Below are 70,786 nucleotides of genomic sequence, written 5' to 3' on the forward strand. Positions count from 1 at the left end.
CAAATACCATATCTTGGGGTATCAACCAAATATCGAAAGATTCTTTTGAGAGCCATCATGTGGCTCTCCTTAGGAGAAGCTTGATACCTTGCACACACACCAACACTCAACACTATGTCCGGTCTAGATGCACAAAGGTAAAGCAAGGATCCAATCATGGAGCGGTATACCTTTTGATCCACCTCTTTACCATTGGGATCTAGTGCAAGATGACATTTGGTAACCATAGGAGTGGCCACGCCCTTCAACTCGGTCATCTTGAACCTCTTGAGCATGTCTTGGAGATATTTTGCTTGATTGATGAAGGTTCCTCCTCTCAATTGCTTGATCTCAAAACCAAGGAAGAACTTCATCTCTCCCATCATAGACATCTCAAACCTATCGGTCATAAGCTTTGAAAATTCATCATTGAAGGCTTTGTTAGTAGAGCCAAAGATAATATCATCAACATACAATTGGCAAACGAAAAGCTCCCCATTGACCCTCTTAGTAAAAAGAGTGGGATCGATTAACCCAACATCAAACCCACGGTCTACCAACAATTCTTTAAGGTGCTCGTACCAAGCTCTAGGAGCTTGTTTGAGACCATAAAGTGCTTTATCAAGCTTGTAGACATGGTTAGGAAAGTTGAGATCCTCGAACCCCGGGGGTTGCTTAACATAAACCTCTTCATGCAAAGGACCATTAAGAAATGCACTTTTAACATCCATTTGTTGCAACTTAAAGTTATGATGCGATGCATAAGCAAGAAGGATACGGATGGACTCAAGACGAGCCACGGGAGCATAGGTCTCTCCAAAGTCAATTCCTTCAACTTGAGAGAAACCTTGAGCCACCAATCTTGCCTTGTTCCTCACAATATTTCCAAACTCATCTTGCTTGTTCTTGAATATCCACTTAGTGCCTATAACATTGCGGCACTCCTTTGGCTTCTCTACTAAGGTCCACACTTTGTTGCGCTTGAAGTTGTTGAGTTCCTCATGCATGGCTTCCACCCAATCCGAATCTTCAAGGGCTTCAAATACTTTCTTGGGTTCCACAACGGAGATATAAGCATGATGATTGCTAAAGTTAGCCAATTGCCTTCTTGTGGAGACCTTTGCCCTTACATCACCAAGAACCTTGTCATGTGTGTGTTCAAGACGTTCAAGTTGCCTTTCTCTTCTTGCTAGACGACGGGCCTCGATCTCCTCCTTGGTAGGCCTTGGAGGTGTCACTTGATCAACTTGATCATTTGGGTCCCCGTCTTGACCTTCAATTTGAGCTTCCTCAATTTCTTGAGAATGCTCAACCTCATGTGCTTGATCTTGGACAATGTTTGGTGAAGCGCAAATATCAAATGGATACTCATCGGAGCCATCACGAATTCTAGGTTGATCTTGTCCTTGATCTTGTACATGAGAGGAGGGGTTTTCTTCTTGTTCTTGGGTTGGTGCATCATTAGCTTCACTTGATGGGGTTTGTTGATGTTGAGAAGATGAGGGCTCCACCGTGGTAGAGCATAGTCCTTCCCGAGACGCCACACCGTGTCCCTCAATGGGGCGGAAAATCCCACACCCATTCTTACTATGGCATCTTGAGGTATTTCATCACCTGCACATACATCAACTTGCCCCACTTGGGAGCCATCATTTTCTTCGAACTTCACACTACAAGATTCAATGATAATCCCGGAGGATACATCAAAGATTCTATAAGTGTGAGATTCGGCACCGTAACCAACAAATATACCCTCCAAAGCTTTAGGAGCAAATTTAGACAAACGAACTCCTTTGATTTTGTAGAAACACTTACAACCGAACACCTTGAAGTATGAGATATTAGGCTTGTTGCCTGTGAGTATTTCATATGGAGTCTTGTTCAATCCCTTGCGGAGATAGAGCCGGTTAGAAGAGTGACAAGCGGTAGAGATGGCTTCGGCCCAAAAGTTATAGCGGGATTTATACTCCGCCATCATAGACCTTGCCATATCCATAAGAGTCCGGTTCTTCCTCTCCGCAACACCATTTTGTTGAGGGGTGTAAGCAGCGGAATATTGATGACGAATCCCCTCATCACTAAGAAAATCATTGAGTGTGTAGTTCTTGAACTCGGAGCCATTGTCACTTCTTATTGCCATAATGAGGAGGTTGTGTTGGCGTTGCACCTCGGTGGCAAAGTCAATGAATATTTGTTGAGTCTCATCTTTCGTCTTGAGAAAGTAGACCCAAGTGTATCTTGAGTAATCATCAACAATCACCAAGCAATGTTTCTTCGCACCAAGACTTGCATGAGTAACGGGACCAAAGAGATCCACATGAAGGAGCTCCAAGATCCTCTTGGAAGAGATGATAGTCTTGCTTGGATGCGGAGAGTCATGCATTTTGCCTTCAACACAAGCCCTACACACACGATCTTTGGCAAAAGAAACACTTTCCATTAGTCCCACAATATGGTTCCCTTTGTGAAGACTTTGCAAAGTTCTCATGTTGACATGGGCTAGGCGGCGATGCCACAACCAACCCACATCCGCCTTTCCGAATAGGCACATCGCACTTGAAGTGGTGGTCCCCGAAAAGTCCACCACATACAAGTTATGTTCGCGATACCCAACGAAAGCGACTTTTAGAGTCTTGCTCCACAAAAGGACCACAATATCTTTATCAATAAAGACGGCGAAACCCATCTTGCCAAGGGCGGAAACGGAAAGCAAATTGTAACCAAGGGTTTTGACAAGCATGACATCCACAAGAGTTATGTTGTGTGCAACCACAACCTTGCCAAAACCCAATACCTCGGATGTAGAATTATCGCCAAAGGAGACGGCGATATTGTTTATGTTGGGCCTCAACTCCTTGACGAGGTTCTTGCCGCCGGTCATATGACTTGTACATCCACTATCAAGTACCCATTTTGAACCTCCGGCGGCATAGTCCTACATGAGATCAATTCTTGGATTTAGGTACCCATTTCACAATGGGTCCTCTTTTGTTAGCAACAAGGGTCTTTGGGACCCAAATAGACCAAGCAACATAACCATCATATGGGCCAACATATTTAGCATAAACATCACCATAATAATCTTTAAATAAAACATAGTGAGGGTTAGCATTTCCCGCAATATCATCATTAGTGGTGTTGCCCTTAGGGGCTTCACCATTGGTGATATCTTTCTTCTTCTCTTGTGCGGGCTTGGCCTTTTGCTTGTTTGCCTTCTTCGCCTTGGCATTGTAACCTAGGCCCTCCTTCCCATTGTTTGATCTTTGCTTACTCAAAAGATCATCCAAAGAAAGTTTACTTTGGGGAGAGGAGGCCTTAGCAAGTTCATCCTTCAACCTAGCATTTTCCTCAATAATATTTGCATGATCACAAGAAGGGGTAGAGGAACTAGGTACATCATATGAAGCAAGCCTAATTTGAAGTTGCTCATTTGACTTGGATAGGAGAGAGTATTCACTCTTCAAGGCTTTGTGAGCCTTGTCTAGTTCATCTAGATCCTTCACAAGTTTCTCATGATCAACACCAAATTTGGCCTTTTCCTTTTAAGCAATTTAGTCTTAGCCCTAGCATGATCTCTAGCTTTAGTGAGCTTGTTAATTTCATCTTGAGGCTCTTCAAGATTTTCTAGCCTCTCCTCAAGAGAAGCTATATTTTCTTGACTTTCCTCAAGGGCATTTTTAAGAGCATGGATTTCAAGAGAGTCTTCTCTCTCATTTGACCCTTTTTCTCAAGCATATCATTTTGTTGAGCTAAACGAGCCATGAGATTTGAAACATGCTTTTTGTTGATACCTTGTAGGTTGAGCAAGAATTCATCAAATTCTAGCATTTCTTGTTTTACTATTAGACTAGCATCATCAATCCCTAGATCACTTGATATGTTAGGCATAGAGGGGCTAGGAGATGATACCTCGGAGGATTTGGCCATGAGGCAACTTTCTTCCTCCACATGAATGATCTCATTGGGGGATTCACTTGGTGATGAAGAGTTAGTGGAGAGGGAGGCAAGAGCGACCAATCCATTAGAGGTTGCATCTTCTTCATCATCACCTTCATCATCCCCTGAGGAATATTCTTCTTGAGTTGATAGCACAATAGATGTGTCCAAGGAAGATGTTGCCATGAAGCAATGTGCATTCTTGATATGAGGATTCTCATTGGGGGATTCAAAGAGAGATGAAGAGGGAGTGTTGGTAGTGACAATGGCGGCCACTTCTTTTGAGCTTTCTTCTTCATCATCACTAGAGCTCGCAACTTCATCGGAAGTATATTCTTCCCTAGTCACTAGCACAACTTTTGGGTGCCTCTTGCCCTTCTTGGTCTTGTTGTTGTAGAACTTCTTGTTGGGGGCTTTTGAGTATTTGCCCTTTGATTCTTTGCTCTTGTCCTTGGGAATGAGCCTTCCATTATGAAGTTCTCTATTTTCATAGGGGCATTCGGCAATGAAATGGCGCTTGTCATCACAATTGTAGCATGATCTTGTCTTTGGTCCAAAGCTAGTGAACCCACTCTTGTGGTTTCTCTTGATGTTGTCTTCCTTGGCCTTGGAGGGGTCAACCCAAAAGGACTTTGCATGGAAGGCCATGTGATCATGATAGTGGCATTCCAAATCTTCCGGATAGGACATACTCCAAGATGCCCTATATTGCTCTTGAGGGTGCACTTCATCTAAGGGGTTGACCACCAAGGCAAGATTGTTCCCTTTTGACATACCAATGGCACGATTGAGAGAATCATGAGAGTTTTGCTCGAGCACCTTGAGGGCTTGCATCTCGTGCACGGCATCTTGAGAAGAGAGAGAGGAATAGCATTCTCTCCCAACAAGGGTCTTGACATCAATGGGTACATATGGCATCATGCATTCAATGTACTTCTCCTTGATCCAAGAGTCATTGATGTGGGTGGCACCAATAAGACGGAAGTCATCGGCAACAATGAGGAGTCTTGAATACATGTCTTGATGATCTTCATCCGGTAGCCTCATGAATCCTTCGGCTTTATTCTTAAGAGCATTATACTTGTTCCTTCTCGTGCTCTCACTTCCAATGCAACTAGCGGCCAACCCATCCCAAGCTTCCTTGGCGGTGGTGTAGTTCCGAACACGAGGCAAATCCTTTGTCCCCACACTAGTTTGAATCATGTGCAAGGCGGTGTTGTTGAGTTGACTATCAACCGCTTCTCTTCTAGTCAACTTGTCGGGGTTGTAAGGTTTGAAGCCTTCTTGGATGATTCTCCAAAGTTCATTGGAGGCACTGCAAACATGAGAGCGAAACTCAAATCGCCAAGTATTGTAATTTTCAATGGAAAACTTAGGTGGGTCGCCCGAATGTTCAAATGAGGATGGGGAACCGGTATATCGGGAGATTGAAAAGGTGGAGCTACTCGATTGTAGCTCTCACCTCCACTAGTATCCCTAGGAGATGCAATGGGAGATTTGTTAGTGTTTAAGTTATCACCTTCCACGGGTTTGGTAGAAGAGGGTGGTGCCGAAGCACCTCCCTCTTCGGACAAACCCGCGTCCTTTACCTCTATACTAGGAGCCTTGGGACGGGCCGGAGCCAGAAGCTCGGCAATCATCTTTTTCATGCTTTCCATTTGGGCTTCCATTTTGGCTTCCATGAAGGACTTCAACGAATTGAATTCTTCCATGGAGACCGTATTGGCGGCCCCGTCCGAGGACTCCTCGTTCGGCATACTCTTAGGCGGTTAAGCCCGAAATAAGAGCCGAGGCTCTGATACCTATTGAAAGGATCGTATGCCGCACCTAGAGGGGGGGGGGGTGAATAGGTGCTAACCAATTTTTAGTTCTTTTTCGATTTAGGTTTGACACAAAGGTAAATTCTCTAGATATGCAACTAAGTGAATTTACCTATATGACAAGGTTATCAACTAGGCAAGATATAGCTACGCAATATATAGGAGATAGAGTGGGATAGAGGTAACCGAGAGTGTAGCACGCGTTGACACGGAGATGATTCCCGTAGTTCCCTTCCTTTGCAAGAAGGTACGTCTACGTTTGGAGGAGTGTGGTTGCTACGCAAGCCAAACCAACAGCCACGAAGGCTTCACTCGGATCTCCCGTGAGCAACGCCACGAAGGCCTAGCCCACTTCCACTAAGGGATTTCCTCGAGGCGGAAACCGGGCCTTTACAAGGTTCTTGGGGCACACATCCACAACTGAATTGGAGGCTCCCAAATCAGTAACAATACAACAATCAACAACAACACATCAACAACAAATCAACTAGGGAACCAAATAGGAACACTAGCATGAGATCCCTCAAACAAGTGAGGGGAAATGAAGAACGCTTCGGTGAGGATGTAGATCGGTGGCTTCTCCTTCGAATCCCCAAAGATCAAGAGCTTTGGTTGGGGGAGGAAGGAGATCTTGCAAATCTTGTGTTTCTTGAGGTGGCTCTAATGGTGGTGAAGCTTGGCAGATTTCTTGTGCAATGATTGAGCAAAGAGGTAAGGAAGAAGAAGAGGGGTATAAATACCCCTCCCCAAAATCCAACCGTTGGGACTTCTGGGGGGCCGGATAATCCGGCCTAAGTTGGGGCCGGATAATCCGCCCCCCCCCCCCGGATAATCCGGCCGGAAGAACAAAACCGTGACATTGTCCGGCCAAATATCCGGCCCTATGCCAGAGCCACATTTCTTCCAGTCCTTAGCCAAAAACGGGGGGGGCCGGATATTTACGAAATATCCGGCCCGGATAATCCGGCCCTGGTACAATACCGGGACATTATCCGGGCAAATGTCCGGCCCCCATACAGAGCTGCTTTTCCTCGAAGACTTAGCCAAAAAATGGGGGGCCGGATATTGTTGAAATATCCGGCCCGGATTATCCGGCCTGGCCAACATTTTCTGAAGACTTTTGACAGGTGATCAAATCCAACACACATGCAATAGATATATACGTAATCCCTGTACCACTTTACCAAACATAAGTGTATCACATATATTGACATCAAACACTCAAAACTTAACATGAGAGATGTTCTTTCAGATGTCGGGAAACTTATTCTTGTTCTGCATAATGTCGCTATAGCTACCATAACGTCGATCGCAGTTGACCAATACCTAGCTTTATGGAACTTACTACAATGCCTAGTGTAGGTCCAACATACCCACCTACCCTCCCCGTCGGAGCGGCAAGCAGACGAGGCAGGGCCCATCGATTCATGGTCACATTCGGGGTAGATGATAGTGTTGGCTAGGGTCAAACCCTATATTGCCTTCTTAATCGCTTTGATTGCATATTTATTCTTTTGTTTTAAGTTGTCAACTTCTCTAGCACAAAGCTATGCTATTTTCCTATAAATATTTTTTGGGAAACCTGGTATGAGTTGTCGTTTAATTTTGAAGAAAATAAATTCAAACAACATATATTCTTCGTACTTCATAGAACTAGACGATTTAGTGGTGATTGTCTTTATTCTGATGAACCCATATTTGATGAATCTTTTGGTGTGAGAGCTTTCTATGGAAAATCATGTTGAGTTTAAACAACAATAAAAGGTAAAAGTATCAAATGATTAGAATTATATCCTATTATCTTATATCAATTCCACAAAAATTGTCATATTCTGGAATAACACAACTTTTTAATCAACCAGAATCATCTGTAATATTGAAGAAGCAAAGAAATGCAGTAAGTGACAGAAAACTTATCTGAAAAGAATCAGGTACATCATATTATTGATTTCTATTGCAGACTTATGAAACCATTATGTCGCGCTACATGTCATTTAAGTCCCTTTGCAATTTTCTTGTTTCCTTAATTGTAGTTCAAAATTAACATACTCCCTCTTTCACAGTTTATTAGGCGTGCGCGTACCTCTAGGTCACGAATTTGGTCAAGTTAGTATTAGTTATATATTATAAAAATTATACCATTAGAAAGTTTAGATGTTCTATTTTCTAATGATATAATTTTTGCATTATATAATTTAAATTATATAGGTCAAATTGGCGACCTAGGGATACAGGGAAGACTAGTAAACTGAGACGGAGGGAGTATTAAATTAATAAAGTCCATATGAGTTCCATTTTTTCAGATCCGCGTCAACTAAATAAGAAAGCAATCAAGCGAATGGAATGGTCTGGCAAATAAAACATTACATATTCCTCAACAACCTTCCACAACATTATTGGTCTTTTTTCACTTTTTTGCCATAGATGTTTACTCTTCCATAGTAGGGGGGAAATATAGATTGGCTCTCGGGTGCCACACACCACTATACTTGGAAAAATAAAAAAATATTAAAAAAAGTTAAAAAAAACTTTTTTTGGGATTCAAAGATGATTAGCTATTGTACGTGAAACAAAATATTTCCCTAGAAAATTACTTTTATTGTATCTGGGTAAAAAAACAAACTCGAAATGCCCCATGACTAGGTACTATTCACTTTATATTCGTCATAATTTTGTCTTTTTTGCCCTGGAGACCATGGGAATTATTTCGTTTCCAAACATTTCTTTTACGAGTACAAACTTGATCATCCTTGGTTTCCAGCAAGATTCAAAAAAATTGACTTGTTCAAATTACTATAATTTTTTTGGTCCATGGGACTATAGTATTAGTCACTTAATATGATACCCATATTTGACTAAGAAAGAAACGAAAATCAAGAAACTGTGGGAGCATTGTTCCAAAGACAACCCACTTCGGGGTTAACCCAGAAACTTCAAGGTATAGGTTGAAGACTTTCAACCTCTGAATCATGTACTACCTCCGTACCGGTTTAGATGGGTATTACGCATTTTGAGAAACAACTTTTACTATAAATTTAGTCAACAAAATATAAGATATATGCTACAAAAATTATATCATTGGATTGGTATTCAAAAGAAGTTTTCAATAGTATAATTTTTGTGATGTATATCTTATGTTTTGTTGACCAAATTAGTAATCAAAGTTTTATATAGAAATACGTAATACCCCTGTAAACCGGTATGGAGGGAGTACCACGGTACTTGCATATGTCAGTAGACACGACCACTTATAAATCCACCTCAATATGTTTAAGGAGCACAAAATGTGAATGAGTAGCATTTGTATTTTTTATTATGAAAATTCAGGGAGAGCTAGTTGCAGAGCTGGGTGTAATTGATATGTATTTGGTATTAATATTTTTTATCGAAAAATGAGAACCAGATGCGGCAAGGTTTGGAGAGGAGAAAGTGACGCGGCTGTTGCGCTGAGGAAATGCGTCGCTGAAAGCTACGTGCACGGTTCCCTATGCTGATATGCATGATGGAAAGCACAGGGAAACAACGACATAGTTGTTTGGTCTGCATTTTTTTCTATTAGTGTCGTTCTTGTATTATTTTTTCTCTCTTAGTATCGTTCTTGCCATTGTTGTCCTTCTTGCTGTTGATCATCGTGTGACGGTGACAATTTCTAGATTGTTTTGTCTGATGCATGTGTTATGACAACGGTGGCAATTCTTGTTTTCTTAGGACATTTTCAGGGGCCTGACGTCAGATCAAAGTGTCTTTGTTTTGCCCGGCCGGTCAAAATTAGCGTAAAACCTCAGCCTAAAGGTCCAATGCAAACTAACCGGTGTGTCCGCGCTTATGCATTCGCAGTCTAAATTTGTGTCGGAGCGGACATCAAGCGAGTGCGCGTGCGTCCTCCCCTACTCGACCCTGGGCCCTCCCGTCAGGGCCACCGAACCCACCTCGCACATTCGCGTCCCTCCTCCTCTTTGCAACCCTAGAGCTCGTTCGTCGTCAACCCTACCGTTTGCCATTGCCGGCACATTATAGTTTGGTGCGTCCGTTTGCTTCAAGTAGTCATGCCATTAACCTATAATTGTTACCCCCGCGGATAAACACCAGGGAATTGCTCGACTTCTTTGTCAAAGATATCCTCGACAGGTCGTCGAAAGACAAGTTAGATGCCTCTTCGGGGCTATTGGTTGCGGTGGCCCCATCATCCACGAGCACACTGAGATGCAGAGACCAGTGTAAAGATTCTCGACGAGGCCTCATAAGGCCAACATGGTGGTGCACAGCCGAGAAGGCGGCCACTACTGGTTGTATCGGAACTACTTCCACCCCACAAAACCGGTCTTCATGGAGACCGTGTTCCAGCGAGGGTATCAGATGTTAAAAGACTTGTTCTTGATTATTCTACATGGCGTGAGAGATTACGGCACTTCGAATGTAAAATGCGTCGGGTCGTGGGGCACTCCCTGAAGCAAACAGACATTAGTGCCAACCAGGGCAAATTGGTGTCCACGGCCTAACCCAAACAAAAACAAAAATTATGCTCAAAATACGTCAGGCATGCATCCAATGAACGAGCTGGAGAATGTTATGTTTGATTGCATCTTTGTTTCTTATTACTACCATGTTTTAAAATGTCAACTTTATTTTCTATTGCTCCGTAGCAAGTAGGGCATGATGAATCAGTCTAAAACAAGGTGAAGTAACATCATCAAATAATAAGAATATTATTTTCCCTGAAATCAATACCTGAAAAGTGGTATGACTCTGAAAAACAAAATGATATTTTAATCAACTAAACCAACAGCTATAACACAAAAGTCCAACAACTTCAGTTACAATACTGCTATGTATTTATTTGCAACTTCATTTGTTCCTTTATTGCAACTCAAAGTTTAAATTAAAAATTAGTAAAGTGCAAAGGAGGGTCTACCTTTTCGCTACTGGTCAACTAAACAAGAAAACAATAATATGAAACAGCCTAGCAGATACAGCACATATTCCTTAGCAGAACTGAATGTTACTTCCGGAGCATCATAGTACTTTTTGAACTTGGTATGATAAGTAACATCCGTGTACTTTGGTTGTCAAAAATTGAGGACAAGAATCATCTTAGGGGCAATAACACAAATTCAAACTACAATTTGAGACCCCAAAATAAGGTCATAGAGCATAGAGAAAAATAATACTTCCAGTAAGGACTGGTTACTTAATCACATAAACGGGGCACAATGACATTGAAGGCTCTGCTTATTTAAATTAGAATTTCAAAACAAAAACCCCTTTCAGAAAGGGAAGTAGGGCAAACAAAAAGGCAGACATATCTTGGGAGTACACCTTGCTCCAGATCCAGATCAGCATACAATACAATTTGCAGACGAAGCTAGCGAGAACCATAAGCATTCTATGCATTCTCCATCAGCCGCAAGACCTCAATTTCCGTGGGCAGTGAAGGGATTGCCCCTTTCTTTATGGTGGTGATTGCTCCGCATGCGTTGGCAAACTTAATCGCCTCCTCAAGCTTTTTCTGATCCTGCAACAGTCAGCAGATATCGAGTTAGTTGAAGCACCAAATTCTGTGGCATAGCAAATGCTAAAGAATTGATTGTGGGCAACTCACTTGCAACGATGATGGATCTAGGACAATTTTTCGGAGCAGAGCGCCAACAAATGCGTCACCAGCACCAGTTGTATCAACTTGCTGTACTTTGTAGGATGGAACAGATCCACGGAAATCCTAAAATCAAATGTAACAAATTGCAAGTCTTAGTTACTTAGCAAAGCCATGGCAGAACCTAATGCATTACTTATAGGAACGTAGGGAGTTCAGTCAGAAATGAAGGCAGCAATTTGCTCAAACAATAGCTGTAAAAGATTCTGGAAGCATACCCTGGCATAGTACTTGCACCCTTGATCTCCAAGAGTGACCAGGAGGAGCTTAAAGGTAGGGCGCCACAGCTTCATGACAACATCATCCTCCACCGAGTCAATGCCAGTCAAGAACTCAAGCTCAACCTCGCTGACCTTGACAATGTCAGCCTGGTCCCAGATACTCAAGATCTTGGCGCGGGCCTCCTCACGGGATGGCCACAATGCCTCCCTCAGGTTGGGGTCATAGGAGAGGAGTGCGCCAGCCTCCTTGGCAACCTCCATGGCGCGGAGGTGTGCTGACCGGCAAGGCTCAGCAATCAAACTTATTGATCCATAGTGGAAGACTGCAGCCTGCGTACAATATAAGCAGTGAGACATCTTCCCTCAAAACATATAAAAAGTGCAGTACAGCAACTTGAACACAAATAGACAGGTTTAAGAGTCATATTATATAAGAATTGGATACTTTCTGATCAATTCTGCAAGTAGGCACAAATCTACCAGGAACAACTGAAGTATCTAGCAGCAAGTGATATGTGGTCATTCTGGATCATAATTTTGTTACACATGCAGAGGTACAAGATGTAGCCATATTCATACCAACTGAACCATCCGACATGGACTGTTCTGCCTAACAGTACCAAAGATCAAACATTTTCTCAAAAGTTTTACTAAGCATGGCTAGACCTGATATATCAGACACAAGTGGAGAGACTCTCAATTATTGCACTAGAGCAAAGGAAACAAACTTCCCGTTTGACACTATTGTACTACATGCGACGGGATAAAGTATTCTCCTTGGCCGGCTGATGCCGGTGGATCCAAGAACCAGAAAATTGACTTGTTCCATAACAGCCCTCCCTAGATTAGCCATCCTGTCTCCCCCAAATATATGCATGTTACTATGATGAACCACATATGTAAGCCACATGATCAGATCCAGGAAAAGAACAAGTAGCAATCTAGAACGCACAACAAGATCCGACCCAAGACGAGCACCAACGGCGCCTTATTTGCCAAGGAATGTGTGGATTCCAGGGAAGATTCAGCACCCAATCACTCCCGAATTACACGAGGCGAAAAGGACACGCTTTGTTAGGTGGTGGAAGAGGACAAGGGAAATCCCAGCCACCGCCGCCGCCACCTAATGCGCACCAAACCAGCAGTACAGGAAAACTAACGCTGGCGTCCAGATCCGATAGGGAGATCCCAGCATGAGGTCGATGGGATCCAAGGCGGAGATCGCGGAAGAACGGTGTGACGAGATCATGGCAGTAATAAGGATTCTTCTAGTAGTATGTAGAAAAGATTGGGTTTTTACCCTCTTGAGGAGGCCGACGTTGAGCTCGTCGGCGGTGAGGAGCATGTCGGCGCTGGGGTTGCGGTAGAACATGAACTCGCGCTCGCCGTCGGCGCGGAGGGTGACGAAGGCGAGCGCGGTGCGCGCGCCGGCGTCGAAGACGACGGCCGAGTCGTCGACGCCGTTGTCGCGGAGGATGGCGGCGAGCATGCGGCCGAACTCGTCGTCGCCGAGCTTGCCGGCGAAGGCGGCGGCGCCGCCGAGGCGCGCGACGGCGATGGCGACGTTGGCGGGCGCGCCGCCGGGCGCCTTGAGGAAGGCCGGCGCCTCCGCCAGCGACACCCCCGCCACCGTGGGCACGAAGTCTATCAGCATCTCGCCGAAGCTGACCACCAGCTCGTTCCGTCCCGCCATTTGTTCCACGGTGAGCGCGCGCACGGGCAACACAGGGACGGACGGAGAAGGGGAATGGAACTGGGCGGCGTGTGGGGGAATGGGATTTTCTTGGGTGAGGTGGCGAGGCGGCCGGTTTTATAGAGACGGGATGGGATCAAGGGGATCGGGGTTGTTGCTCACGGTGTAATCTTGGAAAATTTTGGTCCGTTAATTAGGGGAGCTTTGCCTTGTCAAAACTTGGATAAGGATCTTTCATTCTTGGAAATAGATAGTAGAAAATGGTGTGTATAATTTCAGATCTTCTATTCCGTTAATCAGGGGAGTAGTGTATCTTTTTGTCGACTATCGAAGGACATGGCTAGAATTTCTTTCTTCCCAAGGCAAATAAGGGGTTATGATGTTTTTAAGCTAATCTTGAGCACATATTCGGTGAAATACGAAGTTGCTCTCTTCTTTTTGCTGTTGTCATGGATAAGGGTTAAGGATGAGAGAAAATAGCCTTCACTAAAATAGGATTTTTAGTGCAATGGATATAAGAACATGTCCATGTTTTACATAAGAGAGAAGCTCCCTACATAAAATGCTCTCGGATAACGAGCATGTGTGATTTTTAGTTAACCAAGTGACTCCAAGCCTCCAAGAATATCGATTTGTGGATAAGCTCATCCATAATTAGACACTCCTAGTTTTTACCATCTACCACATTGGAAGAAAAGAAATGTCTGGCAATGGATCGATGGCTTTGACCGCTGGTAATCGTCTGGCCTGATCTCACAGTAGTGACGATGATGATGACCATCCCAAGTGTGTATTGGATGGCGGTTCTCTATTCATCTTTTCAGTTATAAATGCACGGCATATCCATAACTTGTTGTTTATTTTGCCTTAAGTTTTCAGTGAACCTAGCCTGAACACTGAACTCTTGGTTTCATTATGATTAATGGAACTGGGACTCCCCTGTTGGGGTCCTATTAATCGAAAAATTAACTTGTCTTCGAGTTGCAAGTACATAGAATCTTGCAAAATGTGGTGGCGCGGCTTTGTTTTGCGTTAGATGGTCGGGCCGGATAATCTTGCAAAACACCCTCTAAGACTTGTAGAGAATGTGTCGATGATGTTTTGGGGATATAGATAGGATTATCACGGGTAGATCTGACACAAAATGCACGACTCAACGATGTTTACATCATGGCAATCACTACAAATTTGTCAGCAAGTTATGAGATTGTTTTCTTTTGTGAACTTGAAATACTTGTCATGTGAACTTGTTTTCCGTTAGAATGTGTGATATTGTGTCCATGTCAATTATGAGGTCCTATTTCGCTATGTCCACACCCAGGAGAAGCTGAGGCCACGAGAGCAAAAATTAGGGGAATGGAAAGCGAGAACGCCGGAGATCCACGTCAACGACACCATGACCTCACATGGCGAAGCAAGCGAGCTCTTCTTCGTTGATGGTTAAAGAGAGAGAGGATGCAGAGGTGGAGAAGAAGAACCATTGGCGGACGTTAAGGACGACCACATCGATGAAGTGGCACACATCGGTCGAGATGGGATCCACCGGTCCACCCCTCCTCCACTCCCTCTCCGCACACAATCACCGCCTCTACACCGCGTCTAGGGTTAGGGAAACATGATAACGGGATTCGATTTCATCCATATACATTTTAGCTGAAGCATGGACCGTCACATAAGTTTTATGGATGCGAGAGGATTACTGTAAAATAGGCGTACACGAACATGTTCCACTTGCCAGCGTGGCATGCTACGTGTCACGCCCTGAGAGGTTATGACTAAAAACTGATCCGTAAAACAAGTTCAAGAGTCATGCAACCCTATTTTACATTTTTATTTGTGCGGGTATTTGCACATCAAAGACAACTAGACAAGTTTCGCCGTGGTCGAGAACCAACGAGTGGTTGGATGGTTGGGAGGGCAGTGATATCTTAGACTATCATAGTTTAAATCTCAGGTTGGACATTTTGGTATCTTATTAAAGGCGAAATATTTTATCAGTGGGAGGCGACATCTCCGTCGATAACGAGGCGAATGTGGTGACTTCGCCCACCTAGGACTCAGTATCGCGGAAGTGCTCACATGGGTAGCTTTGTGCGTCTGTGCGCTTATGGGGTGAGTGTATGTATGTATTTGTACCCCTATACAATCTGTATTGTGTTTCGCTAAAAGAATTATGGCCAAGCTATTAATTTAACTCGTTAAGCTTACGGAAACTTGCGCTAAACAAAAGAAAAGAAATGGAAGGCAGCTACGGCCTACGGGAAGTACGAAGACAACAACCGTCCAGCTCGGAGCCCGGGTCCAGCCAGCCCAACCCGTGGGGCCCAGAGGAAGCCAACGGAAGAGAAGGAAAGAAGAATGGCACCCACCGACAGCGACCGAGGAACACAAAGAGCCGCCGAGGTTTCGTTTCGTCACGCTCAAAATCCCAGCACAGTAGCCGTCCATCGCCTGGGCCCACATGTCAGGGACGAGGAAACCGAGCGGGCCAGCTGACGGCCACATGTCCATCCTGCTCCTGCACGGGCTCGTCGTCACGCGAAAAAGCCACACGTTCTTCTTGCCTGCCTACCCTTCGATTTTTGCCATGGAAAAAATGTACACTTCCTATGTTCTAGCTAAAAAAAATACGAATATATATACACCTTAAAAATATATTTAATATAAACGTATCTAGACGAGCTTAAGCAGCTTATTTTGAGATGAAGGACTGAATTGTTTGTCTCGTGCCTACCTTACTCTTCCATCCAAATGTCCCGGTGCCTATGCTCAACTGATGTGAAAATATTCATTTGCGAACGAACCTTGCAAACTTGCAAGTGAACCTCTTTTTTTTTAGGAAAGAGAACTAGCAATTGGTGCATTAGTGATTGGATGTACATCTCCTGTCACGTCTCATTGGATTTTTTTCAAACAAATGTAAAAGGTTTGTCTTATCTTGATTGAGAAGAAGATGTCCAGTTAATTCTTGGAAAAGCCAACTCCATTAAAACTAGATGGAAGAGATGTCCTCAAACAAGGTTTCATAAGAAAAGGATGGCTACGGGTGAATATACATATGTTTGGAATACCAATCGGCTTCCTAGAGACGGCTCCGAGAACCACCACGGTTTGTCAGTGAACTCATAGACCAACACAATGTGGCATGAGATTTGCAGCTTGCTTGCCTATGGATGTGCAGGGCTGCAGGCTATATTGAGTTTTTTTCCGAAATGTGGAGTATCACCCCGGCTTCTGCATCATGATAATGCACACAGCCATTTATTAATAAATTTAAATTAAGTATTGTTTTACAACTCAAGCAACGTCCAAAATTAATACAAAAATCAACCAGCGGAAAAAGCACAAACTACTATGAGTAGCCATCAAAGTAATCTCCTAGTATGACGCCAGCCAGTCTGGCACCAGATATCCTGAGCAGCCATCTGGAGCCGTGTGCATCCAGAAACAATGGCATCACTTCATCGAACGATTTGTAGCCGTTATGGAGATGATGGGACCGGAACCGGTTCCTACTCAGCCTAAACATATACGGGTCCGAAAAGGATTCTCCCTCCGGCAGGGATGATGAAGATCAACGTTGATGCGACACTACACAAGAATACTATGAGATCGGCTATTGTGGTTGTCGTACAAGGGACAGCGGCCGAATTCATGGGTGCATCTTCTCTAGTGTTGAAGGGAATGATTGATCCGACGATGTTGGAGACGATGGCTTGTAGAGAGGATATGGCAGTGGCAGCCAATCTCCTGTTGAGTCGATCCAAAATCGCCACAGATTGTGGCAATGTTGTCCGAACCATCCACGGAGAAGGTATGGGGCTTATGGCCATATTGTTTAGGAGATCAAAGCCGGAAGGAATGAATTCGGGATGTTCAATATCTGTCTACGAAAGGAGGAACTCCAATGTTAACGGACACAACCTAGCTAGGAGCTCGATCTACCTAGATCTAGGAAGGCATGTGTGGTTCTAGGAGCCACCTGATGATGTTTATAATCAACACATTATTATTTAAATAAAAGAGTTGTGAATTCTCAAAAAAAAAAAAGAGTCAAAGACCAAACGGTGTCCCACCAATGCCCGAAGAGAAGACACTATTACTGCTAAGGAGAAAAGAAGGCACGAGACACTCTAACGTAGATGAAGAAGTCAACCATCCGAGGAGCTATGCCAACACAACGCCGATGACTTAAGAGTAACCTTGTTGCCCACGAGACACAAGATCAACATACTCAACACCATTAAAGTTCCGAGGCCACCGCCCCGACATCTAGCTCTTGGTTTGTTAATCTTTTTATGTAGCATGGCGCGCATTTAAGAGATGGAAACTAGAAGGGTGATAATGCGATCGATCCCGTGGATGCAATCAAATAAATTCAAGTGTACTCCTCACAAGTCCAAACAATCAATGGCGAAAGGGTCACACGCAGCTAGCTGCATGAGCAGAAGATTGCTAGTAATGCCCTGGCAAAGATGGAACCTTGACTAACCCCGTTGGCAACTGCGCACACTTGTTGGCCAAATCCTGCTCTCATCCGGCTGGCACGGGCACTATGCACCCATCGGCCGCATCAGCAACACCAGCCTTAACCCTAGGCGGCTCGGGGGCGATCTCCCGCCGCCGGCCGCTGCCACCCCCCTCCTCGCCCCGTCCTCCTCGCCGCCGCCGGAAGACCCGCAGGGCAAAGCCCTGGCGGCGACGGCGGCGGCGGGGCTTCGTCCATCGCGCGGTGGAGGCTACCCTGGCGGCGGCGACGCACGTCTCCGGCGGCTCCGACGGTTCCGGCAACAAGCTGGCGCGGGAGAACGGCGGAGTGGACGTCTCCACGGTGGTGGAGCGGCTTCCAGCGCGATGGATCGCCCCTGCGGCGGTGGATCTTCGGATCGCCGGTGGTAGGGGCCCCTAGGGTCTCGGGAGACGCCTGTCGAGATGGTGGAGGCGGCGTCGCGTCGGAATAAAGGTGCTTGGAGCTCGGTCCCCGTCTCGGCAAGGCCACGTGTGGCGGTGCCGGCGAGTCTGTCGGCCTGGTTACCTCTCGGATCGATGGATCTGGGGAGGGTGGTCTCTCCGGGCACGGTCGTCTTTCGACTCTGCCGTGGAGCTTTGGGAGTCGGAGGGCTGTTGTTAGAGCTTTCTTCCCCTCGGCCGGCCGTGGTGGCGAGGGAGGGGAAGGGGACGATACAATCGCCTTCCTCGTTAGGGTTTTTAGGGTCGTTTTTTTGAGATGCGACTGTCGCGTCGTGAAGCTTCCTCCGGCCGGCCATGGTGGCGAGGGGAGGAGGTGGATTGACGTGGCGTCGATGGTTGGGACCTCTGTGCTCGGGGTCCGTGGATTGGAGGTTACTGCTTGGTCTCCACTGGCTCCCGCCTGCCAGATGGTCTGGAAAAGATTACTAGCTCTCACCCCTCGGGGTGGGCACTCCTACGGTGTTCAAAGCCCAATGTGGCGAAGGTGGCGGCGGTGACTCGATGGTGTCTGAAGACGGGCGGCTTCCGGATTCGGTCTCTGTTCTTGGGTGGTGACGATGAGGACGATGCGCTTGATTGCGATTTGGGAGTACGGTGTGTGGTCTTCTGGGTCCATATTGTATTTTCCTTTTTTGTGGAGTCGTTTGTAATCGGTTTCGCCATTGATTGAATTCCATCAGTTGTTATCTCAAAAAAAAAAAAAAAAAAAAAAAAAAAGCAACACCAGCCTTAGCGCGTGTGTGAAAAAGACTGGCGCTGAACTTCCTGCTACGACAACTCCACATGAGGCATGCGTGCTGGTTTAGAACGGAATCGCTGATCCTCTTCTTTTCCGGCCGTGGATTCTTCGCCAGCCGATGGATAAGAATAGGATGCTCCCGGTCTTCGTCTGATCTACTGACGCAGCCATATGCCCATACGCGACATTGGTTCCATTTTATCGGCGAGCCGGCTAGGTCGAGTCGGTGTCAGCTAGCAACGGATGCCCTCAGCTACGGGCAACATACCATTCCTGTCCGAGCACACCCGTGCATTGACTTGCTTCGCCGTCTCGTCGCCGGTGTTGAATTTCAGCTTCTTCCTCCTCATGTTCATCGCCGTCCGACTTAAACGGATCGGCGTTGCAAATTCTGGCCAAACGACCCGACGCAAACGGAACTATCCATTTCATGCCAATTTTGAACGCTGTGAAGGCGTCTACACTAACACGCCACTCACAACTCACGCGCCCTCGTGTGTCCACGCTACATGCTAATCTAATGTCACTGACTCAATAAATTAGTTAGACAGTTTTCATTGCATCTGCCCAAAATTAGCCTTCCTACATTGAGGGTTTAACCTAGACTGAGACGGTCATATTTACTCATCGTCGTGAGCCCTACTAGCTGCCGTTTTCCGCCCTGGCATGGCTAGAGAGGCTCGCATCGCCGCACCTCCTACCCGTCCCAGACCACCGCCTCCTACACCCGGCCGTCCGAAGCATCACGATGACACTAGACCCTACTCGGGACCATGAAGCCCGCCCTATCGATCGCCTGGTGTTCTCTCTCCCTCTCCTCCTCCTTTCGATGTTGCCTTGCCGTGTCCATGTCAGCGAACCAGCGAGATCCGTCCCTCACCACCACACCCTCCACCTCCACCGTCACCACCACCGCCTCCACCATCTCAAGGTTCTCGGCGTCCACCTCTGTCCGCCGGACTGCACCGCGTGCCGCGCAGTTGGCCGCCGCCATGAGACTTGGATGGCTATGTGCCTGGCCATGCACCAGGCCGCAAGGGTCTGCCGATCGTCAACCATGAGCTGGCGAGCGGCATCATCGCGTTGGGCGGCCTGCAATGACGCGAGCAAAGCCCGATTCTTGTCACGGACGCCCGGCGTGTCGTCGTTGTTGAAGTTCTCGAGGTTGTCGAGGTCTACATCCACCCATGCGTCGGCCCCCTCCGCTGCCTCCCCATCCCTTCCTAGTACGGCCCGTGTGCCGCATTGCACTCCTCCTCCACCGCATACACGACGGTATCCTCCCCTCGAATGCCTCCCTGATGGCGATCTCCGCTGTGTCGGTGTCGTACGGTAAGTGGGCGCACATCATCACACTGATCCTTATCTATGTGGCTCCTCCTCTGGTAGGCATGGTTGCTTGGGGCGTCTCCTATGGGTTTTTTGGTTGCTTTGCTAGGGTATGGCTGGTCGTTCCTTTTATAACCACCACCAGAGTGGAAAACGAGCGACTGCGCACGCACGGAAAACGACAGGGAGCGCGGGAACCTAGTGGCCACGCGGGAAGCCGGTGGGGCAGTTGGCGATGGGATTTCAGCCATTAATCACACTAGTGTCCTTGATGATGCAAAAATAAAATAGAAATGCCTCGGACCGATGGGTGTACCACTATACCTTGACTAAAAGTCGAAAACAAACAAAAGAATGAGCATGGTCGTATTTCTGTCCACGGGTCAAGCCGAACAAATCATAACAAACATATTAGGGCTTATTTAATTCATAGGATAGGAATAGTGGAGGAATAGGAAAAATGGAGGATTGTTATGACATGGCTCCTTGAATCTTATGGGAAAGAAACCTATGAAAATTGGTACAACTAGTTGTTTGATGGTAGCATAGAAAAACCATATGAAATTTCTATAGAGATTGAGTGCATAGCATAGTTTCATAGACACGTAGGAATTTTTCCAAGAGGTCTAACCTCTTGTTAGAAATCTTATTGAATTGTACTATGAGAAATGAGAAAGTAATATATAAGAATTTTAGAGGGTTCAATCCTTTGAATCAAACAAACCTTAGTGTCTTAAATAGATCGAACCGTTGGAGATACCTAACTTTACTGGATGACCGGATGGTTAGGCACGACCTATCAACGTATGTTGTTTTCAGTTTTGCCTCGGGAAGGATACAACGGTAACGCTTGGAAGCAGCGTCAACACGCCATCACGCACACCCTGCTGCCGTCCAAACAGTGGAAAGCGCCATCACGCACACACCGAAAAACGCTGGATCCTCAAGTCGCGTATAATATGCAACGTCCTCAGTCATACTACCGTACTAAAAAGTATCCCCTCCTCAAGTTGTTTCTGAAAGCAAAGTCTCCCTTGGAGTCTTCAGTTCGCAAAGAGATTCCGGCTAAAGAAACAAGCTGCAAAATAAATATCTGCTACCTGTTCCTCACCTCGCCGAGCAAAAAGTTAGCTCTAATCTATTGTCACTTGGCCGACATGACCGCATTTTAAACCAGTGTAAAATGCGTAGATCTACAGGTTCATGAAACATGCGAAATCCATACACCGGTGGGTCTCTGAAAACTCTGAAACCCGCATGCGGCTCTCGCCGGTAGTAGTATCGTATACCATAGTTTAGCTCTTCGAGTAACGTGCGTCAGGGTCAGCTTGGTTCGGTTTTAGTCTTTTAGACCGCTGCAACGCCGCCGTTTTACTGCCGAGGCTGCCGCCGTGCTCCTACCAGTCTGCCGTCATCCTTCGCCGCCGTTCCCCTGCCAGGTCGCCGTCGTGCCTCAACCTAGGCTGCCGTCGTGCATGCCGAAGCCGCCGCCATGACCTGCCCAAGCCGCCGTGTACGTAATACGCAGGTTAGGGTGAGCTAAGTTCAGACGTGCAACTGATCCGTCGTCTTGTAAGATCTACACATATGTGCATGGAAGGTAAAAAAAATTCCATGCGTAGCCTCTATAGTCAGACCTTATTCCTTTGCGGTTTCAATTGGTCGGTAATGGTTGATCCTTTGGCAAGAACACATGAGCTTAATCACTGTTGACCTAGGTGTGAGACGTTTTCCTTCATGTTGATTTTCAGAAGTCAATGAATGGATAAGAGTAGGATCATCCAGGTCTTTGGTTGATCTACTGACGCAGCCATATGACCATATCGATCTGCAGTTTCCATTTTATGGGCTAGCTTCAGCCCCTTTCAGCTAGCAACGGATGCCATCACCTACAAGGCAACACCATTCCAGTTCCAGCGACAGGGATCAAGCACACACACCCGTGCCGTGCATTGACTTGCTTTATTGTCTCGTCGTCGGTGTTGATTTTCAGCTTCCTCCTCCTCCTCCTGTTCATCGCCGCCTTAACTTGTTGGATGGTTCGTTTCAAGGTTGCCTCGGTAAGCAGCGTCAACACGTTCCAAAGCAGCGGCGCAGCGGCTGCTATCGAACACAGAAAAACGCTGGACCCTGAAGCTATCACCCAATCGTACCTTACTAAAAAGTGTCCCCTCCTCAAGTTGTTTTTGAAAGCAAAGTGCCCCTTCAATTTTGGAATTTACAAAGGCTAAAGAACGAGCTAGTTGCAAAACCAGTCTCTGCTAGCTGTTTCTGACCTCGACCATATAGCAAAAAAGTGAATTTGTGACCACTAATCTATTCTCAGCCGACACATGACCGCATCACAGATCTGCAGGTTCGTGAAACCTGCGAAATCGAGAAACAAGCGGGTCTGAAACTCTGAACCCGCGTGCCCCTCTCGCGGTCTCGCCGACAGTATCCCACAGTTTAATTCTCCCGGTAACATGCGTCTCAGGCACAACTACCTTTAGTTTCTGTGCCAGGCAGGTTTGTGAGGCGACTGGTGCCATGCCAAGTGAGAACATTGTCCTCTTTGATAAGAGTGAATGCCAGAAACATATAACCAGATGGCTTTTGTGCTGCTGTATGTTATTCAGGCTGGAGGAGCACTTTAAACATAAATATCAATCCATGTATTACTTGTAAGAAAAAAAGTAGATTTGTTTTCCATGACAACTCAAGAAACACAGTGTGCCTACGAATCTGCATGGCTGCATCAGTGTCGATGCCCAGCGACGAATTAATACTAAAATGAGGTACGTGGAGGCAGCAGTTCATCAGAATCTGATATAACAAGTGCAAACCATAATAGATATGATGAGGAATCAAATGTGAGGTGTGCAACAGTCAATAAACAGATTTAGCTACAACACATTCAGTCAGAATATCTAGTTCTTGCCACAGAGATTCAGAAGTCTGTGCAGAGGAATATTGATGGGGATCCACGAATATACATACTACTTCCCATTGGAGACGCTGAATTTGCAGTAGACAGACTCGACAATTTGCTACAAACACAACTGTGAAATTACATTGTTTGAGACACTTCCACTAACTGTTGAAATAGGATTAAATGACAGTCAAATCCAGGATGTGCTACCTTTCCTGGTGGTCATACAGAGAAATCCAACCTGAAGTGACTGCAAGTGGAAAGATTATGCACTAAAAAATATTATGCGGTTATACACAGAAATCTATGACGAGTATAACTCTGTGCTCTAAGCTGCATTGTTCAACTCATTTTTTAATCTCAAAGAGTAACACTATACCACTTTTATCAATTACGGAGATAGCTTGAAAATTAAAAAATAACTGTTGCAATGCGCCAGCAACTAATTTGAAAACTTATATTTTAATGTACTTCACATTGCAGATTCTCACACTTAGTTTCAATGTGTGTGCTAGATAACATGGCGTGAGGATGAACAATTTCATAACCAAGCCATGGTTTCTTCTCTACTAAATGATGGCATTAACATATCAGTATTCAGGAATCACATTATCAGTTTCATCACACGCGTTAACAACGACAAAACCAGCATCTAAAAGACAAACAATAGGCAACAAAAACACAGTTACCAATAATTCAAGATTCAGGGGCTAGTAAGACTCCCAAGTTCCTTCAGCTTCATGTTATAATGTTTGTTCAAGCACATGAAAAAGGCACACAAGTTGCTATCATGAAAGACTGTGCATTCAAATAAATCCCATATAAGATCATCCATGAGATCACTTTGAGGTGTAAAGGATCATACTACTAAAGAAATACAGTAACAGATCGCTAGAATAAAAGATGATCAGAACCCAGACTGGATTGATCAAACAGCTTCAGGAGGGAAGAACCATGTCGGACGCCACTGCCCAACACGATGCAGCGATGCTGCTGATGTCCCTGACATCAATGGCGCTATTGTGCCATTCCTGATGTTGTACACACCAGAGTCGTGAAGAGGATTTGCAGAAGAGGTCCGGCAGTCATAGTCAAACATGAAGTAGATGCAATCCTCATGATACCCACTGCATTCTCTAGCAGGCAGGGACTTCGAGCTACGTTGACCAACAAAGAGTGCATGGCCACCCAACTCAGTAGCGCTTCTCCATCGATTAGGGCTGCTGCACAAGTCTGCCTCAAAGACCTGAAGTGCAACAGTGCGTGTATTTTCAAAGACATCATCATCATTTGTTGGTAGTGGCATGAGGTTAAACCATCTTACCACCATCAACAGTTTACCACCACATTCAACAAGATACTTTCTCGACATATACACCATTCCGGGCAAGTGTTGAGGTATTCCACTTATTATATCGCCCAAAGCGTCAATTATGCACTCGATGGATGATATACCAAGGTCATTGTCCAGATCAATGATGTAAAGCTTGCCAGACCCATCCAACCCATACAATTTTCTGTTGAAAAATACAACATCAATGAGGTACAGTCGTGTATCCTTATTACTTCTGGCTCTGAGCGAGGAAGTGGCAATTGGTGGCTGGCTAATACAAAGTATATGTGAATTTCCATCATCCATGATTAGTGCAGCAACAGGGGAATCAGGTGATGAGTCGAGGGGCGAGGGAACCACCAACTTATAGAAAATTGGTTTACGATGAGAGTAGTAACTTGTCTGACGCTTCCAAACAGCGACTAGATCAGGAAGCTCCAGCGTGGCCTTGGAGAAAGGATTCATCAATGAGCACACATTACGATTGTCCATGGAGCTCTTGTGCATGAGGAATAGCCAGTTGTCAATGGAGCCCTGGACACAAGCACCATCTGGTATAGGTATGCGGTGAATTTCATTTGCTGGAATGCTGAGGAAGGTACCACCGGGGAGGGTGAGCCATGGGAATGGGAGAGGAAGAGGCTGCGACATGCTATTAGAGCGCCATGGGCGACAGACTGCTCTCAGACGAACACGATCAGCCAGGGAGGGGAGGCGCCTAAGAACAAGGCCTAGGAGTTCCGGCTGAAGATCTGACCAAGGCGTAGACTGTGCAGCTTCCATAGTGCAAGTCTACAAGAGAAGACGTAGGATTCATGGTTAAACAGAGTAAAAACTGCAAGAAGCAGTGCATATGTGTTCTCTACCATTCTAAGACAAAAGTTCAGCAGCTCAATCTTATAAGAAAGATGAAGTTTAGATTATTATCATGACATGAAGATGTGGGGGAACCATAAATCCATCACACAGGAAAGAATAGTAAAATTACATTCGCCATACTAGCCTTGCACTACACATATATGCTTCTTGCACTTGGTAACAACAGCTGCAGTAGACAGCACACTAAGGCACCATTTATTTGGCATGGTAAGTAGTAAGTTCAACTAAGCTTAGACAGCAAACTAAGCACTAATTTTTCTAGATGATGAGGTGCATGCTATAGCACAAAACAAGACCCTTTGATTCCTTTCCTCTAACCACAGAAACCAACAGCAGCAGTAGCATGAGTATACCAACTGGAAGGACTCGAGCTCCCAATTTCCCATGTGCAGTATCCCGCCGTTTATGCCACAGTCGTAACACACATTCCATTTTAACTCTATAAAGTAAAGTAAAGAAAAGAAAAGAAAAGAAAAGAAAAAGGCTGGTTGGTGAAATTTATATTACGGCATGGAACTATAACACTGAATATTGGTTGTTTTTACGTCAGCCAGAAACTCCATTAACAAGCAGTGGACTAAAAGAAAACAAATTTCGGTTAGGTGAAGTATAAGAGCCCAATTAAGAGGTGTCATTTCTTCTGGAAGAACATGCTGAAACTGTTAGAGGTGTGCATCAGAATCAACTGTATATTCATGAACATTTGTACCAAGCGTACATCTACAGATCTAAGTGCTAACTGACTGAAACAATTTGGGTTAGGAAAAACAGCGATCTGCAAAAGAGGTTACTTTTTTTTTCCTTCAAGATCACGGTGATACACTGGAGAGGTGCGCATCAGACCCAAATATTCCTGCATGTTTCTAGTTTACACGCGCCAGGTAAAAATCCATTACCAGGCATATATATCTACTAAGAGAAACAACGTTGGTGAGGTCGAAATTGATGGACCGAACAAGCTAATATAAAGCCGTTAAACGATAAGCGATAGCAGATGGAGCTAAGGATCTAGGGCTTACAGGAGGGTTGGGGAACCGATTCGGCCTCCGGCGGAGGAGGGGGGCTTGGGAAGAGTCTCTCACATCGCCGGACTGACCGTGGGTGGGAAGGGGACTGGAAGGGATAATTGGGGTCTGGCCGTCGGGGCGTCTACTGTGAAGCTACGACAGAGGGAAGGAAATAGGGTCCGAGCGACTGGAAAATAAATCTAGGGCCTCCATCGAGCCATCTTTTTTCTTGGTAAAAAAAATAAAAGGAAAAAAGGCCACCTTTTCGAAAGAATATCGAATGCAGTGTTTCAAAGTTTCAAATATTGTGAAATTAAATCTACATGGCCCTCCTCAAGTTGTTTCTAAAAGCAAAGTGTCCTTTGAGTCGTCAATTTATGAGGGATTGTGACTAGAGAAACATGTTACTGAATGCTGACTTCGTCGAGCAAAATGCAAAATCAGTTTATGAGGAATTGCTACATTTATTCCATAATATATAACATAGTATGTTTTGGCAAACTAAATTGTCGATACATACTAAATGAGACAATACCACTAATCTTTTATCACTTGGCCCACATAATTTCGTTTTAAAGCCACTTCCCAATGCAAGCATTTTTTTACACCTTCAGAATTCAGAGTGGCTGAATGAAGGGCTGTCTCGTCAAGATTCTTGCCCATCCTCTCCGGCATCGAAGAAGAAGGCGCCGATTGGAATGTGGCCTACTCCTACCTCAACTCTAGAGGCGCCTTGAGCTTGCTGAAGCCTCAAGCCCCATGTGTTGATCGCTGGATTATTAATTAATAATAAAAAGGATAATTTTATTGAGAGAACGTTATAATTTAAGTTATACAAAGTAAATGCATCGGGAGCCATCGGATTTTATAGCATACGATCTATGATGGATAACAATTGTTAAAAAACTGCCAGCTGGTAAAGTTGCCAGAATCCTAAAAAAAAAACAATACAAAAAAACATAGATCCTGAGTGCAGTACTGCGAGTGGGCCCATCAAAGCTGAGTGGCCCATCAAAGCCTTTTGGCCGGTATTGTGAGCCCGTAAGAAGGCCTGCTTTGTTTTGTAGCTCCCACTACAGAGTCTCTTCTGGAAAAGAAAAAAAAAACAATTTGCTAGTCGTCGTCGTCGTCGTAGTGCTCGCGAGCTCGAAACCCTCGGTCGGTCGGGGGCAGCGGGGTGAGATGGCTCGATCTCTTTCCGCCGCGGCGGCCATCGCCGTGGTCCTCCTCTGCCTCTCCGGCCTCTGCCGCGGCGCCGAGCGGCTCGGGACGAGGGAGTGCGAGGAGCTGGGGTTCACCGGCCTCGCCCTCTGCTCCGACTGCAACGCGCTCGGCGAGTTCGTCAAGGACCAAGGTACGTTCTTGGCTGGCTCGCCCCTGCATCCACTCTTCATGCGATGTTGGTGATATGATTCGCGATCTGAACCGGGCAGGGCGTAGGATGCGATTTATCTCTCAATTAGACGGATTTTTAGTGCGAAATCTGTGCGGGTCTGATCGGGATGCTAACTGTATTCAAATTGCGGCTGGCAAATCGGCTCTCAATAATCTAAGGAAAGCCCAATTAGAGTGTGAATTTAGGATTCTTATTAGACCATGGAGCAATGTCCCGTTTATAATGAGATCTCAAGTTTTCATGCGGAGGCAGGACTAGTGGACCTGGAAATGGAATTGGTAGGTTTGGAGATTCTTTGGTGATGACTTCTCCAAGCGATCTGGGGAGAAGTTCCGCCTTCTGTAACGGAAGCTCGAAACCAGCTCCGAAGCTGTGATCTATTCAGTTTGGGCCTGTGGCTTGTGGGAGAGTATGAATTGAAGAGCACATTCTGCAGATGCCACGTTGATTCTATTGAGAAATTTGAGCCTTGTCTGCAGTTGTACAATTGGTGGTGTTTGATACTTTTTTTAGATAAAGGAGGCACAGCTCCTGATCTCTGCATCGATCGATGAACACAGCCAAGGCGGTGCTTACGATGTGGGGGAAGCACTTTTATTCTGTAACATCTAAAAGCAAGCTCAGCACGCTGTTCATTATGGAGCTTCTTTTATTTTTTTCATTGTAATTTTGAAGAATTCATCTAGGAGCATTCTGAAGGTAGCTGGATTGAAAAGCTGTTTTAATGTGGAGAACTGAACTGTGTATAGTTCGCTCATTGCTTGTATTGGGTGAAATGCTTTGTTGAGTTGCTCTATTAGGAGTCAAATCACTGTCTGCTAGGGTAGCAACTAATAATGAACTTATTTTCTTCACCACTCTTTGTTTCAATAGTCTTACGACATATTTGTTGTATGGTTGCAGAGCTGGTGGAGGACTGTCGTAAATGTTGCACGGAGGATTCAGATGATTCTATCAGCAAGGTATGAACTATGGATCTCCATGAATTCCGGTTAGGGGACAAGTGTTTTTTATTTGTCATAAGCTGCAACCAGAACCAGTTTTATGTTTTTTCAGTTTATAATGCATTTTGTACTATTTTCTGACTGTATCTTGATTTATAGTATGAATAGTCATAGGATCCTATCAGGTTAAGTTTTTTTTTCTTCTTAAATGATATATTCAAGGATAAATTGGCGGTAAGACGTGCCAAACGGCTGCTTATATTGATTGCATGTTTATAGACGAATTTGTTCTTTAGGATGTTACCTGCTGTTTTTAAGGCTGCACTTGAAAGTATATCCTACACTACATGAGATTTACAGGATTCTTTCAAGGCTAATAATGAGCACTAAACATATGATATATCAGTGTACTTCTACTTGATAATATCTTCTGGTGCTTGGTTTTGCAGCTTGTATTCTCTGGTGCAATTATTGAAGTATGCATGAGAAAGCTGGTTTTTTATCCGGAAGTCGTTGGATTCCTCGAAGGGGACAAAGATGACTTCCCTTTTGTAGAAACACGGTCTGCTTATGGCTCTCCACCAAAGCTCATAATGCTTGATGACAAGGGTGAGCAGAAGGAGACTATAAGGCAAGTTCTTCTTAACACGAGATTCTGAGTGCTAGTTACCTGGGAAGAATAACATGCATTTTTGAACTTCTTTCCAATGATAATAGTAAAAGAACTCTTCTGTCTTAATCCATTACAATTTACCATGTGTCACTTACTGCTATGTTTTCTACTACCTATCTTTTCACCATGTTTACTTAATTCATAATATGATTTGAATGCTGATGCAGTAGGCTAAGGAATATATATCTGTTCTTGCCTGGGCACTGCTGTGGATTTAACATGAATGCACTGACATTAAACTCTTTGTGTTTTATGTTGCTGCAGTAGAAAGTTGAGCACTAGGTCCTTGCTAAAGTCTTGTAGCTTGTTGTTTATTGTATAATTTGAGCCCCCCTGCTTACATGCTCAATTTGGGTAAAACCTGTGATTTCACTTCATTAACTAAAACCAACTGAATTTCAGGATCGACAATTGGAAGCGCGAGCATATTCGCCAATTCCTCAAGGAGAAAGTGAAGCCAGCAAAATCGGACAGCTGATTAATTTTGACATGTTCCTCGAACTGTAGAACCTATATGTATGTTGGCTCTTCTGCAAGCAAAATCCTGGTCATCGGTGATCTGTACCTTAAACCTTGTAGCATTCCTACACCTGAACTGCTTTTACAATACAGCCTGTTGTATATGATGTGCTTTCGTCTTTTGTTGTTAGAAAACAGGCTGCTTAAACTGTGGTCTACCACTAAACGTATGCTATCAGTTTAACATGGAATGCTTCTCTATGTTTTCTTGAGCTTTACCCTAATGAAGACTACAGGGTAATGAGCAAAATTATACTGCTGCCATCTTTTGTTACTTGTTCAAGTAAGCAGGCTAGGAGTCTGGTGAATAGTGATTACTCTTGTTTGCACATTTTCTTTTCTATTTCGGCGAGTCGGTCCAAAAATGTCAAGGAAGTACTCCCTCCATCCCATGAAAGATGTTTTCGGTTTGTCTAAATTTGAATGTATCTAGATACTATTTAGTGTAAAGATTGAACAAATATACCAAAACCTGGATGCAGCAATCTATCTGCAACATAGGAAACCGTATTGGCTTGTTTGGTTCATTTGCCACAGCTGATATAGTCATGCTGCATTTTTTGTAGATTCAAAGATGTTTAACACCTGAGAATTATTTGGATGAGGTGTACATGTAATTTTTCCTAAGCTTCGAGTTGTTAAAATTTGACCAAATACCAAAACTCCATAGAAACACCTGTCTCCAAACAGCCCCGATGCTCACCTGTCATAGGCACCGGCTGCCAGCCAAGGTATATCCAAAATAGGACTCAACGCCAATTCAGACCCTGTGACGTTCCAACCAATTCAGCAAGGCACATCGCGGTAGGCAACCAAACAAGAGCTTAACTCATCGTCCGAGTCATCATCATTACCACAAGCATGGTTGCGTTACCCGAGGCATAAATGTGGGCGCCGAACTTCAACTTGCATCGACCTACTCGTTCTACTAATGGCGATGATTAATTAAGAAGGAAAATGTACTCATCAACTTGCATCTGTAGCTTGTAAATTGCTCTCATATGTACAGTTGAGCTTGACGGGTGGGTGCTGTTGTAGCTACTCCATCCACAATCCATCTAATTTTGCCTACATTTTCCTTATAAGATCCGCAGAAGCCGAGGGAAGCTTCGCTTCACAAGCTTCATCTTTCTCTCTTGGTAGGTAACTGAATCTAGTGCCGAGATTGACACAGGGCAGGTTTGATTTGAGCGCCGCTGTTTTGGTTCCAGGTTCAGGTAATCCCCTACACCTGTAGAGAGAACATGTTAGACTTACTCGAAATAAAGAACATGTTAGACGGTTGTTGCCTTCTTCAAATAGAATGCAAATGTCTACGTGCAAGGGGCGGAAAAGTAGCAGAAGAATAGTCAGTCTGAATTGCTAGAACGGTGGAGATTTATGAGAAATTAATACCTGTCTTCGCCTCCGGTGTTGATAAGTATAGCAAGAGCGTGCTATGACATAACATGGAAGAAAGAATCCCGCGAACTGAAGAGTCGCCTGAAATCAAAGAAATATTTAATGTCCTCTATGTATAGTGCCATATGAAAGCCAAGTTGAAAAAGCATAATACCAAGATAGCATGAAACATGTGAAATAAGAAAGTAGGTCATATGAACTCACGCTGAACAATACCGTTGCGTCTTGTAGCATGCTAACATCTCGCACAATCACGATTACATGGCGCACAAGCAGGAGGAACATCAGCTGCAGCAAAACCAACATTATTATTGTTCATCCTACACACTAATAAAGAAAGGTTTACTATGAGAAAGTTCATGTAACATACAATTAAAGCAATAGTCCGGCAGCATGTGGCACCGCTCGAGTTTGAGGACACACAGTCATCAAATTCAGCGTGCAACAGCTGCTGCTCGGCGATGGCAATCGCTAGGAAATGGGATTCGTGGGGATCGATTCTTCCAACCCAGCTTTGCCTGGTCATGAACAAAGAGTCATCAGTTCAGAACATGTACTTTTAGAAGGGCATCTAGAAGCAAAAGCATGAACATCTACATTGCTATGGAAATTTTGGTGGAATGCAACTGTACTTCTCAATCGACAAAATATAGCTGATAATGGGAATTTAATCAAAAGGTGAAGGATTGTAACAGTTAAGTACCTTAGATCCATGCTCATTTCATCTGAACAACATTTGGTTGGAGGGAGGATATAGTTGGGAGAGTAAACCTGCAGGTAAACGGAAACATAAATAAACTCTCAAAGATTCCACAGAGAATTACAGAATATAAGGTAAAAGCCAGCAACATTTTATTTTCTTGTGCAGTGCAGTTGGCCTAATACTGGACTGCTCATAATTCAGAGTAGTGTTCTGCAGTGCAGCACTGGTAACCTTGTAACAGAACAAACAGAAATACCGACCTGGTTGCAGATTTCGCATGTAATGTTTCCCTTCTTGTTGCACCATCTCTGTATGCATTTCCTGTGGGCGAACTGCAGTTCAACCAACAGCAGTTGAGCAACACAGTGACACACGATTAGCATTTTATTCAGAAGGGTAATCCCAGGTCACGTGCGAAACCAACGTGGAAGAAAACAATCAGTTGTTCAATTATGTGACAACTGGAAAGACAAAGCAATAATTTGGATGGATAAACATGGACCAGCTACTGGAAACTCGAATGTTTGTTCACGCAGGGAAACAGTACGATACGAGTATTTCGTTCGTCGCCAAAAAAGGCAAAACACATTCTCGTGAATCCGTTCGATCTAGAGGGCACTGTTCTGGACCCTGCTTAACAGAACTTTCGCTGCTCCTAATCACACTAAATTCCAGTGTGGAGAGATGTCCAGTGACCGCAACGGAAAACAACAAAAGAAAAGAAAAACTAATCGAGCAAAACAGAGTGATAGTAGGCAGTACCGAGCAGCAACACAAATTTCAGGAAAAGAAGGAGGAGGGATGCACCTAACATCAACATTAAACAAAGCAAAGCTTTGTCGAAAAAAATTAAACAAAGGAAAGGGAAACATAGGACCGCAAAGCACAAACTACAGTGGACTGAAGGAAGTATCAGAGAAGAGATGGAACTAAGAAAATAACATCTTGACAATCTTTCCACCTCTCTGAAGAACATATCAAAGAATCGTCAGATTTTCACTTGGCTATTACAATTTACAAACAAGTACACTTCAGTTCGTCAACAAGGAAGAAAACAGACATCCACCAAGAGAGAAAGAGGGAGAAAGGGAGGGAGGGATTGAGGTTACCTTGAGCGTGCCAGTGCAGGCGCAGGGGGAGTCCATGGCTTCCTCCTCCCCCTCCTCCTGGCATATCCGGCACTCTATCGCCCCCTTGCCGTCCACGCCGACCACAACCTCCACCAGCCCCTCTTCGCCGGAGCAGGCAACCTTCTCCACGCGCGCCATCTCTCACAGTCTGGCTGAGTCGCTCGCTTCCTCGGAGCAGGTCGCGAGAAGGAGCCAAAAGGCGGGGCCTTTTCTAGCTCCCAGGGACAACTACTCCAGGAACAAGAGAGAGGGGGAGATGGGAGAAGAATACCAAGCCAGTAGTAGTATTTTTCTCCTTCTTGGTCGCTGCTGCTAGAGTGCTAGTACCAAGTATTTTATGATTTTGTGGAGTTTTTACTCCGGCTACGAGTACTAGCTTGCGGTTTGGGTTCTTGTGGCGTCCAATGATGGGGGAGTGATTGGGCGGGCGTGTGGTCATCGTGGGGTTAGTGGACAGTGGGTAACTTCCACTGCAGCTACCAAAGCTAGTGGGAGATGAGACGATATTGACGCTCTACTCCTACCTGCTCTCTACGGCTCGCCTCGACCTCTCTCTCCGATGCATGATTTTTATCTTCATTTTTCCTCGATTGGAATGAGTGCACACGCACACACGCGCCAAGACATGTGCGGTGATCTTTTGCATGGTTAAAATTTTGTGCACAAATGTAGATCTTTGCAGGGTTTGTGTGTCTAAGAATTTGAAGAAAAAAATCTACAGAAAAATATTGTCATTGACTCTGTCTTCCAAAATTATTTTACAATGCTATCGTCGCCATAACCTTTTCGCTAGGGCGATAAATAAATGGGATCATAGCTCGGCCAGAGCTGTGGTGTCCCTCGATCGGCTGACAAGAGTTCGAATCCCGCGGCGGAATAAATTACCCCAATTAATTCCATGGATTTAGCTCGGTTCTCACATTTCCCACCTTAGTTAAAATGCTTCGGGGCTCCTCTCACAATGTTTTTGTTCTTTTTATTACTTTTTTATTATAACTAAAGTTATTTGTCAAAGTGTTGCCATGCTTGTAAAGCTAAAAAAACCCTTCCCATTTGTGGACAAAAGAGATAATGAATGAAAATTTTGCAGTATTCTTTTATATACAGTAAATTCCACAAATACGACTACTGAGGTTGTCATAAAAAAACCCGACTATTTGGGTTTTGTAAATAAACACAACTTATTGGAGGGTTTTTGTTACAAAGCTCCCAATAGCCAGGAATCTCGTTACAAGGCAAAAATTGGGGGTATGTTTGTGCAAATTACTCTTTCATTTGAACAAGCGTGCTTGCTGCGCGTCAAGAAAACATGCACGGATGGGAGCCCAACAACTTGTAATGTGTATCAGATTCTTACTTCTACCCGCAAGTATGTAAAATTGTAGATTTTGTGTGTCGTCGTGGTGAACAGACAGATGCTATAGGATGACTTAAGTTGGGGCCGAATGGACGCAAGAGGATTCGGGGGAGGGTTTGTGATTAGATGGGATGAACTTCCGGATGGTTTCCTCAAGAACTTAGCCAAGGCTAGAGGTTGAAGAAGAAAGACATAAGGAAGAACTCGCTCTAGATCACCATCTTTATTGATCTCAACTGGCTACAAGTTTCTCAGTACAAGTTGTTCTGTATTCAAGCGCGTCTCTTCTACGAAGGGCTGCCCCCTCTCCTTATATAGGGGAGAGGTGGCTTACAGGGCAAGAAACCCTAATGGCATCTTTGACTAGACAAACTACTTTACAAAGCTACTTTAATCATAGAAGACACCGGAGCCCTCTTTAATCAGAGATGTTGACGTCCTCCGGCTTCTTTGACCGTCATCCTTCTCTTTATCGTCGACCCTTCGTCTAAAGTTACTTTGCTTAGCTCATCTTTGTCTTCTAGCTCCGGAGAGGATCTTTGACCAGTCCCGCCGACCTGCTCGTCCTTCCGGAGATCCGGTATCTTCTTACCGATTCCGGTATACCCCTCTCGGGGATACCGGCTTAGCTCAACTTAGCTAAGTTCTTATCTTTAAGTTCCGGTACGAATATTAAACCGGTATCTTGATGGCTCAAACCATCCGGTTTGGCATGCCTTTGGCATACCGGGGGTCATCCCCCCAACATTAGTCCCCGAAGCTGGTATAGTCCGGCGGATCCTATCCAACGGACCATGCCGAGTTCTTTCTTTCCGGATACCGGTTTAATCTATCCGGCCTTAGGCTTGGATCCGGCATCTTTTACCCAGATCATCACTATCTCTTCTCCTTAAGGTACTATCCGGTGTCTTATCCTCCGGCATCTTAGTCATTTAACACTTCCTCGGCGACGTCGAGAATATCTCGGGCCCCGCGCCTGTCAGTGACATGCGCACGCGTGATCGACGCGCCGGTGTCGGGGTCACTTCCCTTCGACTTCGCGCGCACATTAAGCGCCTCACGGCGAATCCCAACCGCTTCACTTGGATCCGTGGGTACCTTCCTCGTGTCTTATTATTTCTTCGCGTGTATCACCGTGCCACGTGGTGGCTCGTGGAGCGAACCGTCGCGGCCCACGACCCCAACCGTCAAGGCCCAGCGGTTTCGGCCCACGTCACCCTCTTCCTTTATAAGGGGAAACCACTCCTCCTTCTTCCCTTTCTCGCATTCTCCACCTCCTCGCGCACAGTGCTTTCGCTCTCAGCGCCTCCGCCGCTGCGTTTCGCCGCCTGAGCTCCGCCGCCCAGCGAACCTTCGCTACCGCTTCGCCGGACGCCACCAGACTTCATCGCGCAAAGAACTTCTGCGGCGTCTCTGCCCCCGCCGCGACATTGGTGCTTCTTCGAGCTTCTTCCCGCCTCGCCGCCGACGGACTACCTCGCCGGCCCTTGGCTCGTCGCTCCTCCGACGAACCTCTTCCTCATCTACTCCACCGCCTCAGGTTAGGCCTAATCTGGATTCACTCCTCTTTTGCTTGCTTTCTAGATCTCGACTCGGTAGCGTATTTACTTCTTCTTTTTCTTGCTTTTTCTCTCTTTCGTAGATCTTCGCGCGGGGGTATATCGTGGGATTCTTGTTTCTCCTTGCCGAACCTCATGTCCAGTACGGAGTCCTCTACTTCTTCTTCCGCTTCTTCCTCTGCCAGCCGGCGTAGCAGATCTTCCGACGGGCTTACCGCTGATCTTGCTCAGATGGATGCTGAGTCCGGTAGCAATCGTGCCTCCGGTAGCAACCCTTCCTCCGGTAGCAATCGCGCATCCGGTAGTTCTAGCGAAGGTTCCGGTATGGATTCTTCCGGTATCACTCGTGGGGCCTGGATGGGCTCCAACGTCACTAAGTTCGAGATCGACTGGTTATACCGGTCCAGGAGGATTCCGGAAGGAGTAACCTGCCGGCTTCCTCGCGATGAAATCAAACCGGTGCACCGAACCCGGTGAACGAGTTGTTTTCCTTGCTCATTTCGAGCGCGGCTTCGGCCTTCCTGCTTCCGACTTCTTTCGGCGTTTCCTTGATTTCTACGAACTTCAACCTCATCACCTTCCTGGCAATGCCATTTTCTACCTCTCTTGCTACGCCACCTTCATGGAGGCTTACATCGGCATTCGTCCCACTCGTGAGACGTTCGCCCGCTTCTTTGCTCTTCGGATCAATTCCGTTCGGGGCAAGGATATTCCTAAACCCAAACCCCCGTTCAATGCGGGTCTTGCATCATTGGCTCCCGTCAAGGGAGCCCCTTTTTAAGTTCTCCGGTCTCGAGTCATGCCGGCTATGGCAAGGGACCTTTTTCTATGTGAAGAACAAGGGCGCCCCGGACCTCATCAACTTGCCGCCCTTCAATCCGGCGCCGCCCTCGCGGGCCAACTGGAGCTACAACCCGAAGGACTCTCATATTGAGACCAACCGGGTTATACGCTTCATGAGGCAACTGATGAAGGACACCAACATCTGCTCCGATGATATCATCCGCGCGTTTATTTCGCGCCGGGTGCTTCCGCTCAAGCGCCGCATGCACAAGATGAGCGAGATGTACGGTCCTGGTGATCCTACAAAGATCACCGGAATTCCCCTTAGCAAGAAGGACGTTGTCCTCAAGGCCGGTCAGATTTGCCAGACCGCCATGCCGGAGGACTGGGAATGGGGACTTCGGCCTCTTAGTTCCACTAACCCCCGACCCAAGCAGAAGAAATTACACAACTCGGGTCGGCATCCCGGTAACTTTCTCATTGTGATTAACCTCTTTCTATCTTTCTTGTTCTTTCGGGCCAAGGACCGTTTCCCCGGCATCTTATCCGACCGACGAGGCCCTCGCCCGAAGCGAGGTCCGGACAAGTTCGACCCCGACCCCGTCATCTTCCGGGAAGGATCCGAAGATGGGCAAGACCGCCGCCTCGCGCCTTGGCAGGTCCCCGCCGGAGCCCGCTGGTTCGTCCGACGACCTGGCTATGTTTGAGGTAGCTTCTCTGTTTGATCTCTCATATTTTACTGTAGTTGATCCTTTGTAGATCCCTCCTCAACCGGTACCAATCCGCAGATTCACGAGCACGTGGCCCCGCTGGATGCCGAGGCCGGCAATGAGTTTGTGGACAAACTCATGGCCCACGGCCAGAAGAACAAAGCTCCGGCTCCGGACGCCGGCTCCAGCCATGCTCCTCCTGCCAAACGCCTCCGGACGAAAGTCGTTGGGGGCAAGCAAGTAGGCTCAAGGCGTTACAAGGGCAAACAGATGCCCACTTCCTGCGGGTAAAACCCGTTTCTTTGCTTTTCTCGTTTCGTTGTGCCTAGTTCTTTTCCGGTTATTTTTTCCAATTCTCTCCTTTTCTCTTTTTCAGCCCTGCGCTCAAGCTTGGGCCCAGGTCTGAGGACTCTGCCGGCTCCGCTGGGGCCTCAACTCCTCCTCCTCGCTCAAGCCCGACACCATCCGGTGCCGGTAACATTTCGCCTCCCCTCGGGGGCACTACAAGTTCGGGCGCGCGGCCCCTAAATCTCCCGACCACCGCGCGGAGGAGGACCTTACCTCCCCTCCAGAGACCCAGGATACCGGCGCCAGCAACATCGGCGCCGATGAAGAAGCTGCCGGGCGGTCGGAACCTTTGGTTCCTTCCGTCCAAAAAGAAAAGAAGAAGAAGAGGAAGAGTTCGCGCTCTTCCCCCTCCAAGGCCGTGCCGGAAACTTCCGCGCCGGCAACCTCTACCTTATCACCAGAAGCTGCGGCGCCTGACGCCACGCCAAATCCTCCTCCGGAAACTCCTGCCCCTGAGGCGACGCCAACACCTCCGCCGAGCCAAGGACCCCTCGCAACCACGCCGATGCCGCCGCCGGCAGCCCCCAAGACCATCAAGCGCCTCAAGCCGGGGGAGTCGCGCGGGAAGGCCGTGGAGGCGCTCGGCGGCTCGCGGTCCTTGGTGCTGCACGTCGGGCCTGCCGCCGCCGCGGTCTCGGAAAAACCTACCGGCCTGCTTGGCCGGATTACTTCGTTCAAGCGCGACGGCCGAGAGCCGGGGCACTCGCTGCCTTATGCGGAGCAGTGGAACGCCGCGGACATGTCCAAGGCGACCCGCGGCTTGGGCAAGGACCGGCTGCCAATGCCAGACCCTGCCGGTGAGCGAAGCTCGGAGGAGCACTTCATGCGGCTACGCCGGGCCGTCAAGGAGCTGGACAGTGCGTGGTTTGACGCCACGAACAACTTGATGGTAAGTTCTTCAAGGACTGTTTCATCTCTTTGACTTGCATTGATTTCTCTTCTTCTGGTTTTCTCATATCTTTTCTTGAATTTTAATGTTATGCCGGTTTCTCCCTTGCTGAATCATATCCATTCTCCCAGTCCCCGAGTTTGGGGTTAAGAACTCTGTTCTTAGCGCTAAACTTTACTTAGAAACGCGCGAAACCGGCATTGCCAGTCCCCGAGTTTCGGGTTAAGAACCTTGTTCTTAGCGCTAAACTTTACTTAGAAACGCGCAAACCGGCATTGCCAGTCCCCGAGTTTGGGGTTAAGAACTTTGTTCTTAGCGCTAAACTTTACTAAGAAACGCGCAAACCGGCATTGCCAGTCCCCGAGTTTGGGGTTAAGAACTTTGTTCTTAGCGCTAAACTTTACTTAGAAACGCGCAAACCGGCATTGCCAGTCCCCGAGTTCCGGGTTAAGAACTTTGTTCTTAGCGCTAAACTTTACTTAGAAACGCGCAAATCGGCATTGCCGATCCCGAGTTTCGGGTTAAGAACTTTGTTCTTAGCGCTAAACTTTACTTAGAAACGCGCAAACCGGCATTGCCGGTCCCCGAGTTTCGGGTTAAGAACTTTGTTCTTAGCGCTAAACTTTACTTAGAAACGCGCAAACCGGCATTGCCGGTCCCCGAGTTTCGGGTTAAGAACTTTGTTCTTAGCGCTAAACTTTACTTAGAAACGCGCAAACCGGCTTTGCCAGTCCCCGAGTTTCGGGTTAAGAACTTTGTTCTTAGCGCTAAACTTTACTTCTCACATTTGTCTCCTTTGAACAGAGCACCGCGGACGCCCGGAAGAAGCTCTTTGAGGAGCTCTTGTGGGAGCATCGGGACCTTGCGGAGGCTCACAGCCAATGCCAAGGTTAGTTTTCCTTTTTTCGCATCCGGCATCTTTTGTATCGGAAAGTCTTATTTCTTACCAGTATCTTTTGCTTACTAGCTGTTCCGGGAGCTACCATCGAGACGCTCCAGGCCCAAATCACTACTCTTCAGGGTATCGTCTTTTCTTTTCTGGTTAATCCGTTGTTTTCTTATCCATCAACTACTGCTTTACTGATACTCTTCCTTCCGTTGTGCGGGCGAAAAAGAGCAGCTCATCCGGCAAGCATCGGGAGGCCCTTAACGCCCGTAAAACTAGCTTCCAAGAGCTTAAGGAGCAGGCTGTGCAGGCCCGGCTCCAACATGAGCAAGAGCTGAAGGATGCCAAGGCCGCAGCCGAGGCTAGGCTGGCAGAGGTCGTGGAGGATTCCTCGAACTCCAACACCGTGCTCATGACAGAGCTGGAGGAAGAGAGGAAGGCGCGGAAGGCTGCGGAAGGCTGCGGAGCACCTTATTGAGGTCATGACCACTGATCATAAGGAATATGATCGGCTGATTATGCAGATTGACGCACTGTGCCTCCGTAAGTCTTTGTTTTGTCCCTTCTTTCGCTTATAAGCTTTACTTTCCGAAAATGCATCCGAGTTTCTTTTCCTTTCGGCAGACCGTTTTCCGGTATCTTAGGCTTACCTTCTGCCCTTCTTCTCGCAGAACACTTCCCGGACTCCCAGGCACACGCTGTGAAGAAGGTGATGGAGGATCGCGTGGCGCGGGAATTTCCCAACATGGACGCGCATTGGGATGGGTACGACTATCTAGTCGCCCTCTCTGCTCGTGTTCAACATATGCGTTCCGTGGACCGGCTTCTTGTCGACCTTCCGGACGTCGCCATCCACCTCTTCAAAGTGCTGTGGCCTGGGGAAGCCATGCCGGCCAACATGACCCTCACCGCCAACCGGCTTAAGGAGGCAGGACCGCGGATCCGCGAATGGCAGTGCTCTGCGGCCCGCGGCCGAGTGCCGATGTTGCGGCTGCGCTCCGCGTGCTCCCGGTATCCGGAGCTGAATCTGGACGCGCTCCTAGGCGTACGCGAAGGTGCTTCCACGGACTTGGACCCCGCTCTTGCTGCGAAGCGGCAAGATCGGGCCCTACCGGCTTGCCGAGTATGCCGATGTCCGCACCTTCATCCCTCCTCCTCCTGGTGTCACGGATTACCTCCTTGATGAGGAAGAAGAAGAGGGAGATGAGGATGAGGACGCGCCGCCGGAAGCTCCCGAAGCCAGCCATGCTCCCCCTGAAGCCCCTGAGACCGACGCTGCTCCGCCTGACGCCCCTGCTGCCTGAATTATCGCAAGTGTTATCTGCCCCTGCTTGCCTCACCAGAAAACTCGTTAAATTCCACCCCGGGATGCCGGGGTTTATGATGTAAAACCTTAAACCTGCTTTTGGTTGTGGTATAATAGTTTATGCCGGTATGTTATACCGGTGTTAATTATCTTATGTTTGCTTTAGCACATTTGCTCATGGTTTTGCTTTTATCTGTCATCGCAAAGATTTCTAGATCGTTTCCGCATCCAATTCAATGCATACTTGGTTCTTTTGCCTTGGCTCTGCCTGCCTTCTCTGGGCGTTCTTTGGCGTATGAGCACAAGGTTCTTTCACCAAAACAAGCATCTCCTTGAACTTAGAACTAACTCGAAATTTTGCAAAAAACCGGTATAACCGGGGTTAGTTAAACTTTTCCGGATTGTTCTTTCCCGCTCGTCCCCTTCGCAGTTCATGTGCTTATCCCCTACCGGTTTATCTTGCTTGCCATGAAGCCGGTTTGCGGACAACAGCGAGTCGAAGACTCCGGTAGGGTTTAGCACACTACTAAACCGGAAGGAAAAAACGTTCAATAAGCAACCGGTAAACTGAAAAAATAGGCAAGTTACATGCAATCTTATTGGGGTAGTCCCCGAGATTCATTCAATGTTTCAGCATCTTTTATTCATAGCATATAAGGTACAAAAAAGGAACTTCTTACACCACAACTTCAAGTGTAGAAAGGACGCAACAGAGCTACGTTCCATGGACGCTTGCTCTCCTCTCCGGACCTGTCCGCCTTTCCTTTCTTCCATTCCTGTGCATCAATCAGGTAGTATGCATCATTGTGAAGCACCTTGCTTACAATGAAGGGACCTTCCCATGGTGGCAAGAGCTTATGCCGGCCTTCAGTGCGCTGCACTAGGCGAAGCACAAGATTTCCTTCCCGGAAAACTCTTGGATTAACTTTCCGGTCATGATAGCATCTGAGGTTTTGCTGGTAAATGGATGTTCTTGCCAAAGCCATCTCTCTTGCTTCTTCTAGCAAGTCCACATCATTTTCTCTGGCCTCTTTGACCTCTTGCTCAGTATAGAGCTGTACTCTTGGTGAATCATGGATGATGTCGGTTGGTATGACCGCTTCTGCTCCATAAACCATGAAGAACGGAGTGTATCCGGTAGACCGGTTTGGAGTTGTTCTTATACTCCACGAGCAGCGATGGTATCTCATCAAGCCAACATCCCGGTGATTTTTCCACTTGCGTCAATGAGTCTGGGTTTGATACCGGAGAGTACCAAAGCATTCATTCTTTCCACTTGGCCGTTGCCTTGTGGGTGTGCCACCGAGCACAAATCCAACCGGATGTTCTTATCCTCACAAAACCTTTTGAACTCACCTTGAGCAAAGTTGGTTCCATTGTCGGTAATAATGCTGTGCGGGTATCCATACCGCAAAATGACATCTTTTAAGAACTTTACTGCTGTGTGCCCATCACATTTTGCAACAGGTTTCACTTCTACCCACTTGGTGAATTTATCCACCATAACCAAGATGTGGGTCATGCTGCTTCTTGCGGTCTTGAATGGGCCAACCATGTCAAGGCACCAAACAGCAAACGGCCATGTTAATGGTATTGTCTTTAAACCGGACGCTGGGGTATGATTTTGCTTGGCGTACCTCTGGCACCCGTTGCATTTTCTTACCAAATCCTCAGCGTTTTTCAATCAGTGGGCCAGTAAAACCCATGCCGGAATACTTTTGCTACCAGCGCCCTTGATGAGGCATGGTGCCCACATTCTCCTTGGTGAATTTCCTCAAGCATTTCTTTCCCCTCTTCCGGTTCCACACATCTTTGAAGGACACCGGTAACGCTTCTCTTGTACACTTCACCATTGATGAACGTATATGCCTTGGACCTTCTTTGGATTCTCCTTGATTCATTTTCGTCGGCCGGCAAGGTGCCGTTGATCAGGAATTCCTTAATAGGTTTAACCCAGGACGGAGTCTCCCGAACCAGGAATACCGGTACGTCTATGTCCATGCTATCTACCAGCATTGTTTCTTCCGGTACCGGCGCGGCAGCGTTCGATCTCACCGGAACAGTCCCCGAGCTTACCGGAACAGTCTCCGGGTTTCCCTCGTCTATATCCATTGGTACAATGTGTGACTCCGGTATGAAAATTGATTCCGACTCTGGACTTGGCTTGATTGATGGTACTCTCAGGTGTGCCAAGGCTATTCCGGGAGGAATTTCTTGTCGGGATGAGCCTAGTTTGGACAAAGCATCCGCAGCTTCGTTTTCCGCACGCGGTACATGGTGAAATTCACAGCCTTCGAAGAAGCCGGCAATCTTTTGCACGTGAAACCGGTACGAGGCCATGTTGGCATCTTTTGCGTCCCAGTCCCAGTAACTCTGCTTGCACCACAAGGTCTGAATCTCCATAGCAAATGATCCGGTGTGCACCGATTTCTTTTGCGACCTTAAGCCCATGGATCAAGGCCTCATATTCAACGACATTGTTTGATGCCCTGAAATGCACTTGTAAAACATACCGGAGATGATCTCCCCTTGGTGAGGTTAGCACCACACCGGCACCTAGACCCTCCTTGAGCTTGGATCCATCAAAGTGCATCTTCCAGTATTCCAGTCTTTGATCCGGGGCTTGTATTGCATTTCCGCCCAATCGACCAAAAAATCAGCTAAAGCTTGCGATTTGATGGCGTCTCTTCTCTCGTACACCGGAACATACGGTGATATCTGTATTGCCCATTTCGCAATCCTGCCGCTAGCGTCCTTGTTGCACATGATATCGGAGATGGGTGCTTCACTCACCACCTTCATAGGATGTTCCTCAAAGTAGTGCTTGAGCTTGGTGGCGGCCATAAACACGCCATAGGTCATTTTCCGGAAGTGCGGGTAGTTTTGCTTTGAGAGGGAGAGCACCTCGCTCAGGTAGTATACCGGCCTCTGGACGGTTTTTCCTTCCTCTTCTCTTTCCACTACCACAACAACACTCACAACCCGGTTGGTTGCTGCTATGTATAGCAACATCGGTTCTCTTTCCAACGGCGAAGCCAGTATTGGCGCGGTAGCTAACATCGTTTTTAGTTCCTTAAACGCTGCATCTGCCTGAGGGGTCCAGACGAACTTATCGGATTTTCTCATTAAGGCATACAACGGCAAGGCCTTTTCTCCTAACCTGCTTATGAACCGACTTAGCGATGCTAAGCTTCGGTAAACTTTTGTATGTCCTTCGGGTCCTGCGGTATTGTCATTCTCTCAATTGCCCGGATCTTTACCGGATTGACCTCAATGCCTCGGCTTGAGACGAGGAAACCCAGCAGCTTGCCGGCGGGGACACCGAAAGTACATTTTGCCGGATTGAGTTTCATCCGGAACCTTCTTAGGTTGTCAAACGTTTGCCGGATATCATCGATTAGGGTATCTTTTACCTTAGTTTTTATCACGATGTCATCCACATACACCTGCACATTCTTTCCGATTTGATCAAACAAGCATTTTTGCATACAGCGCTGGTACGTTGCACCGGCGTTGCGCAAACCGAAAGGCATAGTGATATAGCGGTAAGCCCCGTGCGGGGTAATGAACGCAGTTTTTATTTGATCTTCCTTTTTCAAGGGGATTTGGTGGAAACCGGAGTACGCATCCAGGAAAGACAACAACTCACACCCAGCAGTGGAATCAATCACTTGATCGATCCGCGGTAAAGGAAAAGGGTCTCTTGGCCAAGCCTTGTTGAGGTTGGTGTAGTCGATGCACATGCGCCACACTTTCGGAGCCTTCGCCTCCAGGTTCTCGTCCTTCTTCTTTTCGACCATCACCGGATTGGCCAGCCATTCAGTATGCGTGACCTCCACGATGAAACCGGCAACCAGCATCTTCGTCACCTCTTCTCCAATGATCTTCCTCCTATCTTCAGCGAACCGGCGCAATGGTTGTCGCACCGGCTTGGCATCCTTCCGAACGTTTAGAGAGTGCTCAGCTAGCTCCCTCGGAACACCTACCAAGTCATCGATAGACCAGGCAAAGATATTCCGATTCTCACGGAGGAAGGCGACGAGCGCGCTTTCCTATGCCTCACTGAGACCGGCACCGATACGAACGGTACGCTCAGGGAAAGCCGGGTCCAGCACGATGTCCTTTGTTTCTTTTGTCGGTTTAAACGCCGGAGCGCTCAGACTTGCACTCATCGCTGCTAAGCTCAACTGTGAGGATTGAGCCAGCGCAACTGCGGTTTGCATCCTTCTTTTTTCCTCTGCGATCACCAGCGATTCCGCTAGGTTTGATCCGGCAGATGCTGTTTCTAGCGAGATCTTGTAGTTTCCCACCACAGTCAAGGGTCCACGAGGTGCCGGCATCTTCATCTTGAGATATGCCGTGTGGGTCGAGGCCATGAAGGCCGCCAGTGCCGGTCTCCCCAGCAGAGCATGGTACGGACTATCTAAGTCCACCACCTCAAACTCAAGGTTTTCAACCCGGCAATTGTCACGTCCTCCAAACGACACATCCACCCGGACTTTTCCAACCGGTGCGCAGGACAAACCCGTAACGATTCCATGGAACGTCGTGTGCGTTGGCTGAAGCATGTTTTCTGTTATGCCCAGCGTATGCATGGTGTGCTTGTACATTATGTTTATGCTGCTCCCATTGTCTATCAGCACCTTGCTGAACTTGACGTGAGTCGTGGGCCCCTTCATGATTGGGTCCACCACGAGAGCGTAGCCACCCGGGTTCGGCATGATTTTAGGATGATCCCGGTATGACCATGAGAGTTCCTGCTCTGACCACGGCATGTATTTTGGCACTGCCGGCATTACTGCGTTCACCTCCATGGAACGACGGCGCAAGCTTTGCTTGTCTGTCGGCTCAGTTACGAACACGACACAGCACACATCAGGGTCCTTATAAACGTTCCGGCCCAAGGGTGTCGGTGGAGGTGGCTGGCCGTAGCCTTCTCCCACCTGATTGACTTGCTGATACTGCTGCCTGTTTTGCTGAGGGTGTACCGGTAAGGCGTTCGCCCCGGTAAGCGGTGGTGGTGGTGGTAGCTGCTGCTGACGCGGCATGTCCGGTGGTGGCATCATTGCATTGCCTCCTTGCCCTTGGGTGTCTTTTACCGCTCCTTTTTGCATCAAGTACTTGGTCCAGGTACGATCTTTTGTCAAGTGGTTCGACGGGTGAGCCGGATTCGGCGTGTGCCACCGGCAAGGTTGATCCATGGCCGCTTCCATGGTGTATTTCGCGGGTTCTTGCCAGTTCTTTTTCGGCCCCGGGGTTTCTTTTCGACCCATTGCTTCTTAGGACCAGCCCATGGCTGCGATCCGGTTCTTTGCCTGCTGGCTGCCGCTGGCATCGAGTTTTCTGCACAGCAGCAACTTGCTGCGAACCATACCTTCGATCCGGGAAATCTTCCCTCCTTTTGTTGTTCTGGTTGTCCCGGTACTGCTGTTGAGGTGGGTTTGATTGTTCCGGCTCAGCTTGTATCGCCGGTTGCATTGGGTCTCCCAACGCGTAGTTATCCGCCACACGCATCATCTCCGCCAACGTTGTTGGCATGTTCCTCTGTAGCCTTTGCCACAAAGGTGAACCTCGTCGGCATCCTTGGCTAAACCAAGCAATGGCCTGCGCCTCTATCACTCCTTCACAAGAGTTTCTAGTGGAATTCCACCGGGTCAGGTAATCCCGATCTGTTTCTTGCGGGCGCTGCACGCACAAAGCGAGCTGCTGAGGCCTGTTTGGCCTTCTGTAGGTGCTGCTGAAGTTGCTCACAAAAGCTTCCTCAAAATCCAACCAGCCATTTATGCTTCCTTCCGGCAAGTTGTTCAGCCGGATTCTTGCCGGTCCTACTAGGAACGTCGGCACAATTCTCACGGCCCAACGCCGGTTCCCTCCTCCAGCTATGACTCCTCCGCCACCAGCAACGTATACCGCGGTCACGTAATCCGCGAGCCAGTCTTCCGGCTTAGTGGTGCCATCATATGTTTTGGTGTCACGGGGCAACTGAAAATTGCGAACTGGTGGTGGTTCTTTCATGATCCTTGGGCCAAAGCATTTTGGACCCGGAGGACCCTCTGCCTCAATCATCTCCGACAGGTATACTCTGTCCAGACGGTGCCTCGCATCCCGTTCCGGCAAGTTTCTTTCTCCCAACCGCTCTCCCAAAGGTTTCCGGTAAGCGGTGAGTCTCGTTGAATCAGCTTCATCGTAATGTTCTGGTGCCGCGGCTCTTGCCTGCCGGTACCTTGGTGGAGGCATCTCCTCCTCATCGTATGCTGCCCTTGCAGCCGGATAGTTTTGCCCGGTTTCGTGTCTACCGGCATGATTGTTTCCGGCATAGCCTTCCTTGGCGTAGCCTCTTTCTGCCCCTTGGCTTTTTCTACCGGCATCGTGTTGCCCGGCTTTTTGTTTACCGGCAAGGACCGGATCGTACACAGTCATTTGCCGTGCGTTCACTTCTTTTTATTTTCTTCTGTCCGGATGGGGGGACGAGGCCTGCCCATGGGACTTGCTTCCGGCATTCTTTGTTGAACGCGCGGATTTCGAGGCTATAGCTTTGTTCAGCCTTAGCCAGCTGCTCGGCGTTCTGCTGCTCTACGGTATCTAGCAGCTCTCTCGACACGCTCTTGTTGTTTTGCCGTAGCCTCTCCGGTAAGCGAGTCACACTGTATCTACGCGCAGCCTTAGCAGCTTTTATGGTTTTATCCGGGCTACTCGTACTTAGGTTTCTCTACAATGCTAACGGATGCGCAGGTACTCTTGCCGGTAAGAACTTCCTTACGCAAATCCTGATCTAGATTGCGAGCTTTAAGCCGGTTTTCCGGTATCCTAGCAGCATGAGCGCTAACAGAAGCAAAGCCATGGGCAGCGTTATACTCACGTACGGTTAGGTTCAGCTCGCGCTGGGCCCTGACGACGTCCTTGCCGCTCTCGAGTATCTTCTGGCGTTGCGCCTCCAGCTCCGCCTGAGCCGTTGCCGGGTCGATGTTCTGCGCGATGGGCGTTGCCAGTGCGTTCATCGCCGCCTAGAGAGGTGTTGCCGGTGGTGCGGAAGACGCTCCCGGCGCGCCGGTGTTGCGCTCCAGCGGTGGCTTGGCTGCACGGGTCGCAGCCGCACGACCAGCAACTTCGTCCGCAGCCTCCTTGCCCGCGCCGGCTACGCCAGCCATCATCACCTCGACGCCGCCGGCGGCGCGGCCTGCACGCAGCCACCTTGGCGGGTCCGGTGCCACCAGCACCGGCGAGAGGCGCCGGCGCACGGGGACGGTGCCGAAGTAGACGCGGTGGCTGCCGAACTCGATGATGCGGCCGTTCTTGGGGAAGATGCCGCCGTTGGCGAAGCAACCCGCGTTGTCGTTGATGAAGTCGATGGAGTAGAAACTCTGGACGAGCGCAGACACTGTCCGCTCGCCGGCGAACTCGAGGATGCCCGCCCGAATATGTATTCCAAGCATGCGCCACTTCATGCCCCACGGTGGGCGCCAACCGTCGTCGTGGTGAACGGACGGATGCCATAGGATGGCTTAAGTTGGGGCCGAATGGACGCAAGAGGATTCGGGGGAGGGTTTGTGATTAGATGGGATGAACTTCCGGATGGTTTCCTCAAGAACTTAGCCAAGGCTAGAGGTTGAAGAAGAAAGACATAAGGAAGAACTCGCTATAGATCACCATCTTTATTGATCTTAACAGGCTACAAGTTTCTCAGTACAAGCTATTCTGTATTCATGCGCGTCTCTTCTACGAAGGGCTACCCCCTCTCCTTATATAGGGGAGAGGTGGCTTACAGGGCAAGAAACCCTAATGGCATCTTTGACTAGACAAACTACTTTACAAAGCTACTTTAATCATAGAAGACACCGGAGCCCTCTTTAATCAGAGATGCCGACGTCCTCCGGCTTCTTTGACCGTCATCCTTCTCTTTATCGTCAGCCCTTCGTCTAAAGTTACTTTGCTTAGCTCATCTTTGTCTTCTAGCTACGGAGAGGATCTTTGACCGAGTCCCGCCGACCTGCTCGTCCTTCCGGAGATCCGGTATCTTCTTACCGATTCCGGTATACCCCTCTCGGGGATACCGGCTTAGCTCAACTTAGCTAAGTTCTTATCTTTAAGTTCCGGTACGAATATTAAACCGGTATCTTGATGGCTCAAACCATCCGGTTTGGCATGCCTTTGGCATACCGGGGGTCATCCCCCCAACATTGTGGGTCTAAATTCGGAGAAATTAACTATGACTTTTTTGAACTTAGCTCGGTCCCAAAGGACCGAGAAACTTCATTAATAAAGAGCGACGTGATTACATTTTACATTAAGGACCTTGAATAAAGTAAAAAATACATGTAAGCCCTCATATTTTGCAGAATTAGGTTCGAGATAAGGAACGTGGTTGAATCCCTCTCCACCAAGCTCGCGTTTCACGCCATCGATCGGGACTATACCACTTGGCATGATGCAACTGGAGAACGCCACACTGGGGCATAAGGACCTCCCATATGGCACGCCGGTCGTTAGTTTGAAATAGAGGTGACATCGGCAAGCCAACAATAGAGCTCGGAACAGACCCCTTTCGGCTATTTGAGCGATGGCAACACGGCCCCAGATCATGGAAGCGCCACCGAGGATGCAATCTAGGTTGTAGCTTCGTGATCACCAAGCCAAGAACTAGAACACCCCTAACCAAGCAAGCTTCCCCCTTCTCACTCGTCACCTCACCTACATTTGAGAGTAGATCAGACACCCAAATCCATGGCCGCGCTTATTGAAGAAGACCTTCCCAGATCGGTAACATATGCCTTTGAAGGTTCATTGGAGACTTCTCGCACAAAAGCAACATAGCACCTAGCCTTCATGGCATCATGCTGAAAGGCATATATGAAACACATGGACAAGCCCTAAACCTAGACCTAGCTACACCTAGCACTAGACCTATACACAGAGAAAGGATGGCCTCCTCTCGCATCCCTAGGTTGGCCGACTGAGCCGGTGGAGAAAACTGAGAGAGGAGCCGACGAGGCGGAGCCGACTCTCAAAGGGTAGAAACGAGAGAGAAAGGAGGGCGAAATGAGAGCTTCGGGGAGTTGGATATGGTAGAAATTAACTATGATTAAATTTTTCTTTTAGAATTATTGTTTGATATACCATCATAAATCTTTGCTAGCATGATAAACGGAAACTCTTAGACGGGAGACCGTGAAAGCTAATTAAAACATATATCCATATTTGGACAAAGAGATGAACTGAAGGTTTTCCCTATTTTTATTCTTGATTATAAACAAAGATGTGTTATGTACCACCGCAGACAATCACATGCTATTGTGAGTATAATACTCTTTCCTTGTAATTTTTTTCTTCGAAAAGGAGGTTGAGACCTCCCGCCTCTGTACCAAAGAGATGAATACGAATTTTTATTTAGATTTTATTCGACAAATATCAGGCAAGAGTAAAAATTACCATGCATTTTAGCTCTGATCAAAATCAAAATTTGCAAACTTTCATAATGTATATACTCCATACAAAAAGGGGTCAACACCCAAAAAATCAAGTGCGCGAGGAGCGAGAAAATGTGTGCAGTCGGGGTTTGAAAGAGGTTCACAAACACGGTTTGAAAGAAAGTGGCTAACAAATAGAATCATCAAACTTACTCCGATATTATCTCGTCACATATATATCGTCATTGTAAACCACCGCAGGCAAACACGCGCCAATTGCAAGTACAATATGTTTTTTTCCATTGTGGATACTCCTTCTGTCTTGAATTACCATGTGTTTTAGCTTTGGCCGAAATAAAAAAAATAACTCTGATGATATATATAGGAAAAAGTTTCAAGGCCTAAAATTTGTGAGCACTCGCAAATATTTTTCCGTATTGTATATAGAAAAAAGTACGCAAAGACACAAGCGTAGAAATGTGTGCAATAGAGTTAAAAAGAGAAGTGGTTCACAAACACAATTTGGAAGAAAGTGAATAGTAAGAAATAGAGTCACCGAGCTTGACTTCCAAAATTATTTTCTCACATTGCACATCGTCATCTATTTTAATTTCTTTTTCTTTTGCTTGCGTCAATGGGTCGGAGAACGTGAAAGCTAAAACCAACCTGCCTATTTCTGGACAAAATGGAGTAAATGAGAGTGCGTTTATACGTGGGTCGTGACAAATGAGGCGCGTAACTAAAGCGCTTTCGCTCACTTCATCTCCTTTGGCAGCGATGTCACCGTTTGTACAGTATGTGCTACCTTTCTGTTTTCCCGGTTGGCCACTTGTGGGTTAGGTTGCAATGTTGACGTATGTAATGTCATGTTTGCTTTCTTCAGTTGCCGGTGCGCCTTTTTTTTCTTAACAAAAACAACCTAGCTAGCTAGAATTGCACGTCAGACCGTGTCTTTGCTCACACATTTTGGCAACTTTATCTGGATATAAATATATTGTAAACACATTTAATATGTAGATACATCTGTTCTACACCAAGCTCACACACCTATTTTAAAACAGATATATGCGTCTAAAATAATAAAGTTAAATTAAATAATTTGGTATTGCAGAGGGAGTAATAAAAACGATACGTGTTCGCTAACCATCATCATCATTGTTAAGATATATTTGCGGCCGCACACCATCTACTAGTAGCAGTCCAGCAACACGCATTGCTGGATGCATACACCATTTTTTTTAGGCATCGATGCTTTCGAGGATGTATTTAACGGCTCGTGACAGCTATTACCTACTCGTAATTGCCTGTTTGGGCAAGCTCCTCCAACTGACCGGCCGAACACGGGGCTCTATGCATGAAAGCGTTCCTCAAGCTAGAGATGGAGAGACGGAGAAGCCATCTTTCCAAGAGATATATGGCGCAATCTTTGGGCGCTAGCTTCTACTAGCTCCTTCTAGAGTTAGATTGCCGAATCTTGAGCCTAGATCCGCAGATTTTTCTTTTACGTTACATATATGTTTTCATATTACTCTGTTTTTTTTATGTAAGACGTTTTAGCCAACTAATTTAGTCTAACAAAAAGTTTTATAATACCAGTGAATTGAGAAAGTAGTTTTCAAGGACATGCAAGTGACCTCTTTACCCTCGCAAGAACACAAAATAGTGTATTTCCCATAAAAAAATGTTCTCTAAATAAAACAAGGTTTTAGTCACTCCACTATAGTGCAAGCTTGGTTCCTGAACTTTCATATTACAGTTTGGCATGAAAGTTGTACTACGTATTCATGTTTGACGGGATGACGACTCCACATACGTGCAGTGGCAACCCGGTCAACTTCTTTTTGTTAGGAAATCAGAAAAAAAACTGAAGGATACACAAATATCATGTTTAGAGAAATACATAAATACCTTATGCCCTGTTTGGTTGCACAGAATTTGCCTCCGAATTGAATTGGCGATGGAATACCAAATCCACGATTTCAATGGAATACCATAATTGTTGTTTGGATGTGCACGGTATTCATTTGTAGAATCAACGCTACGAATGGAATTCTAAATCATGTTTGGGTGCACATTATGTGAAATTGAATGTTTCTTGAAAATTCAGAACAACAAAGTTCTTGAAATATGGACTATGCACATGTGCTAAATCAAACATTTCCCATCGTTGATAATTCAGAACAACAAAGTTCTTGAAATATGGACTATGCACATGTACTAAATCAAACATAATCCTGTTTGGCGGCGGCCGGAATCTACAACCACTTTGGAGCCCGGCGCTAGCAGATCTGATTGGAGATTGGGAGATCGAGGACGGACACATGCGTCCAGACTCCAGACGAAGACGCACATGCTGAAGTACACCAACGTGAGCGCCATACCGACACAGACGGAGTTAACTGCGTCCGCTGCGGGGTCGCCGAGCTGCGCCTCAGATGGCGACGAGCACGCCGTGCGGAACAGCACGCAAGACCGCCCCGCCGCCGAGTAGCCGCGCCTCCAGCTCCCCTCACGGCGTCGTCTTCTTCAGCGCGAGGTCCTCGCCGCCGAGGCTCCCAGCGACCTCAGGCCGGTCGCGGGGAAAGAGGATGGAGGCGCTGCCCTGGGGCCGGTCGCAGGGAAAGAGGAGGCGACGGGGAGAGGCGCCGCCCTCGAGCCGGTCGCGGGGAAGAGACGAGGCGACGGAGGGAGGCGCTGCCCTCGGCCGGTCGCGAGGGAAGACGAGGCGGCGGGGAGAGGTGCCGCCCTCGGGCTAGTTGCGGGGAAGAGACGAGGGCCAGGATTCGGGGGTGAGGGACGAAGCGGTACGCGAGCAATTCCACGCGTTTCCGAGCTCCAGAGCTCTGAATCGGGCGACGTGAAAAAAGTACTGCGCAGGGAGCGGCTCGGAATTGGATCCCGAATTCCAGAACTCAATTCTGTGCACATCCAAACGGTAGAATCAGGACCCGAATTCTAGATTCTCTAATTTCAAGCTCAATTATATGCAACCAAACAGGGGGTTAGAGGAGTTACCGAAGACTTATAAACTTTTATAGAAGCCATACTAGGGGAGTGGTGTTTTGGAACATGGGAGCATGCTCCCTATATTTTGAAATGCATGTTACATGTATTTTAAATTTTAAAAATATTGAAATAAAAAATTCGCACGTACATCTTCACGCACAAAGTCGTTTCATAAAAAATGAACTTATCATGTGACGTGTGTAGAAAAGACAAAATTCAGTGCTGAAAACAATGCTTTTCACAGGATAAGTTTTCTCTTTTTTACATAGGCCACAAAAAATATTATTTTTTCGTGAAACTTGACGCATACACATATATTATGGAGATGTACATGTAGAATTTTTTGTCAAAATTTTTCCACACTTCGAAATATGTTTTATTGGTAGAGGGAGCATACGCACCCGGGAGCCGAATTGAATTTCCGCCATACTAGTCAAGATATGCTGGAAAAACATGGAATCATTATATATAGAAGCCATTGAATTTGACAAAGTTACTATTTTGTTAAAGCTTTACAAGAATTTCATTTTGAATTCTTGTATTTTTTCATAATTTTATTGAACATTCTTTCTTTTTCTGAACTTTCTTATATAGTATGTTTTTATCTTTCTTCGAAAGCTTCATTTTAATGCATTTTCCCCTAAGAGAATATTATAGGTTTCCATTTTGTCTAAAAATCAAAAGTCTGCCACCTTTTCATCTAGTTGGTTGAGTTTAAAATATGATCTTTTGCTTTCTAATATTTTTTATTTTGTAAAATTTTAAGCAAACTAGGTTGCCGCGCATGCATAAGTACCGCCATGTTATCATAAATGGTGTGTTTGGTATTCCCAGAGGTGCCGGGCAACTATTTTGGCCAGCTAAAATTTGGATGGGGTTTTATTTGACGATAAGTGTAACTTTGACCAAAACTAACATGCAGAATAATTTGAATAGAGGGATTATTATAGTACATACATTTTGCATTATGTTCGTTCACTGTTTCCACATAAATTTTCAGAGCACATACACATGAACATTTCATCAAGCGAGCAGCGCAAAAGAAGTGTATTTTCCTTAAGTGTAATTCTCTAAAGCAAAAAGTACATTGCACGCCTAAAATTATACATTTGGTCTCTCAACTTCAATCCTTGAAATCATTACCCAACAAAGTGTCAAAAGTTGGTCCCTTGCTTCGGTGAAAGTGGTATCGATGATGACCCGGCGGCAGTTATGCACAGGGATTTTTTTCTCGGCCGAGATTTCCGAAATCTCCCTGAAAACCGGAAATCTCGTTACCCTCCGAGAAACACTCCCACCGGACAAAAAAAATCGGTTACATTTGAATTTGTACTTCAGAAAAAACACAGTTTACTAACGTACAGATGATTTCATTTATGCATAGAAATGTTTGTTGTGGTGGTAAGTTTCAGTCTGTAAGACTCCGAGGTAGCGGGTTCTAGTTCTACTCGCAACAAATTTTTATTTTACCAAGGTTTACTCAATCTGTTAGGCTAAATTATCAAAAAAGAAGCATGTCTTCCCACGGGATTCGAACCCGCGCCTAGGCTGTTCAAAGAACTCTGGCCTAACCGCTCTTCCTAGCATGCCTTTAAATTCAAAATTTGTTTGAATTAACTCGTTCGGTAAATTCCCGAGATTTTCGAGATTTTGCGGTAACCGTTAATTCCGGTGCCCTCCGGTAAAAAATGTTAACCGAGAAAAAAAAAACCTTGGTTATGCATACTTGCGGTGGCACCCCAGCAACATTTTTCTAAAAATGCAGAGGTAATGAGGGATATGAAATGATATTTTAGAGAAACGAATAAATGCTAGCAAAGGCTTCCAAAGATTTCTATATTTTTAACTCCATAATTCTAGAAAAACCATGGACATCAGTAAAATACCGGAAATCATAAATTTTGGCAAAGTTACTATATGATTTTATCTAAATATTATTTTGGAATCTATTATCAAAATTCTCATGTTTTTAGTACTTTTGTAGAACATTCTTGATATTTCTAATTCATTGTTATTCTCTTTTTGATATTTTAAATACTTTAGTAAATCTTTATTTTGTTATGTTAACCAATTTTTAGTTTCCTAAAAAAATCTCATACCTTTTCTACTTTATCTTAAAAGCTTAATCTATTTCCCAACATTTTCTTCATGTTATGGAAAAGATCACCTCCAGCTTTCCTTCGTTTTCTTGTTGTTGTCAGCTTTTGTTGGGCTGCCACTTTTGCAAAAAAATTGCGACATTATTATAAAGGGTGTGTTTGCTTTGCGCCGAAAGTTGCCTGGCAAATTTTGCGGATAAGTAGGCTAACATTTGCTATCAAAACAGGCTAGATTTGGCGGAGGAGCATTGGTATGCCAAAAAGTCGGCGAACATCCAAACAAGGACAAGTTTTCGGCCCCACTTCTGTCACCATTCAAATATACCAGAACCAGTTTTAATTGAAACAAAGTTCAAATATGGTTTTGAAACGGGGAACTAAAAAATAGTATTAGAGTTGAGGGACCAAACTTGGACTTTGGCTATAGTTCGAGAGTACTACTTTATTAAAGTCCAATATTTACCTTTTCTGATCTTGGCTTCCGGCAGCTTTAATTTTGGAAGGCAAGAATGGGTGTGTGTACTTTGGTGGTTAAACTACCAACGCGTTCGATTTCAACGATAGGTTGCAGTACCTCCGTGGAGTGCGACTGGCCACCCTCTGCAACTAAACATTATTATCATTGATTTAAATCCAGCTTGAGTGTCACATTATTTCCAGATAATCCAACTAATGCCCAATCGTGTATACTCATTAATCTGAACCGGTCTATGTTGATAGCCAATAATTTGGGCACCTGCTAATTTGCCTGGCGAATCATGTACTAGCTAGTACTAATTAGTACTAATCTGGGATCCTCCTTGTGTTTGAGAAAAGGTGTACACGAACAAGAAGGAACATCATATATTAGCAGAATGAGAATCCAATCTGTGGTAGAACCGTTGCAGATGATGAGCATAGTTTGTGCATCCACAATATTCCAAGAAGCGTACTATGATTGCCAACCGCTGGTTGGTGTGGCAGTGAGCAGTGTTTGGACTAGAATGGAAAGGGAATATGTATGTTAGGTTAACATTTTGATCATCTAGGTGGTCAAACAACAATCTTGTGATTCTGTTGGAAATTTAGTATTGACACTGTGACTGTGATTGGGAATCTCTAAATAATCAATTTCCAGGTCCTGGATTTAATCAGTTCTCCTAATGAAACGACTTGTTCCTGTATAATGATGCCACTGGCTACTGCTATGATCTTGCACCTACTAACCTAATCCTTTGATTTTCTTAATACCTGAAGCACATATTTCAGAAAATCAATGATCTGGTCAGGAACTTGGAAGATACTGTCATGCCAGGGAACTCTTCTAGACGATAGACTCTACATTGAAAAGAAAAATGGATTTATTTATTAAAATGTTTTTGCTAGTACTGTTGCATGGAGTTTGTGTGCAGTTGGTAGGTCACTGGTGATGTGTGGGGAGTGAGAACCTTGAAATGTGGAGCATCCCAAATGATTGAATGACTGATTTGGGTAGTTCGAAGCCAAGGTGTCAGTGGATCATACACTCCAGACAAAGTGGATAGGATTTTTCATTACGCTGTGCTGGAGCTGCCGCAGTGCTGTCATCATGGGTCCGGTTCTCCTCTGGCACGATCTCCCCAAATCTAACATAGTATTTGCATCAATTTTCTGAAGTGTATGTTCGGTGGTCAGCACTATCAGACATATCTCCAGTGATGTGTCACCTGCAACTTGCAGATCAGCTCTAATGTCTTATCTCAAAATTGTTTGCTCAGCTCTTGTGAAGTACAGTACATTCTCCTACGAGTACACATGGATCATACAAGGTGTGCAGCAGCACACAGCAGCCTTCGTTCTCTGAACTATGTGGAGCCCGGCTCATCTTCCGTAACCTCTTCAGAGTCGGAGTGCTCCACATCAGGAGCGTCTTTAGAGTCGGATGCCTCCACATCAATGGCGTCGTCAGAGTCACCTTCCTTCTCAAGCTGCAGGATCACATTGAACCCGAACGATGAACCTGGCGTAAACGACGACTCAAGGTCACCTTCTGATTGGGTTGTTGCAATTTCAGGGTTCACCGTCAGACTTTCCTGGATCAGTTGCAAAGCCAATTTCAGCTTCAGGGTCCAAAAAAGTCAAATGTTGTTTGACCTGATTATACTTGAAACGGCACCAACCTTCTTGACAAAGTCTCCGACGGTGACGCTGAGTATTTCTTGAAGGATGAACTTGGTGACCCGGCTTTTGCCGAGCATGGCCAGGAGAATGCTGCTTGGTATCTGAATACAGTACAAAAATTCAGATGCTGTGGTCAGTTCAGTACTAAATGGGGGATCAGAACAGCAGTGCAAACTTGGTACGAATAACTTATGTCTAGCTGTGTCATTTCTTGATTGAATTAGTATTTAGTAGCCAACACTTTTGGTTGAAAATTTAGCTGGTAACAGTTGCGCGTACTCATGCTCGATGGAAAACAACACACTCCATGCGTGCTTTTATTTCTGAAGAAGGACGGTATCTTAAAAGAGTAGTCCATTATGAAAAGAGTTGGTAAACAACCACCTTGAACAGTTAATGTACAAGTGAAATATAAGGGAGCCTTGCAATAGAAGTGACAGTATCAGAAACTGAGCCTCATTAGAAATGCAATACTATTCTACACAAATCTTTTGTATCATAGAAGAATTCAGGGTAAAACTAATGCGTAGCAAATGAGACTTGCAAGGTTCATAGGCACTTACATTTGATGTTTTCCCTTCAATCATCCAACATATGCCCAGGAAGAAAGAGTAAAACAATTTTGTTAGCTAATTCAATAACTTGAAGCAAGCGAATAATAAATTCTTGCAAGGAACTGGTTATTAATAATACCTCCTTTGGACCTTCTGAAACCTGGAACCGGGGGTGCATCACGAGCCAAGCTTGCCAGAGCTTGATCGAACACATTCTGTGTTACCTTACCAGGCAAGTCAATTCTTAACTGCAGGCAACACATTTCCCAGCATCAGATGGATCAGCTATACTCACCCCAAAACAGCTCTATGCCAGTGTGTCCTATTATTATTATTATGTTGAAGAGAAAATTAATTGATGTGACCAGACAAAATTGAAGAATTCAGTTTCAGGATGTGGACAACTTCTGCTTAACATGCCTTAGCGGAGTTTACAATCTCACATTGATATTTTCGTCGTTGCGGGAGACAACAGATGTCTTGAAGCTATCCAACAACAGGCCCGTCTTCTCTTCTGAAGCAACTGATGAACTCCGACCTGCATTTCTCTAAAAACCTTAACATACAGTCTAATTCTGACGGCTTGGTTATGACACTTGAACACTTTGGTAACTGAAAACTAATCAACATATGTACTTCTGTGTACATTGTGGCAGAGGCTGCAGCTCACCTGATCGAGCCGCCGACACGGGCAGGAATGTGTGTCTCACACTTCTTCCATTAGAAACGAGCAACCTGGTAAAATTAACCACATCTATCCTATCGGTAAACTGAAGACCGAAGCAACAAAAGCAACACATCCACGCATGGTCCATGGAAAAACTTAGGGTTTACCGTTGGGCGGGCCTGGGACACTTGAAAGCATCACCAATCTTTATGTGGATATGAATCGGCTCAGTCACCTACAAGGTTGAAACAATGTCAAGCCATCGCGTAATATTATGTCGAAATCACCCGGAGAGCGGAGAACTCCTGCTCTGCTCGTGTAACTGTACAGTTGAAGAGATGGTAGAACCTGAAGCTGGGAGTAGGCGTGGCATCTTGGACCAAGCTGAAGCTGCGGAAAGACGGCGGCTGAGGCCATGGAAGCAACTTTCAGCTGCGATTTGGAGGGGCGGAGTTGGGAAGAAGGGGGAGCCGTAAAATGTTATCCAAAAATTATCTGCAGCGTGGAAGGGGAAGCAGACTCTCTCGGGCGTTCTTTGATGGGCCAGTTGCCACTAAACAGAACCACTGTTTGGGCCGATGAGATTACTGATATTTGAACTCAAACATGGGTTGCACACAGGCCGCATTTCGCCCATAAATACTTGGAAAATTCGGGAGGTGGCATTTTGGCACACGCGTGCATATGCACCCATTATAGAAAATAATAAAAAACAATTTTAGAAATGTCAAAAAAAATCCGACATAAAATTTTTCTTATACATTGTGACATCCTATGTTCGTTCACAAGTTTTCGTGGAAAAATAACATTTTGTGTGGTGTGTACAAAAAAGACAAAAAAATGTCCTGTACGTGAGTCGTGTTACAGCATTAAAATTTGTCTTTTTTACAGGAGCCACAGAAAAATATTTTTTCTTTTGAAAACTTGTGTACCAACATAAAATGTTTAGATGTACATGTAAAAATTTAGTTTAGAATTTTTTAATACTTTAAAATGTGGATTCACATAATGGGAGTATATGCTCCTATGAGCCAAAGTGCATTTTCCGAAAATTCGCAGTTACACAAAGCCTACAACAACATATATTTTTTATTCTTTGTTCCCTAAAAGAAGCTTTTTTTTTTTGTAAATGATTAAGCCTACAACCTTCTGGAATCGATAGGAAAAGATTAATCTTTGCTTGACAATTGGGTGTGGGAGACAATGAGAGGCATTGAATGTTCCTAGCACACGAAGCATAGGCTCTTTCAAGGTTTCATGCGCCCGTTCTTTTCTTAAAATAATAAACAAAAGTTCAAACCAAAAGAACTTTTGAAATGAGGGCCTAAAGTATTTTTTCTTTTGAGCTTTTCGTATTGATATCTTCAAAACCATATCTCACGTTGATAGATTCAGCAAGTTTGTTTGGCGTGCAAGTGCACTTATCATGTTAACATGTTGGCACTAATAAAAAAAAATCCTGCATTAAAGAGTGTATGCTAACCATCTAATATGTGCATTTCCCAAGTGTGCTCGACGTCATGTTAATGTTAATGTGTGTGTACGTTTGAATTTTTTTGTATGTTGTCCATTTTCACTGATATGTACTGGCCATGTTATTTAGGTGTACTTATGTACTTCAAACATGTTGCAAGCACGGAAGGCATCATGATCAGTCGCATTCGTTAACGCGCCGACAATTGTTACTTCATTGAATGTGTATTTTATTCTATGTCCTCTTTTATTTTGTATGCAAATAATGCGAGACAATGCTGTTTGACACAAAAAACAGCTGAAAAACATTAAAATTGAGAAACCAAAATTAGAAACTAAAAAATGCGCGGAAAGCAAAAATCCTGAAGAAAAAAAACTGGATTCTCGCACCACTCACCCCGTAGGGTGATCCACGCGTGCCACGAGTGCGCTCTTTGGGGAGGGGCACTCCCACAAGGCCTTCCCAAATCTCCTTACTTATATATTTTTTAAAGACCACTGGGCCAATTTTATAAATGAATAATTGTAATTTTTCTAAAAAAACAAATCTGAAGTTCATATTGGGTGCACCAACATATTTGGATGTATTAGTGCACCAGATCACCGAGAAATATATCTGAAGGTTGTGATAAAATAGAAAATAGAACCAAGAGCTAAACGCAATGCACTATGTGTGGAGAGTTCAAATTCTTATTATGTCTTAAGAAACAAAAAAGACAAACCATATTTTGAACGACACCAAATTTCAAATCAATAGTGAAATAGTATCATGGCAGTGAAATGCCCATTCGAATTGGTCAATTTTGTTTCTTGAGTCGTGAGTCCGTTCTTATTTGAAAATTTGAGACATGGTAGAATGTTTTGACAGTGTTTTACCCCTTTTTAGAATTTTATTACAATTAAACTTTATAATCAAATGATCAACCGCCTAGTATATTAGCACACCTCATATGCTTAACACACACGGTGTGCCACCAGTATTTTCTCTGTTTTCTAAAAACGTGATCCCGAAAGCAACTTCAGCGAGAATCTGCGTTCGGTCTTGTCCTTCTTTGGACCATTCAGAACACTTAATTTTCCAAGTCAAGCTTGTAAGTTTGTTACTTACTTGAATTTGGTGATTATGATAGTCCATCGTGATCAGTCTTTTAGAAGTACAGTCTTCCCATGCATCTTATCCTGTCTGACACGTGCTTTGATTTAGACTTTCCAGTATACCCCCCAGTTCCTTAGTTTGAATTGTTTAGCATTGACCATGACTCCATGAGAGAGCGGCTCTGTTTCCTGTTTGGAAAACGTGGACGTAACAAGCTACTTGTGCTTTTTAGGCAGAGGTAGTACTAGTATTCGATTGCTTTGCCAAAAGTCTAGACCGATCTTGATCCTCCGTACATTTGATGCTTACAACCATTGATGTTCATCCTGTTTATGTATCATGTCCGATGTATCATGACTTTCACGCCGAATAACCAATATTATGGCTAGAATCGTCGCATAGTTTATGACAATGTGCCTATAATGTGCACACATATGCATCTTGGGATGTCTTACGATGTTGTAGGAGGAAGTTTTCCTTTTCATCGCACGAAAAAGCCATTTTCCATTTTTATGTGCCGAAAACGGGGTGTTTTGTGAAGCAACCACCAAATTAATCTTTCTCATTGGTACCAACACATTTTTCAAAAATACTAGACCACCTAAGATGGATAATTTCTCAAACGGCGTATCTAGAACCCACCTCTCATGAAAAACACGAATTCCTGCCGAATCGGTAGAAGGCCGATCAGATTTGAACTACATGTACATGATATAATGCTCAAGATGTTTTGGAAAAATCATTTTTAGGTTCACAACATGCTATTTCATCAGAGATCCAGTGCAAGTTTAGCGAGCCTCTGGCCCGGAGAAAGGATCTTCATGCCCGCCATTTTAAATATAGTTTGAAACGGGAAAAACAAATTAAAAATGATCCAAACAATGTGAAACCTTCGCGGGGTGTCGTATTATGTGTCATAGTTGCTAAGAAAAATATTAAAGTTGGAAAATTGAAAACATCACAAGAAATTCTTCACAAAATGAGCTATCACTTCGAAATTTCATGGCATTTAGTTTAAACGACCAATGTTATGGATAAAATTACGGCATAGTTTGTGATAATGTGCCCATATTATGCACACATGTGCATGTTGGGATGACTTACGATGTTGCAGGAGGAAATTTTCCTTTTTGTCGCACGAAAAAAACATTTTCTATTTTTTAGATGCTGAAAACGGGGTGCTTTCTGAAGCAACCACCAAATTAAATTTTCACATTGATACCAACAAATTTTTCAAAAAATACTAGACCACCTAAGATGGACAATTTCCCGATCGGTGTATCTGAAATATTTTTGTCCACCCCTCATGAAAAAGATAAATTCCTCCCGAATCGGTAGGAGGCCGACCAGATTTGAACTACAGGTACATGATATAATGCTCAAGATTTTTTGTAAAAATCATTTTTAGATTCACAACATGCTATTTCATCAGAGATCCAGTGCAAATTTAGCGAGCCTCAGCCCCGGGCAAAGAATCTTCATGCCCGCCATTTTGAATATAGTTTGAAACGGACATAACAAATTCAAAAACGATCCAAATAATGTAAAACCTTCACGTGGTGTCATATTATGTGTCATAGTTGTAAACAAAAATACTTAAGTTGGAAAATTGCAAACATAAAAAAATCCTTCACAAAATGAGCTATCACATTCGAGGTTTCATGCATTTAGGTCAAACGACCAATGTTATGGATAGAATCACGACATAGTTTGTGATAATGTGCCCATATTATGCACACATGTGCATATTGGGATGGAGAACAATTTTGCAGGAGGAATTTTTCATTTTCATCGCAAAAAAGCCATTTTTCATTTTTAGGTGACGAAAACGGGGTGTATTGTGAAGCAACCATGAAACTAAAATTTCAAATTGGTACCAACACATTTTAAAAAAATACTAGACCACCTAAGATGGACAATTTCTTAACCGGTGTATCTGGAACCTTTCCGTTCATCCTCATGAAAAGGACAAGTTCATGTCAAATTGGTAGGAAGCCGACCAGATTTGAACTACATGTACATGATATAATGCTCAAGATTTTTTTGTAAAAATTAACATGCTATTTCATCAGAGATCTAGTGCAATTAGCGTGCCTCAGCCCCGGGGAAAGAATTTTCATGCCCGCCGTTTTGAATATAGTTTGAAACGGGCATAATAAATTCAAAAACGTTCCAAACAAACAACGTGAAACCTTCGCGTGGTGTCATATTTTGTGTCATAGTTGCAAGGAAAAACAATTAAGTTGGAAAATTACAAACATCACAAAAAGCTATTTTCCATTTCCCGAGTTTGAAAAATGGGTGTTTTGTGAAGCAACTACCAAATGAAACTTTCACAATGGTACTACTCCATTTTAGAAAAATACTAGACCACCTTAAATGCACAATTTTCCAACCGAGATATCTTAAACATTTTCACCCACCCCTCGTGAAAAAGACAAATCCAGCCAAAACGGTAGGAAGTCGGTCAAATTTAAACTACACGTACATGATCTAATGCTCATAAATTTTTGGAAAAATCATTTTTAGGTTCAAAATATGATATAGATGTCATATTTGGATTCCTCTCATTTTTCTGATCGATTTAGACATATTATTTGTCAAATTCTGATTTACAAATTTAAATATATTAATTATTCCATATTAAATAGAAAAGGAAAAAATATATAATCATTTTATTGTCCATTTGAATTCAAGATTAATATACTTATTCATTGTAGTTTATGTAGGTATTTGTTTGGAATTCAAAATATAAAAATGTGCAACATCAAGGAATAGGGGTTAATAGGATTGATATGGTAGTATTATCAACAAGATGTCATTTCTTTCATGGAAGCTAGTTTAGAAGTAACAGAGAAATTAAGCGTGCTGGGGATGGAGTAGTGTGAGGATGGGTGAATGACCGGGAAGTTTGACCTAATATTAAGTATAGTTAGAGTTAAAATGGTAAATGTGAGAGATTAATAAAATTGGGAAAAAAAATTGAAAATTATTTTTTGGAAAAAAATTATTTTTTGAAATAATTCAAGCTAGAATTGCCAAACGGACGTTATTTCTATGCTAACGGCTTTGTCGCCGGCACAACATCCTGTGTCGACAGCCAGTCTATGCCGACGGCAACTTGGTCGGTACCGAGTTGTTATTGTGCCGACGGCAAGGTGCCGATGGCTGCCGTCGGCACAGACCTGTGCCGACGGCGAGGCAAGCTGTGCCAACGGCCGCCTTGACTTGTTCCCGTAGTGATAATAACTAAACAGCCTAACTAAATGATCCCATATCGCCTGCACACAAATTTTCTACTTAACCAGATTTTCAATGAGACTCGGAATTAAGTGCTAGAACATGTTTATCTTCCGGCGCCTCCCATTCCTAATTCACTATTGAAAAATCCTTTGATTTCCATCTCTTCCGTCGCACTCCCAATGCATTTTTCATAGATCATTGTTGGTTCCTACTTTGCTTGCCCGAGTGCTAAAAAGGGGTACTATTGTTGGATGAACATACAAATTTGTGTGGGGCTATATAGAGTGCCCATGGATTGAGATTGGTTTGAGGACATTTCAATGATATGTCACATCTAGGTGAATAAATATCGTACCAAAGATATATCATTTAATGTTGAATTTCTCAATTGATGAATCATGATCTCAACACATGTACACATAATGTAGATGGGGGTATGTTTACTCCCATTAATTCTAAACAAAACACAGGTCCTAGCAACCAAGCTTAATTTTGACAAAGCTTGATCTATGATTTTATAACAGTGAGTGAGCAAAAGTAAATAAAAATATGCCAAATCCCAAAGATTAAAAATTAGGTAAGCTGGTCTCAGTATATGCTATTAGCAAGCTACAATAGTGCATAGTAAAAATGTAATAGAGGTCAACACATGCATGTGTGGACAACACGGCGATGGAGACAAACCGAAGTACCTCCTTGATTTTTTTTCTACAAATAACGGCATACTACATTGTGGGAGGAAATCATGGCTCAAAGATACACCATTAATCAATATAATCTATAATTCTTGCATCTATCGATCATATAGTAAAATCATAATATGGTAAACATATGATAAATTAGAAATTTTCTCAAAACAATAAACTATCAAATAACTAACCTAGTGCATTCCATTTTTTAATTACAAGTAAAAAATAAGAAGATGTTTATAAGTGTAGACCGCAATTCTTGACAACAAGTAGACCACAATTATAGCAAAATACCACTTCATAAGAAGTAATATGTTTTAAAAGGATAACATTTACGGTGATTACTTCCTATCACATAATGTGTGAACATCCATAAAACTATAAATTTATTTCCCGTCCACTTTACGTATATAACAGATGATGTCTTCGCATTTGTGCGGCCCACCATTCTGTTTTTTAAGCAGTGAAGTTAACCACAACCTCCTGGAATCGATAGATCGACACTACTCTTTAAAAAAAGCGTAGATGGGAGGGATTCCTATTTGGACATCTAGGGTTCCATTCGATCGTTACTGTGGGTGAGAGGGAGGCATCAAATGCTTGTAGCACAAGAAGCATAGTTTTATCAAGGTTTTACGTTCCAGATTTTCTTCTATTATAAGAACAAAAAAATTAGGAAAATAACTTTATTAATGAATGAACGATAGTCTAAAGAATACTTGCTTTTGAGATTCTCGTGTCTATATTTATAGAACCGAATTTCAAGTTCAATAAAAGTTTCATCGAACATTTTTTATTTACAAAAGTACTTATTATGCTAATTTGTGTAGTTACATGAATGCACATCCTGCGTTAATGTGTGTATATTGCCATTCTGATATGTGAATTTCCCAAGTCTATCTTACCATGGTTTAATGTTAATGTTTACGTGTATACTTCTCATATTCATTGTGTGTATCGTATGCATGTATTGACATGTACTACCTTGTTAATCGGTGTGTACACTAATATACTTCAAACATGTTGCCAGGACCAAAGGCGTCTTGATCAATTGGATTTGCTAGGGCATGTCGTATGTTTCCTTTAGTGACTACCTGCTTGGACCTATGTCCCCATTTATTTTCCGTGAGAGTGATTTTTAGCGAACGCGACTTGACATGCATATTGGCCAGAAAAGCGATAAAATAGAAAAAACCAATCGAAAAAAGGAAAACCAACCTCCAAAAAAAGTTCGGATTCCCATAGCACTCATTTTGCGAGGTGCTCCACATGCATCCTTTAAGGAGGGGGCCTCCCATGAGTTCCTCCCAAAAGTGTCCTCGCTTTTTCGGTCCTTCTTTCTTTTCTAAAAAACGTCCATTAATCCCAACTTTACAAAGAGACAACTTATTCTTCTTCTTTCATAGTGCAATAATTCTATTGTTTGAAAAAAATCCCAATGATCATATATGGTGCGTTGACACCTTTAGGTCAATTAGGTCATGCAAAATGATGAAAGAAAACCAGGACATAAACAAAATGCAACTATGTATGAAATTTCACAATCACATTATTTATACACCTTCAAAAATAAAAAGGCACATCAGACTATGAGCAGTATCAAATTCAAGTCTAAAGTGAACAGTGTCACACTTGTACAATTCACAGTCAGATATTTCAATTCTGTTTCTTGAGCCGTGAGTTGGTTTTTAGACATGGTCGATATATGTTGTGTCAATGTTTTTAAGGTTTTCATTCCCACTAAATATGCTAACATAATCAACCGTCTAGTACATTAATACACCTCATATGCTTAGCACACCCTTGTACACTCGCAATATTTTCCATGTTTTTCTATAAACTCGATCGATAAAGCAAGTTCGGTCTTGTTTTTCTTTGGACCGATCAGAGCGATTAAATGTCCAAGTCAAGCTTTTAACTTGAATATGGTGATCATGATAGTTCATTTTGTTGACACATGCACTGACACCAACCTCTATAACAATCTCTTAAAACTATAGTCTTCTCACAACATCTTATGATGCTTCCATTTTGACTATGCAGGTGCACCCTCAGTTATTTCTTAGTTTGAATTGTTTAGCATTAACCATGACTCCATGAGAGAGCGGCTCTGTTTCCTGTTTGGAAAAAGTGGAGGTAACAACAAGCTACTTGTGTTTTTTTTTGTTCTCTGTGATACTATGAAGTTGGGAGCTCAGCATGACAATTGACAAGTGGGCCTTGTATATTTGTCACCAAAAGTCCGACCCTATCATTTTCTTTACATCAAAAGTCTGAACATGCCTAATAATACTGCAAGCAATTGCTCTTTTTCAAAGGTCCAAATGAGCAAGCAACTTTGGAATTAAAATTTCAATTCATCATGATAACCATCAAGTACGTCCACTTTAGCCTGTGGTTTTACTTGTACTTGCGCGCAAGACATCAACCAAAGGAAAGAAATTATCACGCAAAAATGCGTTTAGTGAACTTGGTTTCAGATTATTTTATATCAGTATAGACACACTTTGGAATGATAGATCTGTACACTTGAAAACAACCTCTTGGAGGTGCAAGACAAAGATGCCACTAATGATATTCAAAAAGAAACAAATCAACCAAAGGCACCGTTTCTAAAGCCTTTCCAAACTATACAAGTACCCCTGGGAAATTAAACTCGAACAAAAGATCAGTGCCCCGCGCCTCGTCTGCTCGGCCCCATGGGCAGCATCTCCATTAACGTGGATACCAGCGCCGATGCCGGGCTCGGGGGCATGGGCCTTGCGGCGTCGGCGAAGGGCAGGAAGCTCGCGGCGAAGATGACTATGAGAGCGGCGATGACGACCAACAAGCCGCGAGCGTCCATGGCTCCCAAGAAGAAATGATCGCGTGCTCCTGGATCTCCTCTGGATTTAACGCAGAGCACGTACGTATATCTCTGACCATAACACAGATGGTATTTTTGTTCTTTTTCTTTCGGGGAGTGTACGCACGCAGATGGTTTTATGCTAGGTAGAAGTCTATCGCGTGCGTGTGGTATTTATAGAGACGTGTAGCGCAGCTGGGTCGCCCGCCCGAACGTACTTGTCACCCTAGTTATTTGTATCCAGCTCTCTAGGATGGAAATTCTGTGTTGGAACGGAGTGGTGACTGCTGACCAGTTCGATGTGGCCCATGAAAGAGACGGTTAAGAGTTTCAAGACGGTGTCTGTCCGTGCGCCGGGAGCAGCCGAATTTGCGATGTGAGGCACTTTCTTGTTTAGTCAGGCCTAATGCAAATATTGTAGTATTTGATTGCTTTGCCAAAAGCCTAGACCGATCTAGATCCTCAGTACATTTGATGCTTACGACCATTGATGTTCATCCTGTTTATGTACCGGCCCCATCTGTCGTGGTCATCATAATATGGACTATGTAGAGACTTATGATAACAAAACAGCCTACCTAAATGATCCCATATCGCCCGCACACAGCTTTTGTAGTTTATCAGATTTTCAATGGGACTCTGAATCAAGTACATGAACATGTTTTTCTTCCGACATCTCCCATTCCTAATTCACTATTCAAATCTCCTTTGATTTCCTTCTCTCTCCTCGCACTCTCAATGCACTTTTCAAAGATCATCGGTTCCTACTTTGCCTGCCTGAGTTCTAGAAAGGGGACACTACTGTTAGATGAGCCTACAGATTTGTGTGAGGTTATATAGAGTGCCAATGAACTGAGATTGGTTTGGGTACGTTTCAATGATATATCACATCAAGGCCCGCCGGATCAGTTCTTCGATGCAGTATCTTGGAGGTGCTTATAGGGGTAGGGTGTGCGTGCGTGCGTTCATAGGGGTGAGTGTGTGCGCGTATGTATGAGCGCCTTTGATTGTACTGTGTTTCGCAAAAAAAAGGTGATAAATATTGTACCAAATATATATCATTGAATGTTGAATTGTTTCAATTGATGGATCAAGATCTCGACACATGTGCACATAATGCGGATGTGGGGATTCTTGCTTCCATTAATTTTGAAAAAATTGTGAGATCCCATGATATGGATATCCGGGCCTGGTACTCTAGGACAGCCATTGATATGATATTTGGGTCTAAGGTTGTACCAGTAGTATATTATAATCTTGTTATTAGGAGATAATAATCTAGCCAGGTCATGCTGTGGGCCATCTAGGGTTTTAATAGAGTCTGTTTGACTTGGGCCTGTCCAAGTCGAACTAGGTTAGGCCCAATAAGGGGGCCGGCCGGCCAGCTCTCCCTCTCATATAAGGAGATGGCACGGCTAGGATTTAGGAAGAAGAAGTTTAGTCTAAAAATTTAGGGTTTCTTTATTGCGTGTGATCACGTGTATCATCCCTCCGGGGGTACGGCGCTGCCGTTATCTATTATATCTGCTGCGAAGTTTCTTGTGTTCATCAAGGATTGTCTAGCTCTTGGTTTGAGGCGTATCGATCATCGATCCGTTGCTTGCTGGATTCGTTCCCTCTTCTCCAGGCTGCGTTCATCGCGTTGTTGGGAGGATTCTCTACCCCAGGTTCTCGCTGTGAAAGATCGGGCATCAACCAAGGAGGATCCACTGGGTTCTCCCTTATCATGTGCCCAAGTCAAACGGACTCTATTAAAACCTTAGATGGCCCACAGCATGACCTGGCTACATTATTATCTTCTAATAACAAGATTATAATAAACTACTGGTACAACCTTAGACCCAAATATCATATCAATGGCTGTCCTAGAGTACCAGACCCGGATATCCATATCATCCACCTATTGGGATGCCCCATTTTCAGAGTACTTCATATCCGGATACTTATTTCCTTCCATTTTGCGTTTATATGTAACAACGTACCAAAACCTAGAGATTTGCCAATCTTGTAACTATTTTTTTTTTCGATAAAGGATGTTTTATTACTTCAAGAAGCAATTACATCCAGCCTCTGCATAACCAGGATGCACACAGCCGTTTGTTGTCTCAAGTGACCAAAAGTACATAAAACAAAAATAGGCGAAATACATATCGGAACGATGAATCATATAACGCCTAAGAGCTAGGTGGAGCTATTATCCGTAGACTATGCTGCCACCCATGTAGGGAAAAAGTATCCCTCGCCGTATCCTCCAACCGTGTACAGACCTCCGTAAACAGGTCTCGGTTCTCCACCCGCTGAAGAGGTAACCACGAACGGAGAATACTCGTGCATCTGTAGATAACCTGCAACAAAGAGCAATTTTTGTCATTAAAGATCTTGTCATTTCTACATAGCCAGAGCGCCCGGATAATCGCTAGCGCCCCCATCCTAAGAAGCATTTTAAACCTTGAGTTGATACCATGAAGCCAATTGCCAAAGACATAAGCGACACTAGTC

General features: G+C 44.9%; 5 protein-coding genes across 6 annotated transcripts; 1 reads left to right on the top strand and 4 right to left on the bottom strand.

Moving 5' to 3' along the window:
- Positions 1-10,887: 10,887 nt before the first annotated feature.
- LOC124666288 (fructokinase-1) lies at positions 10,888-13,388 on the bottom strand. The gene is made up of 4 exons (XM_047203632.1): positions 12,907-13,388; positions 11,604-11,936; positions 11,335-11,451; positions 10,888-11,247 (listed from the first exon to the last, which is right to left on the bottom strand). Exons 1-4 carry the CDS (start codon positions 13,297-13,299, stop codon positions 11,119-11,121), a joined length of 972 nt encoding a protein of 323 aa, XP_047059588.1. The 5' UTR covers positions 13,300-13,388; the 3' UTR covers positions 10,888-11,118.
- Positions 13,389-23,906: 10,518 nt separating this feature from the next.
- Positions 23,907-26,570, bottom strand: LOC124666887. Its single transcript, XM_047204217.1, has 3 exons — positions 26,481-26,570; positions 24,574-25,374; positions 23,907-24,495 (listed from the first exon to the last, which is right to left on the bottom strand). Exons 2-3 carry the CDS (start codon positions 25,363-25,365, stop codon positions 24,178-24,180), a joined length of 1,110 nt encoding a protein of 369 aa, XP_047060173.1. The 5' UTR covers positions 25,366-25,374; positions 26,481-26,570; the 3' UTR covers positions 23,907-24,177.
- A 1,065-nt stretch (positions 26,571-27,635) lies between these two features.
- Positions 27,636-30,107, top strand: LOC124661827 (selenoprotein F). Its single transcript, XM_047199710.1, has 4 exons — positions 27,636-27,822; positions 28,768-28,826; positions 29,258-29,439; positions 29,884-30,107. Exons 1-4 carry the CDS (start codon positions 27,651-27,653, stop codon positions 29,957-29,959), a joined length of 489 nt encoding a protein of 162 aa, XP_047055666.1. The 5' UTR covers positions 27,636-27,650; the 3' UTR covers positions 29,960-30,107.
- Positions 30,108-30,906: 799 nt separating this feature from the next.
- On the bottom strand, positions 30,907-33,617 carry LOC124663514. Of its 2 annotated transcripts, none has more exons than XM_047201209.1 (7): positions 33,214-33,617; positions 32,365-32,436; positions 32,105-32,172; positions 31,772-31,919; positions 31,618-31,689; positions 31,396-31,482; positions 30,907-31,231 (listed from the first exon to the last, which is right to left on the bottom strand). In XM_047201209.1, exons 1-7 carry the CDS (start codon positions 33,370-33,372, stop codon positions 31,226-31,228), a joined length of 612 nt encoding a protein of 203 aa, XP_047057165.1. In that variant the 5' UTR covers positions 33,373-33,617; the 3' UTR covers positions 30,907-31,225. The 2 variants fall into 2 exon arrangements, with proteins under 2 accessions (XP_047057165.1, XP_047057164.1); XM_047201208.1 differs by having other exon boundaries at positions 31,606-31,689; positions 33,214-33,610.
- Positions 33,618-57,255: 23,638 nt separating this feature from the next.
- On the bottom strand, positions 57,256-59,446 carry LOC124661264. The gene is made up of 8 exons (XM_047199130.1): positions 59,290-59,446; positions 59,109-59,176; positions 58,945-59,009; positions 58,718-58,812; positions 58,414-58,522; positions 58,284-58,297; positions 57,720-57,821; positions 57,256-57,632 (listed from the first exon to the last, which is right to left on the bottom strand). The coding sequence occupies exons 1-8, from the start codon at positions 59,356-59,358 to the stop codon at positions 57,405-57,407; spliced, it is 750 nt and encodes a 249-aa protein (XP_047055086.1). The 5' UTR covers positions 59,359-59,446; the 3' UTR covers positions 57,256-57,404.
- Between the last annotated feature and the right edge of the window lie 11,340 nt (positions 59,447-70,786).

This window comes from Lolium rigidum, chromosome 6 (genome assembly GCF_022539505.1).
Source record: "Lolium rigidum isolate FL_2022 chromosome 6, APGP_CSIRO_Lrig_0.1, whole genome shotgun sequence".
Taxonomy (NCBI): domain Eukaryota; kingdom Viridiplantae; phylum Streptophyta; class Magnoliopsida; order Poales; family Poaceae; genus Lolium; species Lolium rigidum.

Coding starts and splice junctions, on each gene's coding strand:
- LOC124661827 (XM_047199710.1), top strand. CDS start 27,651: ATGGCTCGATCTCTTTCCGCCGCGGCGGCCATCGCCGTGGTCCTCCTC. Junction 27,823..28,767: donor CGAGTTCGTCAAGGACCAAG/GTACGTTCTTGG, acceptor GTATGGTTGCAG/AGCTGGTGGAGGACTGTCGT. Junction 29,440..29,883: donor GAGCAGAAGGAGACTATAAG/GCAAGTTCTTCT, acceptor ACTGAATTTCAG/GATCGACAATTGGAAGCGCG.
- LOC124661264 (XM_047199130.1), bottom strand. CDS start 59,358: ATGGCCTCAGCCGCCGTCTTTCCGCAGCTTCAGCTTGGTCCAAGATGC. Junction 58,523..58,717: donor GCAACGACGAAAATATCAAT/GTGAGATTGTAA, acceptor TGTTGCCTGCAG/TTAAGAATTGACTTGCCTGG. Junction 57,633..57,719: donor TCGGAGACTTTGTCAAGAAG/GTTGGTGCCGTT, acceptor CAACTGATCCAG/GAAAGTCTGACGGTGAACCC.
- LOC124663514 (XM_047201208.1), bottom strand. CDS start 33,372: ATGGCGCGCGTGGAGAAGGTTGCCTGCTCCGGCGAAGAGGGGCTGGTG. Junction 32,173..32,364: donor CATGCGAAATCTGCAACCAG/GTCGGTATTTCT, acceptor GTTTACCTGCAG/GTTTACTCTCCCAACTATAT. Junction 31,920..32,104: donor GAAATGAGCATGGATCTAAG/GTACTTAACTGT, acceptor GTTCATGACCAG/GCAAAGCTGGGTTGGAAGAA.
- LOC124666288 (XM_047203632.1), bottom strand. CDS start 13,299: ATGGCGGGACGGAACGAGCTGGTGGTCAGCTTCGGCGAGATGCTGATA. Junction 11,937..12,906: donor ACGTCGGCCTCCTCAAGAGG/GTAAAAACCCAA, acceptor TATTGTACGCAG/GCTGCAGTCTTCCACTATGG. Junction 11,452..11,603: donor GGTGCAAGTACTATGCCAGG/GTATGCTTCCAG, acceptor ATTTGATTTTAG/GATTTCCGTGGATCTGTTCC.
- LOC124666887 (XM_047204217.1), bottom strand. CDS start 25,365: ATGGAAGCTGCACAGTCTACGCCTTGGTCAGATCTTCAGCCGGAACTC. Junction 24,496..24,573: donor GTGGTAAACTGTTGATGGTG/GTAAGATGGTTT, acceptor GTTGCACTTCAG/GTCTTTGAGGCAGACTTGTG.